This window comes from Equus asinus, chromosome 4, assembly GCF_041296235.1.
Source record: "Equus asinus isolate D_3611 breed Donkey chromosome 4, EquAss-T2T_v2, whole genome shotgun sequence".
Lineage (NCBI taxonomy): Eukaryota > Metazoa > Chordata > Mammalia > Perissodactyla > Equidae > Equus > Equus asinus.
The window spans coordinates 73,385,764-73,457,852 of NC_091793.1; the positions used below are offsets into that span (position 1 = coordinate 73,385,764).

Genomic DNA, 72,089 nt, shown 5'->3' on the forward strand with positions numbered 1-72,089 from the left:
GAAGGTGCCAATGCTTGTTAATGCATTCCATGTAACTAATTTTCTATTTTGCAAGCACAAATCTCACTTGATCCTTGCTAATCTAGAGGATGCTGTTATCAGGTAAAAAGAAAAAAGTATAATTAAGTGAGTACCCTCTATTTTTCATTTGTGAGGTTAGTCCATGTTCCCAGTAAATAGATTAAATGGAGAAGTTTAGAAGTATCTTGAAGAAGAGTGGGGACACCAAAGTGTTTGTTCGTTCTCTGTGTTGTGCACCAGGAAGCAAAATACTTCATTAGCAAAGCTCTTTTTATAGAACTAGTTTTTGATGACTTTCAGGGAAAGGATGTAACATATATGTAAGTTATGAGCATAGCAATAACTCACCATCCAACTTAAGCCCTATTGTCTCCTTTTTGGGGATTCATCAGTTGGCAGTAAGACCATCTCATTCTGTTTTCCATATATGTTAACCCGTTGTTCCCATGTCCCATCTCTTTGTCTGCGCTGTGTTCTTGGCGAGTGCTTCTACTGTACTATTTCCTCTTCATTACATATAATCTGATATTTAACCCAAACTTTGATTTTTTTGAAACAACTTTTTTTCATTTCTAGAAGCAATTACAAAGATGCCTGGTCATTTTTAATATTTTCTTAATTCTTCCTCATTTTTGTGTTTCCTGTTTGTATTTTTTTGTGTGTTACATCCATAATTGTATGAAGGCCTACATTTGGTGGTTTCAAAATTCAAAGTCCTTAGAGGTCTCAGTCCATCGTTCATTGTTTCTGTCGAGTTTCACTCATGATGCTTTGTTTTCTTGTCTGTTTTGTGCTCTTTTTTTAAAAAAAAATATTGGCACCTGAGCTAACATCTGTTGCCAATCTTTCTCTTTTTTTCTTCTTCTCTGCAAAGCCCCCTAGGACATAGTTATATATTCTAGTTATAGGTCCCTCTGGTTGTGCTATGTGTGACGCCGCCTCAGAATGGCCTGATGAGCAGTGCCAGGTCTGTGCCCAGGATCCGAACTGGTGAAACCCTGGGCTGCCGAAGCAGAGCACACCAACTTAGCCACTGGGCCACAGGGCTGGCCCCTGTTTTGTGATCTTTGATTGCATTGAATTTGTTTGATTTTAATTTCTGGGAATCCTGCAGATGATGTCCTTCAGAGAAGATTTGCATTGGCTTCTGTTGGGAGATTCTCACAATTTGGAGTTATACTGGCTTCCTTGGATGCTCTCTGGCTTATAGTGAGTGTTTCAGGCTCTGTCCCTCCACTTTTCTGCTGTCTCAAGATATGGTCTCTAGATTCCATGTTGCTATTCACATTTGTACTCAAGACAACTTCACCTTTAAATTTGCTGACTGCTTCTAGGTCCACTTTCAGCTTTGGTGGAAGGGTAAGGGCTCTGGAAATTTCTACTTCTTTTTGGAGGCTTAGCAATGTGTTAAAAATAATACTTTATTTGGGATGTAGTATAATAGTTCTTTGGATTATGTAGTCTGTGACTCTGCCAAAATGGATTTGCAAACCCTGATTTTAATTGATAATCCGCTCACTCTTCTGATATTGAAAATCTCCCAGTAGGATCTCTGCTTATAAAAAGACTTTGATAAATATTTCAAGGGATATGACCCTGGGAGCTTAGAGACTGATGCAGGAAATAGACCAGGCATACTTAAGAATCTGTAGCCAACAAAGATACAGACATCACTGCTGAGGAGTGAAAACTGGCTTATGCCTACAGCGAGGAGGAGCAAATGCCCAATTTGTGATGGAGGTTGTTTTACACTTTTGTTGTTCTATTATTATTATAACCTCTTTAATGAAGACTTCTCTGACCTCCCCTAAGAACTAATCTCCCAGCAGCCCCAACTGAGCCCAACTGTACTTAATATCTCTCTATGCATGTATTAGGAATTCCTAGGCTAGTTAGTAAACTCCCTGAGTTCAGGGGGTGTTTCACATGCTTTTCACATCATCCTAGTACTCGGCACAGTGCCTGGCAATGAAGGATGCTCAAACCATATTTACTGAATGAGTTATTTGTGTGTTGTTTTGTAACCACTTATATTGTGAGTCCCTAGACTGGGTCTTATTTATCTTTGTAGCCTTTCAATACTTAGCATAAGTCTTAAATAAGATAGCTATTGAAAAATATAAATAAATGAACAAAATCAATGTTAAATAAATACACCTTTGAATGTTGAATAACTATTTTAAGTCCTTACATTTTTATTAAAGGTATTAGTGTCTATAGGTAAGTGAAAACAAAGTTCGCATTTTCACAGGTGTATATGATGATCTCATCCTGGATTTCTTGGTGAAGACTCATATTAAGCCACTCTTTCATACGCTGACTCTTGCAATTTGTACCACAAATGTTATTTTACAAAATATACATATAAATAGAATTTAGATTCTAAATTTCCTGTTGTTTTTTCTTTTAATCATTATAGATGATGTAAAATTTCATAACAATTTATTTGTCATTTTTATATGTGCCTGAGGAATTGGAGGGGCTACAGAGGGAACAAAAGGGAATAATGTGGGATACCTCCTGAGAAATCTCTACTTGCATTAAGTTTTAAAGGAGGCTAATGATGTGGTTTATTTGAAGTAGGTGTGTTAGGTTAGAAAGAAATATAGAACTGAGGTTATAGTCATTTAAGAAATATTATAGACTTCCTCCTGGCGCTAGGCATGGAAGTCCACCAGATCCATAGCTTGGGTGAAACAAACTACACAAAATAGTTCTTCAGTAAATTCTGAGACCATGAAGATCTGTTCTTCCCACTCGAGGAAATGCATTCGCCTTCCTGGATATGTGTAGGGCACTTATCAGTCTCCTTGACAAAGTACTTTGGGTTGAAGAGGGTGCATGGGAGGAAGCCATCCTCCAAATTATTTTACTATATTTTTAAGCCCTTGTTTGGGGTCACGTGTTTAAGACTTGCAGCCGACCTGTAGTTTTTCTCTGTGTCACCTCATTTCATGGTCATTTCTGCCATTTGGTATCGATGAGAACCTCCACTTTGACCTTGGACAGCTGGATAAATTTCATGTGGGGCTATCTCTTGAAATAATAAATAGCTTTTTTCTATGAACTGAAGTATAATGTTTTCTCTGACAAATGAAGCCCACCAACTCCCACCTATTTGAAATTGAAAAACATGGGGCCTCAGATCACCTCTGAACTCCTTTTGAGAAGAATCATAGAGATGGACTTTCTGCGTGTGTGAAACCTAATGGCCATACCTAATAGCTCCAGCATATTCCATCAAATGGTTTGCAAAGTAAGGCTGTTCTTTTGTCATTGATCTTTACTAGTTGTAGTTTGCAAAGGAACAGAGTTGGACCACGGAATGTTCGTGTGTCTTATATTATTGCCCTTGTTTCAAATTGGAGAGAAAGGAATGCTGCTGGAGATTTAAATAAAGCAAAAGAGTTTATTTTCATCAAGGAGGAAAAAGAACTATGTTGTCCTGCATTTAGTGTCTATTCTAGATTTGAAGTGGAGATACTTGTAACTGGCTTGATACTGATATTTGCTTCCCAGATTGACTCAGCATCTATTTCAGGAAGATTTAGAGAACTGTCTCTATCTCTTAAATTATGTTAGGCACTGCGAGAAAGGCAAGGAGGTTTACAACATTAGCTCTGCACTCTGAAGCTTTCATCTCTGTTTCTAGATGGAAGAAATAGATAAAACGAAGAAATTGTATGTACTAAATGCTAACATTATCTTAGTGCTAGAAGTTTTGGAGCGTTTTCTTTGGTAAAGGTGGTAATTAAGGCCGTATCTGTTTTGGAAGAAAAACTGACCTTGACAATAATCTTTCAAACGCAGTCTGACTTTAAAGAGGAAATTGCATGGCTGAGCCAGGAAAGCTAGCTCAGAAGTGAGCTTTCACTGAAGTCGCTGTCATTTTACGATGATCTGGACCGCTTTAGATGGAGCCCTCAGAATACCCTGAGGAAACAGGCCGAAGCTACAGGTGAGAGTTCTCATTGCTTTCTATAACTATGAAGAGAGACATTTTTCGTAGAAAAATTATGAATTATAGAAAAGGAGAAGACATAAAAATCACATGAAGTTCTACTATCCAATGATAAAAATTAACTTTTTAATTTTTTTGCATTTTTATTCTAAACATAGATAAATGGTTATGACTAAAACGTATTGTTCATTGTTTCTTTTGTTCCATCTTGTTCCATTATCTTTTCAGGAAACATCAATTTATCTGTATTTTGTATCTCTTTGTTTTGTTTTCTCTTAAAAAGCTTTGATACTCTCCTTGCCACTTTCCTTAGTGTTGTGTGTGGCACACTTCTGATTCTACTTCAGTTTAAGTTTCTGCAATGATATTATTTTTCCCTTCAGTTTTTCTCCATAGCTCCTCATATTCCTTCTCATTCATTCTGTTGTCTCTTCTATTTGATATATATATATATATATCTCAAATACATATATATATATTTTGACTTAAGTCTCAATCCTCTTTAATTTCTTTGAAAGTACAAAGCAGTCTCTTGCCTAAGATAGTCTTCATCTTCAGAGAAAACTTTGTTTGCCTTTTCTTGTTGTTTCTTTCCTGTATTTGTCTCATAATTTTTCCCTGATTCAATGTTGATTTAAAAAAAATGTTTTTCTTTGTCTGCAGATAATTTTTTCTGCCCAGTGGAACTTTTGTTTGCTGATGTTTTATCCCATTCAAGACAATTATTCCTCAGTTACACTCAATCTTTCTTCTGCAAGTCTTGGCAAATTCGCTTGGCTTTTCTTTCCTGGCTACAGAGTGCTCCTTATGCTCATTTGGAGAAAAGATTCAGGTGCATTATGCACAGTTCTCCGTGTCCACCCATTTCCCTAGTCCTCATATTACAGATGAAGTAACTGAGGCACAGAAAACCCAGGTGGAAGTCTTATAGAGTCAGTGAGAGCGTAAGGACCTGACTATTTTCCTAGTGGACTCTCATTCCAGAGTTTATGTATCAAAACATTCTGTGTCAGAGAATTCATAAAGACTTTGACCTTTTTGTTAAACTAGTCAGTCATCCACAACAGATGACAGTTTTGTGCAGATATCTGGTTCTAGAATTGATGCTACTTATGCAAGCTGTCTGTGTGATTGGGCTTATTTATAAATGTAATGATTTAGTCAGAGGATATGAAGTTACCAAATGTTTCACACACCATAGCATGGATCACCATTTTTCCAGTTTCTTAGAGCAGATTTCTTTCCACTTTTTCCAGCCTTGCCTAACAATTTCTCATGATTTTTCCAGCATTCCAAAACAGTTTCTTTGGCATTTGTAGATGCCTGTCTTAGTCAGTTTGGCTTCTATAACAATGAACCATAGAATGAATGCCTCATAAACAACAGAAATTTCTCACAATTCTGAAGGCTGGAAGCTCAAGATCAAGATTTGGTGTCTGGTAGGGACTTACTTCCTACTTCATAGATGGACATCTTCTCTTATAAGAGCACTAATCCCTTTCACGAGGACTCCACCCTCATGACCTGATTACCTCAAAGGCCTCACCTACTAATACCATTACCTTGGGGGTTAAGATTTCAACATGTGAATTTTGGGAGACACAAATATTCAGTCCATAAAACCTCCTATAACAATTTCCTTGTTGCCTGCTGTCTGTTCCAAAAATCAATTCTATAAACTTTAGGTTACTGTTATATCAGAACTCACTTTCAGTATCAACTTTTGCATCAGTTATCTATTGCATTATATAGGGCTGCATAACAAGCAAGGCACTGGGGATTGGTGCTAGAACATTTAGCCCGAGTTGATTAATCCAACAGTCAACATATATTAAGCACCTCTTAGTCTTAAGTATTGTTCTGGATACTGAGATTGACCTTTGAACAAAATTGATGATGAGAGTTGTCATGGTGGGGAGAAGAAGTGCTATGCAGAGGGAAGTGGAAAACCCAGACAATCACAACTTTTCCCGGGAAAGCATGGTAATAAAACTCAGCTAACAGTTCTTCAGGAACACTCCACCACTACCGTAGAAATCATCAACCTTTTCTTCACGGAGAGTCAGATGACAAATGCTCTTCACATGGGAGACTTTCCCATTGATGCCTTGGTCTTGTTATGACTGCTTCTTGGCATGCTTGGTATAATGTCCTCACTTTTGCTCCAACTCAAGAAAACATATCGAAAAGTGAGTAACTAAGAGTTATGGATATCACTATAGTCTTACCTTTGAATTTGTAGTTTATAAAAATAGTTAATCATGGAAAAACCTTAGTTATTTTAACTTTTATTAGTAATATCTCACTTTTGAGCCTTCGCTCTCCTGGTTGTGGAAATACCAATTTGTTTCCTGACTGGCAAGCACAACGATGGGAAGTTGTCTGATGAGATGAAGTCCAGGTTTATTAACATTCATTGATGCAAGACCCTCCATGGTGTCTTCTCTGTTTAATTCCCACCCTAATCTAATTGGTCTACCCCTCATTTACCAAACTGGTTGATGGAGTAACTTGGTGTGCAATGTCATGTTTCTAGCCTATTTCTCTCCTATTTCTACACTATTTCAAATGTGTGTTTTCATGCTCAGCTGCCTCTCTGGAATGATATCTTCTTTCCTCCCTCCTCCTCCTTGGACTGGTTAACTTTTATGATCTTTAAATAATGGGTTCAACCACATCCTCCAGGAAATCTTCCTTGTCTCCCCCACTGTGCTTCCCCCCAATGCTCCTGTGAGCTCTCATAGCATCCTATGTACACCCTGTCCTTACCGCATGGTGTACTTCATGCACTGGGCTACAGATTGGCTCAACTCTCTCTCTCATGCTTGAACTCCTAGGAAAATAGAAGACAGTTCTCTCTTGAGGTCTTGATTCTATTGCTTCCCAGTTGAGGGTGCTGCTGATTTCATTGTCTTCCAATTCTCCTGCCACCCTTTTTCCTTTTGACTTAATTAAAAATGCTTAACACATAACTATTAAATTGTTAATAAGCAGGAATAAGTAAGTCATTAATTTGAAAATGCTTTATTCAGAGGATAGACTTGCCGTAAGATTTCAGTGGTGGCTGCACAATAATTAATGAATTTAATTTTCAGTACTAAATACATCATAATTTGAGGCTGAGTTTATGTGCTAATTGCAATTAGGCCCAGAAGAGAGTGTATTTTCTTGGACTGCCTTCATCTACTTATTTAATTTTGATTTTCCTTTTGAAAAGCACATCTCCTTAAAGTGAACCTTCTAGGAGGTCCAGTTGGCAAGAACGCTGGGCCCACTGGGCCTCAGAATGCGCAAGAGTTGTGTTTGCTGAGGATTGTGATGGTTGCTTCTGATACAAAGGAGCATGAACAGGCAGGTGTGGGTCTGAGGGCTACCTCCAGCTCTTGCTCCCCATATGACTTTGAGTGTGCCCTCTGAGCCCTCCTTTCCTCATCTAATAAAATACTTAAGTTACAACTAAATGAGGTTTGTTTAAAGATCTGGCACACAATAGGTTCTCAATATACTTGGTGCTATTATTATAATCTTTACTACAACGAGGTTGAGGATCTCTATAGGATCTAGTTGTGGGCTAAGTGCTGAATCCATTGAGATTCAGCCCTACCTCTCCAACTTTCCCATGCCCCACAGCCTGGCTCGACTGCCCCAACTTGGGACTGTTATTCTTACAGCAACTCATCACTTACTACCCTTTCTATCCATCACCTACGACTCCCGGGGCCTGAAGTGAGCAGAGCTGTCATCTGCAAAGGCTCAATCACTGATAGAGGGGACCTTTCTGGCCCCTGGGCTCTGGTCTTCACTCACTTTACCTCCCTGTGGCTCTCTGATGTCTTGGCTTCCTATTAGGAGAGCCCATTTTCAGAACCCCAGAATAAAGGCAGACAGGTGCACTCCCCCTCCCCCAGTCTTTTGTTATGTAGTTTTTTAGGCTGCCTGGAATTGGTTCAATGAAGCAAACTGAAGAAGAGAGGAGATGTAGTTGGGGTGGGAGCTGTGTGGTACTTGATTCTCACAACTGCATGCTGCAGAACGAACTGCTGGGCAATGTGCCCGCTAATGACACAGTGCATCCACCAGAAGCCTCAGCGCACCCCAGACTCCAGTTAGCAGGCAGTATCTACCTTCCCAACTAATTGAAAGGTGGCTGAGGGGACTGGATGTTTGTGTTACCAGCCATAAAACACTCTGGGGTTTGTTTGCAGTTCTCCCATTGTCTCAGTTCAGGACGCAGTACTTGGATTCAATTAATTCAATGTTTCTTATCAAGTGGAAGTCAGGAGGGTTTCCAGGTCAGCTTGCATGGGAGGCCACTTTTGGTTTGTTGGGGAATGAGCTTTGTAAATAAGAAATAGATAGAGACCCCTTTAGCTGTGCATCACAGGAAAGGCCCAACCCAAGGAAAACACCATTTAACTGGATCCCTCAGTTGACTAAGTTGTTTTGTTTTCAGTTTCAAGAGAAAAGGTCAAATGAAACTGTTACAGTTTAATATTGTGCTTTTTCTCCAAAGAGAAACTTCCAGGCTATGATCTAGAATTAGTATACAGTCTGCATTTCCATTTGTAATAATTTCTAATGTTCTGGGTGATAATTTTGAGACTGTGAATGGCTCTGGTTAATTGTGGGAAGATTGAATTATTTTCCATAGGTTGGTTGGAACCAGCGTTCCTGGTGGGCAAAATAGTCTTTGGTGATTGGCTATCACTTCTCTGGTGCTAATAATATACCTCCTTTTCATTTTTTCTGTTTAATGTTTCTTTAACTGGCCAGAGACCCTTTTATTCCTCATCTGAGATAAAGCTTAGAACACAAATCTGATGTGGAAGAAGTAACCCTAGATTTGTACACTCTGCTGTAAATGACCCTTATGAGGTGACTTTTCTCAGTTTGGTCCAGGGAGAGGGAAGTGAGGTAGAGGACGTTACATACCTGGGCGCCACCTAGAGGGAGACTGGAGGAGGTCACAGAAAGGAGACAGGCTCAGCCCTGGTTCACCTTCTAATCTGCTCTCAGCTTTCTCTTTGAATATCCAGCTGTCTGTTGATCTTCATTCCTCTTGCCAGAGTCAATCAGATGACAGTATAAATAGAGATAATTTCAGAAGCAATAGTTTCAGAAATAGTTACTGTGTTTTGTTTGCTTGTTTTTTTGTCAGGGAGCTATGCAGGGACTGTTAACGTTACATATGATTTGGGAACAAAATCAGATATCAAACATCTTGAATGCCTTTAGGAGGTAGTCAGACTAATAATACACGAGTTAGGTACTATTAAATCCCATCACTGAGATTTAGAACAGTTAAATGATTTTCTCAAGATCACACAGCTAGAGACCAGAAACTGTGGGGTTATCTACTTTGCTATCTGCCTTCAGAATCAACTCGGTGGTGCCTAATTCCTCTGCAGCATACTTGTGGACACTATAGGACACTTCTTGAGTTTCTTAGATTTCAGGGGAATCTTGGTTCCCTTCAAGGCTATTGGTGCGCAAGATTGAATCCTGCCTTAAACCAGTCAGCTAGACGAATCCTGTTCTCATTTTATTCCCGTTCACTCTGAATTTTCCCAAGCTGAGCCCAGCTGCTCTTTACTTACTATTGTCTTGAAGAATGGAATTCTTTGGGTGACCAGATGTGATATATAACACTCCTACTGTTCTTGCTTTACTTCTCCAAAGCCACCTTCTTAATGTGGTTGTTTGGAGATTCTGTCATTCTAGATCCTGGTTTTGACACTAGGAAAGGTTTACCTCTCCCTGTTGACTCTCCTGTAAGTTCCTGGAGTTTTCCTTCTGTCTCTACGCTTCTGTCTTGCTGTAGCCTCTTCTTCCTTACAATTATCCCAGCCCTGTCCTGGGCTTGGAAGAATGACTATGATCAAAGTCGCTTATTACAAGAAAAACAGACTTCCAAGAACATTGAATGAAATAACATTTTCGATTAATTTGCAATCTATTTTATCAAAAGTTGCTTTCTATTCTCTGCATATTCCAATCAATCGGAGCTTTGTTCTAACATACTAAAAATACTGGACTGAAAAAAGGAACAAGATGCAGCATTCCTGAGATGAATAAGTGACGTTTTGAGCCTGGATGTTTGGGACCCTGGTGTTCACTGTGTGAACTGGAAGAGCTGGACTAAGTTTGGGTGTTGCAATATATCACAAACCAGTGTTAGCTTTTGGAGAAGATAAGGAATATCTCACTAATGGTACCAGACACTTGAAGCCCCACTGAGCAGGACATGAAATATTTACTATCTCCTTTTAGGTGAGAAGGAAGAGACTTCATTAAAATTTCATATTTAAATTTCCATCCATCAGCCAGTTTTCCAGTTTGTGCCATGTTCTCAAATTTTTCAAAGCACTCATGCCTTCAGAGAATGAACTGGGAGGGAGTCTTTACAATATGTCTGCTGAGTTTTCCCCAGAATGGGATGGCTGGGAAAATAATTTTTTGCACAGGAGAGGCAGTGCATTTCTGCTTATGTAAGGAGCTCGAATCTTGCAGAGAGGCCCACACAGGCAGTGGCCACTTGCATCACTGAACTTACAGACAGTAGCCCCATCCTCCCCGACTCAGAGAGTAATTGGCCAGGATAGATGGTAGTGAATGCTGACTTCATCTGTCTTCATCTCTGAGTGTACTGTAGTTTGCTAAATATTTTTTGGGTGAGCTGATGTATTTTTCTGTGGGAACTATACTTCATATACAAGGAAGCAGACTATCCATGTTAGCCCTCTCCCACTCAAACAGTGAGCTTCCTTGATTACACATGTGATGTGCAATTTGTGATGCACTGATTTGTAGTTTACATTTCCTACAGTCATTTTCACAATTTAGTACTCATTTCAGGGATGCCTGACTCATATTCTTCATTAGTTTAGAATTTTCTGCATTTATTGAATATTTATTAAGCCCTTATTCAACAAATATTGGTTAAGTACCTCCTAGGTATCAGGCACTGTGCTCGGTGCTGGGGATGCAAATATAATCTCATAGTTCTTGTCCTTAAGGTTCTCTTTAGAGAGGTAAATAAGTAAATAGAAGGTCACAAATGTGTGTGTATGTGTGCATTTGCATACCTGGAATGCCAAAAGAGAGCCCAACCTGAGTTTCAAAAATGTGCTTGTCCTCATGGGAGAAAGAAGAACAAAGAGAATTCATTTTTGTCTCGGTCTTATTACCTGCCTTCAAAGAGAGCTGGAAAAGATGCTGTAGGAGGGACCCAGGGAAGATTTTGGATGCTCATGTAGAAAGACAGAAATGAAGGCATAAAACAAGAGGCAAAGATAGAAACAGTGACTAAGAGAAATTGAGACAAAGAAGTGGAAAGGGAGGCAGAAGATGAGAAAATACAGATTCAGTCTCTACTTCTAAGGAGCTCACTGTCTAAGAGTGAAAACAATAACCAAAGACAAGCAGAACTGTAACACGAGCACGGTTGTAAGGGGAGCCCCTGAAATGCAGGAGAGAGAAAATCTAACTTCCAAGTGTCATCACTCTGACTCATCTTGAGGAGTAAATGACATGTGACCTGCTCAACGAATTCTGCCCTGGAAACTGGAATTCTACTGGCTGAGGAGTCTTATGCTTCCCGGCAGAACTCTCTGCTCCAGGGACCTCATGTCTGCAGCTGTGGGCAAGTCCAGGGAATCTTGACTTGACTGCTTTCTCTGCACGTGAGGACTGAAAAGCAAGAGACCTGCATTTTTCTTACTTTTGCTCTAACATCGGAGGGCCTACTGTAAAAATCTTGTGGGTTTATTTGTATATCTTTAGTTCATATTATTTTTATTTTTGAAAATGATTTGTCATCTTGTCTCTAATTATTATTTTAGAAAGCTTAATTTGATTATTTAGGGACAGGCTATATTCTGGTTACAATATTCATTCAGCGAATGTTAATCTTCCCATCTGGAAATCAGAAACTTGGTTTGATTCTTCCTCCTTAGTTCCTGTTGAATCCACTTGTCTTTTAATCCCTACTGCCATGCCTTGGTTAAGATCCCCTCCCTCCTCCCTTCCTTCTTTACCTGGATTAAAGCATCGGTGTCCACATCTGTCTCCTTGCCTTAGTCTAACCATCCCTCATCCTCAGTCTGCTTTCTATCCTGTGGCATCTTTGATGTCAAAGACAAAACTAAGTCTGAGGCAACATTAACACAGGCTGTTTATTCATAAACTTACAGTGAGGTACCCATTTGCTGTCACTTTTGTTTCAGCAGAGTTTAAAGGTGTCGAAGGGAGAGTCAATTTTCTAGACTAAAATGAGGAAACACTGAGACTGTCTGATTGGCAAGTATTCTATTAAGTTTGGTGTTTTGGAAATGGGGAAGACTTTTTAATTGGTCTTGGGTACCTTTGGCAGTCTTTGGCTGCAAAGGACAAGCAAGCAGTCTTGGGACATTTCAAAAGAGATAGGATTGTTCAATCATATGGGCGGAGGGTTTTCTGTGACCTGCTATTTCCTAGAACAAGCTGTGGGGAGCTTTTCAGGGTAATGGTCCTTATGAGAAGCCGACTGCCATGGCAGGCCATTTGTCACTGCTAATGTCATTCTTCGGCTTAATTTTGAGTGGTCTCCCTTAACCTTCAGTAAAAGACCAATTATCTTGGCCTAATATACAGAGATTTCTTTAATTCTTGAGTCTCATAAAGTAATTTATTTGCAGTTGCCCAAACACATGTGATTCCTCTTTCCCCTGGAACTTTACCTGTTTTTCCTTCCATCTGGAACTTTTTGCCTCCCTATCACTAGCTCTACACCAACATACCTATGGGTGCACACACACACACGCGCTCTCTTCACCTAGCTAACTTTCACTTCTCCTTTGGGAATCAGCCCATGTGTCTTTTCCTAAGGGAAGCTTAGTTGACCTCCTTTTGGTTTAGGCTGACAATCTCTTCCGCTCCAATAGCACTCTGTGTATTCTCAGCGTTATCACATTGCAATATCATCCTCATTATTATTATTAGTGGTTCACTGTGGGTCTCTCTCACTGTCCTGTATATTCTTGAGTAGGGATTTAGAAACTGCGTGCCATCATCTTGGTAGTCTCAGCAATCAGCACTTAGCAGGAGCTCGATAAATATGGGTGAATTGATTAAACCATTAATTAATTCTTGCTTGGAGTTTTCCTTCCACACTGACCTTCATCTCAGTATATTCCAGAAGGCTTGCTCAAAGGAAGTGAGGATTCAGGGCTGAGGCCTTGCATTCCTGCTTTGTGCTCAAACACCACCCATAATTTCAACAGCAGCCCATACTGAAGATCTTCACTAGGTACCTGTTCATAACATAAACATCCCCTGTGTGCTGGTGTCCTGCACACGGCAGTCACTCAAGGTCCTTGTGTTTAGTTTTGTTTTCCAGTGACAGTGGATGACACTGCTTTTATTTGCAAAGGCAAACTCGAGCAGAAACAATTCAAGCCCCAGTAGAAGAGGGTGGCAGTAGGTACAGGGCTGACAGCGTTTCTAACAGACTCCTTTTCTAATGCTTTTGTATTCTGTGTCCCCCAACACCCCCATCCTGCAGCTAATGGGTCATTAGGAATGGAAGCAGTCCAACTACCAGGTTTCTGACAGGTTGCCTGCAAACATCACAGCATTAGTTCACATGTGCTTGTAGCTTGAGATTTTTTTCTAACTTCTGAAGTAGTGAATCATTGCGTAGAATCATTTATTTTTTCCCTAGTAGGTGCTAACGTGATTCTCTCTTCAACAATCTTTACTTAAATATGTAAGAGCAAGTTTCCCTGGGTGCAGAATAGGTGATAGAAGCTACCACAAGGAAGAAAGAAAACTAGTTGTGTTCTCAGGCTTCTCTCTCATGACTACTGACTGGGCAACTTCCAAATAATACACACTAACATGAATTTTGTATCTACTTTTGCCTTCAGTACATGAGAAAACACTATTTTATAAACTGAGTCCAAAATAAAACATCAGCTAACCAAATTCAACATCATATCAAAGAATATATTGGATTAATTTCAGGAATATAAGAAAGCCTTAATCTTAGGAGAATCTATCCGTATAACTCATTGCATTAACAAACTAAAGAAAAAAAAAGTGTGATTATCTCAACAGATACAAAACAAAACAGCATTCGATAAAGTTCAACACTTCTTTGTGATGAAAACACTTAGAAAACTATGACTAGAAGACAATTTCCTTAACTTGATAGTCTGTACACAAACAGCTTACATAATGGAGAAATGTGATATATTGCCTTTAAGACAAGATTGAAAATAAGACAAGAATGCCTGTTATCACCATGATTATTTAACATAACATTAAAAGTCCTGAATAAATAAATGAGATGCAGAAATAAAAGGTAAGAGATTAAAAGAGAAGAGACAAAATTTATTTCTTAAAGATGATATGTGTATGTACATTGATTCTACAGACATTATTAGAACAAAGCAGAGAATTCTGAAGGATTGCTAGATCCAAGATTTATTAAAATAATCAATAGCATTCCTCCACTTCAGCAAATATCATCTCCACAAAATCACGTTCACAAAATCAAATTCTCAATAGAGAACAAAAGCAAAAATAACTATGGATTCATCATTCTCTTTGCAGAGAAAAATTAAGAAATGTTTAATAAGGCCTGAACAAAGGAAGATTTATACTGAATTTATGGTGGAAATACCTAATTTTGTAAAGATATTGTTTTTCAGAATTAATTTATAAATTCAATGCAAGTCCAGTAAAAATTCCAGGAGGAATTTTTGAGTAACAGCAAACATTCTAAACTTCTATGTGAATATAAATCATTCACAAATAGCTACGTCAATTTTGAAAGAGAATAGCAAAGTATGAGGCTTGCTATACCAGACATAAGGGCGTACCAAAAGTTATAATGACAATATCAGCTTGGTACTACTAGTGTGGAGGTAGACAAATACATCAATGGGGAAAATTAGAGATGATAACAATAGACTCACATGTACCTGGAAACTTCATGTATGATAAAGATGACACCAAAAATCAGGAGTAGGTTGGGCTGGGAAAATGGGCTCACACAATGTAGAAAATTAAAGTTGGGTCTGTACTCACTCCATATACCAAGATGAGCTACACAGAGATTAAAGCCCAAATGTGAAAGACAAAAACCATAAAATTAAGAGAAAAAGATGTGGGACGTCTTCCCAATGAAATTGGAAAGACCCTTAAACCACACACAAACTATAAAGTGAAAGATTTTCAGATTTGCCTGTATCGACAATAAAGATTTCTGTTTAACAAAAGGTATGATAAATGCTTAACAAAAGGATAGCAGACTGGGATAAGACATTTGCATGATCTGAAAACAATACAGAATTAAAACTAAAAAATACAAAGAATGCCTGAAAATTAACAAGGAAAAGATGCAAAACCCACTAAAAAAAATAAATATATGGATATGAGTCAGTGAGCTGCTGAGGGAGAAATCTGGAATGATAAGAAAACAAATGGGTCCTCAACCACACTGGTAACCAAACAAATGTATATCAAAATAAGAAAATGAAATACCAGTTTACCTTCATCAGACTGCTAAAAATCAGAAATGTGGATAATTCCAAATGCTGCGAGAATGTGGGGAAGCAGCAGGAGTCCCTCGTAAAGAGCTGATGGGGAGGTATGATGATACAGTAATTGTGGAGTGCACAGCGACAGCAATAAGTGGACGTAAGTAAATCATCTATGACCCAGCGATCCCACTTCAGAGAAGCTCGCACTGGTCCCTGGAGGGATGTGTTTGAAGGTGTTCCTTACAGTGCTCTTGGTGGAAGCAGGGAGGTGGAGGTAACCCAGGTGTTCATTACCAGAGGAGTGGACTGGCAAAATATGATGAAAACAAATGACAGATAGTTTTGCAAGAGTAGTTTGGTGAAGTAGATGCACATATAACAACATGAATACATTTAAAAGCAGTATTGAGCAACAAAAGTAAGAAATCAAATGCTATCCATAGACATAAAACAGCATTGTGTGTTTCTCAAAGAAATATCCCTTTCTAATGTCTTACATGCCTATAGGTTAGGTTGGAAGTAGGGATCAGAAATAAAGGAAACAAGTTATTTAAATACAAAATGAAAAAGTGCTTTGCCTGACCTAATGATGGTAGCGTGACATGAACTGACTAAAAAAAAAAAAATCTGAGCTGAATTTTTATGTGATTCTGAACTACCTGTGTTGCGTATTTAGGCAAATCTTCGAGGGATATCAAGAACACTTAAGGGAAATAACTTAGCCGGAGTCTTAGAAGGGCTATTGAGGTAGGATGTTGGAAGGTCTTGAGGTCCTCTAATAATTATTCTTGGAGCATATTCTCATACTTTAATCAATTTCTTAGCTATATTTGTTTCTAATCTGTGTTAATGGTACTTTTCCAAAGACTATGCTTAAAATATATTTTGATTATTTTTAATTTTCTAAATAAAATTTTCTGCAGTAATTCAAAGTTACATTTTATGGTTAGTACACTTGCAACCGGTGACACTTTCAGTTGACTTTTTTTGCAGACCATAATATTTTCGATGGAGAAAATACTTTCTCTAAGGTGCTGATGTAATTAGTCAGCTCAGTATAAATTCTGCTAAATCAGGGCTCTTCTTCTTTCCGTTTTTTTTTTGGTTTTGAAATATGTAAATATTTTAGCTCAAATATATTCACAGATACTCCTTTTTTTCCATTCAGACTTTCTTTGGCAAATATTTTTATAAGGCCAAAACCATCAATTAACTTATCACAATTCTTTTAATGTTGCAAAATTTCATTCCTCTCAGCTGAAAATAGGAGCTCCATCAAATGACCGTTCTTATACATGGAAATTTTCCCAAAGTCAATTACATAATTTCAAGATTAAATATTGTTCACCATTTGAGCTTTCATCATTTAATTTGTTGAGTCCCTTCTTATGTCAGTAGGGGGTAAATTTTGATGCCATCCTGTTTCAAGAGTTTTTGTTGCTGTTTTTTATAACTTCAATTCACAAGAAGCTTTGAAAGTTGAAGGTTTTGGTCTTCCATTTGTTTGATAATTTGATTAAAGATTTCCAATTGATTCTTAACAAAATGCAACTAAAATTTGGAGAAGTTGTTAACAAAAAATTCCATCGTAGGGCACTTAGGTTCATTTACAAGTAGTTTTTCAAAGGCTCAAATATTTCTCAAATCTGATTGATGTTGAGTAGCAAAGAGAGAAAGTGTGTACATAAATATTTTTGGATATTCAACTTTAATGCCATCACATTTTGTAGTTCAGTTACTCTACCAGGGCAGAGACAAAAATTAGCAGAATATTGTAGCTTGGATGAGATTATAAATTATTTGTACATCATGACTAATTGCAAGTACATTTTTTGTTCCGTAAGTTTCTTAAGTTGGTAAGAATGTACTTTTATCAAAACAGTGTGCTCCACCAAAATTTGTGTTCATATTATTACACCACAAAACCAATAATTTTATCTTCAAGGTTGAACATTTTAACTCAGATTACACTAGCATTTTCAATAATGTCAGACGTTACTCCTTCAATACAATAAACTTCCCAAAACTTTTCTTTGTTCTCGAAAATTGAATAAAAAATGAAACCATTTCTAGAATTAACTAATTGTCTAGTTACAGCATCTGATGATATGGGTATAACACAGGCCTCATTGAACTGTTTGTTATTTTTCTGCAAATGGAGCCATCTCTTCATATATACACAAGAAGATTTGAAATTGGAAACAACTAAAATTGATTTAGAAGAGCAATTATTTAATCTAAATGAAAAGTCGTGCTTCACAAAATGATACGTAAATGCATCATTAAATAGCTGCCTTTGAGCATAGTCTTCTTAAAGTAACCGTACGCTTTTGAGACAGATGCTGTTGCTTCTCAGAGATTTGCGGTTCTGATTTTCTTGAGGCCAGTGATATCACTACATGTCCCTCCTCCTACTATAATATATGTCAAAAAGTCTTATGTGAAATTTATTTGTCCATCATCAACTTATGAAACCGGTTGTAAAATAAGCTGAATTACTGAAATTCAGTTTAGAAATTAAAAATGTACATTTTTAGTTCATTGCTGCCAACAGTGTTTATTGCAAAAGAGAAAGAAAAAAATATAAAGTAAATAAACATTGTAGGATGGCACCATGTAATAAATGGGAAAACCATTGTAACAACTGTACTGGCTACTCTCTCCGTGCTCTACAGCAGGAGGGCTCGGCTTCCATTTACTGTACATATTTTCGAACTTATAACTCGCAATTTTACGATGTATAATTTCCCGTGTTTCTCAATGACCCAGCTGGCTGAGAGCATTTTGTAGGCTGTGGCCCAGGCCATGACATGATTGGCTGGTGCACCAAGTGGGTGACAGGGACAGCAGCTGTGACTCCTTCTCTCGCTAACACTTATGTCTGGGAGGAGTTTGCTGTCCCCAGTTGCTAGCATCTGGGCCCACTTTGTTTTAATCACTGAGCACCCTGAATAATGTCTTTAAAAAGAGGTATTAGTTATATTGTGTCTGAAAAGAGCCAAGAAAAGAAACATGAGCTATGGCTGGTCATTTCTTGGATTGTACCATGTGTCCAAGTCATAAATCTTTTCACATCTTACAAGACGAGACGATAGTAGAAGATGGAATTACGAAGTGGAGGTCTACCAAACCCATCCTGCCTTATTTAACACAATCATTAATGATGATATGGCATAAAGAAATGGAAAATCCAGATGGGCTAGGACAGTGATGCAACACGTGTGCACCAGGACTGTTTTGGCCAAGCAGGAAAGACTGGGCACTTTCTGTATCAGTAATATTTTGGATTAAAAGAATTATTTTCTGGGAGGGATTATGCACTCGCACACATGTTTAGCAAACTGTCTGTTATCTGAACAAATGGAAACGGATGTTAATGTGGGTAAGATTAAATTGCTGGCAATTTCCTAATCTTCACTATCATGGTCACATCTGATTCTAATATCGGAAATATTAAATACTTAAAAGTTTATTCATTCATGCATTCATTAAGCTTTCATTGAGCACATATAGTGTGAGTGGCACTCTCAATGGTAGTCTTCTAGTTCTAGGAGCGAGATCCAGACACTTTTCCCTCTCTGACTCTTAAGTTCTGGCCATATATGCACACATTCCCTATCTTGCACTTGTGGATGAGCACAAGACATTTGGAACAACAAACGCAAAGGTGAATCACATAATAAAATTAATGATGATCAAAAGACACCATTTGAAAGAAGTCGAGAATTGGAATCTGACAGTACAGGAAAAAGGAATGGGAGAAACCCTTCCCACAATCTGGAAGGCAGTGGAGTCAGCAGTATGACTGGCCAAGACACACCATGGGTTGGAAAATGCAGCCCTGTGACAGCTAGATAACTGAGACACCTTGAATATATATGCAAAATCATGGGAATCCCGAAAAAGGATAAAAAACCTTTGAAGGGAATCAAGAAAAGCGTGACAAAGACAGCTACATTCTCTTGAAGGAGCAAGAGGGCCATGACAGATGAACAAAGGATGGAATGTTCCATACAGAGAGAGCAGCAGATGCAAAAGAAAGGAAATGTGAAAGCCCTTGTAATCTAGTGATAAGTTAAAAAGGCAGAAGCTGAAATTTATCAGCACATAAACTATGTGCACTAAAGGACAAGAGTAGAAGAGAATACGGGAAAATGGAAATTGGTTTTAGGATCGTGCAACTTTTCCTTTTTGTCACTGCTAATAAAATATAATTTGTGATAGCAGGCTGAAGAAATTATTTTGGTTGAATTAAGTTCTTAAAAAGAATAATTTTTCAATTGGACTTTTCTCTGTTTTGGTCACTGTGCTCATAATGAATCACCACGCTGACACAATTATAAAATGATTATAATAATTGAGGTTTACACATCCCTTAGCAAATTATTGTTATTCTGAATATAACTAGGACTTTTCTCCAAATGTGGAAAGCATGAACTCTTATTATCTGCTTTCTCATGATTTCATTCCCTCATCCTACTGAGTGCCTTGAGAGAGCTTTCATCACTGCAAGGTTTAATTTTAGTCTAACCAAACTGGGTGCCTGTATGTTTACAACTGATAAATGCCATGTAAAAATAGATGGAAACCGTCAGGGGATGTCACTCTTATTTTAAAAGGCAGGAGTTAATTTGTCTTTCACAGAAAAGGAAATTCTCCCTGGCCGTGGCAGGTAGTGTTGAGTCTAGAATCATTGAGTGTCTTGCTTTCCTTTCTGTTCTTCTTGGCTCTGCCATGGGCAGTCTGGACAACTTCCTCCATGAGAGGTACAAGCCTCAGGTCGGGGGGGGGGGGGGGCGGGGGGGGAGGGGGGGGCGCGGGGAAAAGGGTATCTCTGGCACATTTAAACCTTTGTGACTGAGTTACCCTGGGTAATTTTAATCACCTTTAATTTTCCTCGTACAAGAGTGTAATCATGCCATTTTCTCGTCTTTACCGAGTGCAGTTAGGACAGCAATGTCCTTTTCGATTTCAGAGCTATAGTCTTGTTTGAAGAGTAGATGAGGAGCTGAGAAGTCTGGAGTTAATCTCAGATCGTCTATTAGTTTGACATACTATCATCAGCAAGCTGCTGCTCCTTTTGCAGCCTCAGGTTCCTTTGTGAAAATGGGATAGCACTTACTTACTCCCAGGGTTGTGTCAGATTCAAGTAAGATGATGCCTATGAACTACTTTCTAAAAGTGTAAAGTACTAGACAAGTTTGAGTTGGATTTTGTATTTATCAGGAAGCGAATTCACACATAGAGGTGTACAACTGATTCATTGAAATATGTTGGTAGTTCTGAGTAGTGGTTCTTACATGACTAAATTCAGTTTAATTCATTCTCTTCAAGGTAAAAACATGGTATGAGAGTTTCTACCATTATGATAGAATTGTAATTACTATTCATTGTGTTTTTGTTATCTAAATCAAGCTAGTATCAACATTTTATCACAATAGTTGTACATATTCATTTAAACAGTAAACACTTGGAAGCCAGAATTATATGCATAATGATAGTAATAGGTATTATTTGTAGTACTTATTACGCATCACTGTAATGAGTGCTATATAAAAATTAGCTCTTTGAATATTCATGAGGTAGATTCAATTTAGATCCATTTTACACATGAATAAACTAAGATGGATAGGTTCAGTTGGTTACACAGCAAATCCGGCCCACCTACACTCCTTAGAGAGGCAGTATTGTGTAGGGCCTTGGGCCTGCGTTTTAATCTCACCTTCGCTATTAATTAGCTAAGTGACTTTCTGTGAATTACTTCAAATGGGTAAAATTCAGTTTCTACTTTTGTAACAAAATTAAAAAATGTGAAAATAAATATTCACCAATAGGTTGTGGTAAAGGTCCGAGGGGATTTTCGAAGCATTTATTACAGGGCTCACTTAGCACACTATAAATGCTCAATGAAAGGCAATTGACATGATGATTATCATTATTATTGTTATTACTTTAGTGACGCTTTTTGTTCTTGGTAGTGTTACAAAAGTAGGCAAGGCAAGGTCGCTAATTGCAAGGTGTTTAAAATAAATTATTCTAGAGTTTTCCTTTAATCTACCATCATTATTGCTGAGCATAACCTATAAAGCATCAGTAGCCTTGGTCCCGAATCCTTGGCTTTGCTTTGCCTTACCAGTTATCAGCCTACTTGCTCCCATTTCCATTCTCACCTTCTCCTCTGGGCCTGATGCAGGCCCTTTGCATGACTGAGGTTTGGCTCTCCCTTTACAGTGATTTTGGCTCTTCTTCAAGGTGATGTTGCCTTGGGCTGCTTTGGGGACACCTTCTTGCTCTCACCCAGGCATATATGGACCCTCCTAGCCCTCTGTTCCACTCTGCTTCCCAGAGGTACCCTATAACATGAGGTGGAGAAGTCAGGGAAGAAAGGCATCAATTTCTTGAGGAGGTCTCTTTGGGTTTCAGAATTAGTGGGTGCTTACTCTATACCAGATCCAGTAAAATAGGCCATATCTTTTTTCTGAACCGCTATCCAGAGATTAAAAGAGTACCTGGAACATAGTTGATGCTCATTAAATATTTACTGAATGCATGAATTTTCCGATTTCATCTTCACAACAAACCCGCCCAAGATGGGAGGTATTGTTGTTCACACTGTAATGAAATGTGGAAACTACAGCTCAGAATCCTTAAGTAATGGGCCCAGGGCTGCCTGATAGCTTCTAAAAGTTTGAGTCAGGAGTCTATTCTAAGCAATCTGATTCTGGTGTCTGCCACTCAATCACTATGAAATATGCTTTGAGTCTCTAGGAAAAGTCTATGCCTCCTGAGAGCATCAGAAATGCCCTTGCTTAGAGTTAAATGTCAGATTGGATTGCATCACTGTATGCAAAGGGTGAGCTGTGCTCTGTTGTCTGCAATGTTGTACACTTTCCTGCTCCATTGTTATACTGGTTTCTACTGGTGGTTGGGTCATGACATTATGTTAATTGGAGATCATTTTGTTACCAAATACCCTCAACCCCTAAAGTATAAGTATGAAGTTAAGGATGACACTCCTTTGCATCAGAGGATCCTAGAACTCCATTTAAAAATTTAGATGTAGGGCCATGGGCAACTTGGAATATTTAAATAGCTTGCACTGATTCTGCATTTCTAAACAGGGCTGACCTATTACCATGTGACTGGAAGTCAGTGAAAACAAGCATCAGGCTTCAAGACTCTGTTTTAGGTACGGCCTTGAGCCTCTCTCTTAGAGCTTCTCTGGATCGCTCTCTTTCCAACTCTAGAACAATTTGGATTTGTTTCCTGTTTTCGATGATAAATTTGGCTTGTCTGTTTTTTAAACTCAACATTCCTTAGAATATACCTTATACTAGTTCTTGGCTCCTCTTCCATTCATTCATTTACTCACTCATTCATTCACTCATTCAGAGTCCAGAAAATCCAGTCTACTCAGATTTGCATCTTGATCCTGCTACTTGTGTGACTGTGGGAAGCTTCTTAGTCTCTCTGGACTTAGTTTCTTTATTTTTAAAATGGTGATAATGATAATATCTGTCTCATGGGGTTATAGCAATGATTAAATGAATTAATACATAAAATATGCTTAGAATACTGCCTGTCACATAATGAGGGCTATATAAGTTTTCTATTCTTGTTATTATTGTAATTCACTTCTTTATTATTGTTTACCAGGTATACTGTATGCCAGGCATTATGCTGTGCTGTGTGCTGGATATAGAACACGTACCCTCCTGGACCTCATAATTTATTAGGGGAAACAGGCATATAACTAAATAAGAGTTGATAGTACAATTTATGAAGTTATAGGGTAAGGAATTACAGAGACATATGAAAGCACTAATCAAAGGCCTCTACTAAGAGCATAAATTAGGGAATCAGGGAGGGCTTCTGCAAAGAAAAGATTTTTAAGCTGAGGCCTCAAAGTTAAGCAGAAGATAAGCAAATATGTAAAGCAGACAGCCTCTCTTAACCTTTTCAGGGTCTAGGAAAAGTGCACAAATAGAAACCTACATGTCATAGGTCTAAATATTTGAAGGTTGAAATGAAACTGTTAAGTCAAGTAGCTTTTATCTCTCCTACATTGAAAAATATGCCTTCATAACAACCTGGAAAGCTGGGTTCAAAGTCAGACTTCTCAGGCACTCTAAGTTCTATGTTAAAATGAAGCAGCACAGGGAGAGCTCATCTTTGACCCCTTCCTGGTTACAGACAAGCTCCCTTTGTTTCCTGCCCCCAGATCCCTCAGTGTGGGGCATTGTGTGCACAGCTCCATCCACATGATCTCTCCCTGCCCAGCTCCCTCTAGACCAACTCTCAGGCCTAGGGGTGTGGACACCTGTGGCAAGGCCAACCCTTAGGACAGACCCAGAGAAGACAGACCCTGGAAGCAAGCTGAAGACAGGGAATTCTGAGGTTCCAGGTACCCACAGTAAGGTCTGGAAGGAGGAGGCATGACCTGTAGGATTCCCATTTTCTGGAGAGGGACACCACAAGAAGAGGACCAGACTAGGGCCCTGAAAGAAGTGGTTCTAAAACTTTAAGATTAATCAGAATCATCTGCAGGGTTTGTTAAAACACAGATATCTGGGCTCCACCCTACTGAGTTTCTGATTCAGTAGGTCTGGGTAGGCGTCCAAGAGTTTGCGTTTCTAACAAGTCCTTAGGTGATGCTGATGCTACCATTCTGGGAACTCTTCGAGAACAATTGCTTTAAACATGGCACCAGAAAAGGGGCCCTCTTGCTTAAGTCTATGAAAGTGGGTTATGCTGAGTCCGGGAGTGCTCTTGGTGAGGGACAGCATGTGAAATGACCCAGAGACGAGTGAAGCCAATGGTATATACATGGAACTGATCCCCATATGTTCTCAAGCTCCAGCCATTGGGAAGTTAACCAGGTATAGACCGGTCTGCCCAGTGGGTTGGCCACAATGTGCCCATATGGGGATATTGCTACATAAAATGACAGGGTCAAATGCCAGAACCCTGGAGTGAGAAATCTTCCTTTCTTGTTCTCTTTGTGTAGTGGCAGGGATCACAAATCAGAAATCTGCCAGAACCTAGGCTGTATCCTATGTGCCTTTTTTTCCTTCCCTTAGAGTTTCTTATATTTTCATTGTTATTCAGCCCCTGTAGCTCAGCTCCAGCTGGACATGGTAAACCTCCAAGCTGGTAACCTGTGTAATGAAACACCCAATGGATCAGGTTTCCTAGTAATCTATAGAGGACTCATCTGATGAGTAGAAAATAACATGTTCAGTTGTTTCAGGAACTATCTGTTTACTCTGCTTTGATAGTAAGAATTACATTAAGGCTGAAACTTACCTGTGGAGATCAATACCAAATGGATTTATTTAGCATGTGCAGGAGAAAATGGCAGAAGTGTCTGTTAACCTGATGACACTTTGTGCTGTTATTGAAAGTTCATTATTTAACTGATCTCCCTGCATGAGAAGGCTGAACTTTGAAATATTATTAGATATGCTGATTGAAGCAGAGGCTGCAGCACACGGGTCTGAATATTAGCTTAGCTTTTCAGTATAGCGTGTCCCCAAACATCGCTGCTGTGCTTTAGCATTTAGACTACATGGATTTTCCCCTCACCTCTCTCTTTTATCATGGAGTCTTTGCACATATTATGTTGCTTTCTTAGAATGACTTTATCCTTGTGTTCAGAAAACCCGATCTTTCTTTCTAAATCCTATGCCAAGGCCACTTTCTCCAGGCAGATCTGGTCTGAGTCCTTTTTACAGCGTTCAGGGCCAACAGGCAGTGTTTACCAAGTTACTGAGACCTGGGCCAGTGCCGTGTCCAGGGCAGGGCTGGAGCAGGACTGGAAGTTACAGACTTTATAGAAGCAGGTGTAGTCTGAGAGGCCAGGGCAAGTTGAACACACATGCAGCAGGATCATGCAGCAGATCCAAGAGAGGAGAGAAAAGCGGCAAGGTATGATGCAAGAAGAGCAGAACTAGGAGGAATTTCAGTGTAAAAAGAGACCAACTGATATGTCTAGATACGGGCCATGGGGGCTGGCCGCATGCCTTGCACCGGGGTGTCTGGTCGTTAGTTGGACTGTTAACCCTAGTTATACACACTAGTGCTATACACACAACCTTATTTTATATCCTGATTAAACTCGCTTTGGTCTGTTTCAGCACTTAAATGATCAACTGACCTCAATGAAAGTATTTTGAAATAATTGAGTTGTTTGTAATCACGTGATTTTCCTTGAATCAAATGGACAACAACGATAACAAAAAACCAACAAAAGACTCAAAAAACTTTAAAGTCATTTCTTTCTCTAAGGGATGGTGGAAGGTTATTTTCATGGATGATTGGAGAGTGTCAGGACAACTGCGTGTGGGCAGGTGCTTAGACTCCTGCTAACCAGGAACTAAACAGAGTAACCGCTTTAATCAATAGTGAAGTAGCTGAATGGCATTCTGTTGTGTGGATGTTTGTTTATCCATTCACCAATTAAAAGATATTTGGGTTTTTTCCAGTTTTTGGCAATTCTGAATAATATTGCTACATATTTCTGTGTTTAGGTTTTTGAGTGAACATAAGTTTTATTTCTCTAGAATAAATACCCAAAAGTGGGATTACTAGGTCAAATAAAGCATATGTTTATCTTCATAAGAAATAGCCAAATTGTTTTCTAGAGTGACTGAAAGATTTTGCATTCCCACCAGAATTCCTGTGGGTCTGCATCCCTGTTATCACTTAATATTATCAGTATTTTTTAATTTTGGTATTGTTAGTATTTTTTAATCTTAGCTTTCTAATAGACATGCAATGGTATTTCATTATGGATCAGATTTGAATTTCCCTAATGACTAATGATGTTAAACATCTTTTAATGCACTTATTTGTTGTCTGTATGTTTTTTGGTGAAGTGTCTCTTCAAATATTTTGCCGATTAAAAAAAATTGAATTGTTTGTTTTATTGTTGAGTTTTGAGAGTTTCTTTAAATCTTCTGGATACAAGTCCTTTGTCTGATATGTGATTTGAAAATATTCTTTTCTGTTCTGTGGCTTGTCTTTTTACTTTCTTACAGTGTCCTTAACAGATCAAAAGTCATTCATTTTGATGACATCCAATTTATCAATTTTTAAAAAAGAGTTTCCACCCACTTTTTTTTCTCAGGGAAGATTCACCTTAAGTTAACATCTGTTGCCAATCTTCCTCCTTTTTTTCTTCCTTCCCCCCACCAAGCCCTAGTACATAGTTGTGTATAGTTGTAAGTTCTTCTGGTTCTTCTATGTGAACCTCTGCCACAGCATGGTTACTGACAGACAGGTGGTGTGGTCCCACGTCGGGGAATCAAATTGGGCTGCCAAAGCAGAGTGCACTGGACTTACCTGCCAGGCCATCAGAGCTGACTCTCAATTTTTTTTTATTAATTGTATTTTTTTGTGTCATATCTAAGAACTTTTTGCCTGAATCAAATCACAAAATTTTTCTCCCAAGGCTTCTTCTAAGACTTTTATAGTTTTACATTTTTTCATTTATATCTATAATCCATTTGGGTTAATTTTTGTCTGTCTTGAGAAGTATAGGCCAAGAATCATTTTCTTGAATACAGATGTCCATTTTCTACACTCCCATTTATTGAAAAGATTATACTTTCTCCGTTGAATTGCTTTTGAACTTTTCTAAAACATAAATCGGCCGTATTTGTGTAGATCGATTTCTGGATTTTCTAAACGCCCTCATTGGTCTATATATCTATCCTTTCAACCACTGTGATCCATTTATACATGTCTTTCCATTTATGAGGTCTTCTTAATCTCTTTCATCAGCATTTTATAGTTTTCAGCATATGGATTCCGTATACATATTCTTAGATTTATTCCTAAATATTTCATATTTTTGAAGGTATTGCAATTTAAAAAATATTGTGATTTCTGATTATTGCTAGTGCATAGAAATCATTTGCATATTGATCTTGTGTCCTGTGACCTTGCAAAACTTACTTATTAGTTCTAGGAACTTTTTTATAGATTCCTCAGGATTTTCTCTGTAGACGATTATGCCGTCTCTGAGCAGAGATGGTTTTACTTCCTCCTTTCTAATCTGCATGCCTTACACTTTTTTTCTTGTCTTAATTGCACTTGTTAAGGCCTTTAGTATGATATTGAATGGAAGTGGTAAGAGCGAATGTCCTTGCTTAGTTCCTGATTTTAGTGGGGGGGTATTTAGTTTTTTACCTTTAGGTATGGTGTTAGCCATAGTTTGAATTAATTAATTAATTAATTAATTTTGTAGATGCTTTTTTTACATTGAGGAAGTTCACTTCTATTCCTAGTTTATCTGAAAGTTTTTGTCATGAATGGATGTTAGATTCTTTTCAAATATGCTTCTGTGTCTATTAATGTGATCATGTGGTTTTTCTCATTAAATTTGTTAATGTGATTTTTTGGGTGCTGAATCAACCTTGCATTCCCAGGATAAACTCCTCTTTTTTGTGATATATTATTCTTTTTACACATAGCTAGATTCAATTTGCTAATGTATTGTTGAGGACTTTTGCACCTGTGATCATGAAGCATATTGGTCTGTAGTTTTCTTTTCTTATACTGTCTTTGTCTGGTTTTGATAGGAGGATAATACTCCTAGCTTCATAAAATGAGTTCTGAAGTGTTCTTCCTATTTACTGCAGACATAAGGAAAAATCAGCATTATTTTTTCCTTGAATGTTTGGTAGGATTTGCCATTTGGGACTGGCACTTTCTTCTTTTATTTTTTTAGAAAGTTTTAAAACTACAAATTCAGTTTTCTTAAAAGACAGAAGATTACTTTTTTTTTCTTCTTGAGTTTTAATTATTTGTGTCTTTCTAGGAATTGGTCCATTTCCTCTAAATTGTCAAATTTATGTGTATAGAGTTGTTCATAGTATATTTTTATTATCCTTTCAATATCTGTGAGGTCACTAGTAATGTACACTCTCTCTCTCTTTTTTTTCTTTGGTGAGGAAGATCGGCCCTGAGCTAACATCTGTTACCAATCTTCCTCTTTTTGCTTGAGGAAGATGGTCCCTGAGTTAACATCTGTGCCATTTTTCCTCTGTTTTGTATGTGGAACATTGCCACAGCATGGCTTGATGAGTGGTGCATAGGTCCATGACCAGGATCTTAACCTGCAAAGCCCAGGTCGCTGAAGTGGAGCACATGAGCTTAACCACTGTGCCACTGGGCCAGCCACATAATGCATTGTCTTTTATTCCTGATATTCGTAATTTGTGTCTTCTCTCTTTTTGACCAGGAAAATGGTCAATCTGACTAAAGATTTATCTATTTTTTGAAAGAATTAGCTTTTGGTTTCATTTTTTTTTCTCTTTTCAATTTCATTATTTCTGTTCTGATCTTTGTTATTTTTTCCTTTCTGTTTCCTTTGTACTTACTTTATTTTTCTAATTTCTTATGGCAGAATCTTAAATTATTGGTTTGAGACGTTTCTTGTTTTTAATATTAGCATTTAATGCTACTAGTTTCTCTCTAAGCACTGCCTTGGTTGCATCATTATTGTATTTTTGTTTTCATTCAATTCGACATATTTTCTAATTTCTCTTGACAGTTCTTCTTAAATTCATGGATTACTCAGTAGTGTGTTATTTAATTACGAAATATTTAGAGATTTTCACAATAGTCTATTATTGACTTTTAGATTTATTTTGCATAGTTGGAAAACTTTGAATAATTTTAATTTTTTAAAATTTAATGAGGTTTGTTTGGTTGCCACAATGTGGTCTTCATGGTGAAGGTTCTAAATGCACGTGAGAAAAATGTATAGTCTGCTGCCATAGGATGGGTTGTTCTATAAACAATTAGATCAGGTTGGTTGATGGTGTTGTTCAGTTCTTCTGTAACCTTGCTGATTTTCTGTGTGTTTATTCTATTTATTAATGAGAGACAAATACCTAAGTCTCCAACTGTGATTTGGATTTATCTGTTTCTTTTTTCAATTCTTTAAGTTTTTGTTTGAGGCATTTTGAAGCCCTGTGTTCCATGTATAAATATTTAGGATTGTAATGTATTTTGATTAATTAACCCAAATTAACTTTTATCATTACATAATGTCTTTCTTTATCTCTAGTGATTTTCCTTGTTCAAAAGTCAGTTTACTGTGTTAGAGATAGCCACGCCAGTTTTTTTCAGTTAGTCTTTGCATTGATATTCTATTGTTTTTTTTAACTATTTATACCATTATATTTCAAGTGGGTTTTCTATAGACAGCGTAGAGTTGCGTCTGTTTGTTTTATCCAATCCAACAGTCTCTGTCTTTTAATTGGCATGTTTTAACTACTTACATTTAATATAATTGTTATTATGCTTGTATTTAAGTCATCATTTTACCACACATTTTCTGTTTATCCTTTCTTTCTTTTTTTTTTTTAAAAGATTTTATTTTTTTCCTTTTTCTCCCAAAGCCCCCCGGTACATAGTTGTGTAGTCTTCGTTGTGGGTCCTTCTAGTTGTGGCATGTGGGACGCCACCTCAGCGTGGTTTGATGAACAGTGCCATGTCCGCGCCCAGGATTCAAACCAACGAAACACTGGGCCGCCTGCAGCGGAGCACGCGAACTTAACCGCTCGGCCACGGGGCCAGCCCCTCTGTTTATCCTTTCTATTTTTCATTCCTCAATTTTCCCTTTCCTTCTTTTGCTGAATTATTTGAATATTTTCAAAATTCTGTTTTAATTATTTATTAATTTTTTGACTATGTATTTTTGTGTAGTTTTTTTTTCCTTCTTCTTCTTCTCCCCAAAGCCGCCCAGTACTTTGTTGTATATCCTAGTTGTAGGTCTTTCTGGTTGTGGCGTGTGGGACACCACCTCAACATGGCCCAACGAGTGATGCCATATCCACACCTGGGATCTGAACTGGTGAAACTCTGGGCTGCCAAAGCAGAGTGTGTGAACTTAACCACTCGGCCACGGGGTCAGCCCCTGTGCTTTTTTAGTGGTTAGCCTGAGAATTATAATATACATACTAAATACATTCTACTTATAAATAATGTTGTATTATTTCAAGGAACATATAGGAATTTTACAACCATATAGATCCCTTTACCATCTTCCCAGTATGAGGTTGCTGTCATATGTATTACATATCCATACACTGAAAATCCCGTAGACTATGTGATGATTTCTATTTTCAATGGTCATGCATAATTTTAAAAAATATAAGAGATAAAATATAGTCTGTTCTCTTTACTCACATGCTTACCATTTCTGTTGCTCTAACTTCATTCCTGGCAGTCCATGATTTCTTTTGCTATCATTTACCTTTCACCTGAAGAACTACCTTTTTGCATCTCTTTTAAGGCAAGACTGTTTGTTTTCATCTGAGAATGTTTGCATTTTGCTTTTATCCCTGTAAGATAATTTCACTTGTTATTGTATTCTGAGTGGATAGTTTTTTTCTTTCAGCACTTCAAAAATGTGATTGCGCTGTCTTCTGGACTCCCTAGTCTCTAATGACAAATCTGCAGTCATTTGAATCTTTGTCCTATAATATGTAAGATGTCATTTTTCTTTGACTGCTTTCAAGATTTTTATAAATCTTTGTTTTTCCGTAGCAACTTAATTATGATGTGTCTGGGCATAGTTTTCTTTAAGTTTATCTTGTTTGGAGTTTTCAATGATTCTCGGATCTGTAAATATATGTCTTTCACCAAATGTGGCCAGTTTTCAGCTATTATTTCTTCAAATATTCTCTCTGCATCAATTTCTTTCTACTTTCATTCTGGGACTCCATGACACAAATGTTAGACCTTTGACTGTTGTCCCACAAATACCTGAGCTTTTTAAAAAATTTTTCTCATAGCCTTTTATCTCTCTGTTGTTCAGATTAGATAATTTCTATTGCTCTGTCTTCAAGTTTACTGACTTTTTCCTCTGTCTTCTAAATTCTACTCTTGAGCCCCTCCAGTGAATTTTTATTTCTGATATTACATTTTTGTATTAAAACTTTATTTTGGTTCTTGGCTCTATTTTAGTTTATATTTCTTTGCTGAGAACTTTTATTTTTCCACCTTTTTTTAAGAGTATTTGTCTTCACTTCCTAGAGCGTAGTTACAATAGTAGCTTTAAAGTTGTTATATGCTCATTCTAACATTTGATTAATCTTGGGGCTGGTATCTATTCATTGTCTTTCTCCTTAAGAGTTGGTTAGGTTTTTCTGGTTCATTGTGTATTAAGAAATCTTGGGTATACTGTATATTTTGGATATCACGACATGATACTCTGATTTCTGTTTAAATCATCTACACAATGTTGATTATCTTTTGTTTGTTTTAGCAGCCAGTTAATCTGGTTAGATTGAGATTGCACACCCTGGTCCACTTTTTTAATGTAGGCTCCTGCACCAATGTGAATTTATTTTTAAAAGTTTTTGTAGTATTGTTTCCAGTCAGTTTCATGCATATGCAGTTCAGGGGTGAGTCTTTGACTTTAAGTGTACATTTAAATATCCCTTTTCTTTAGTTATCTACTTTCCGTTATCCACACCCCCATGCTCTGATTCCCCTAGTTCCCTCTTCCTGGCGTTCTGGCTATAATGTTGGGGTCTTGGGCCTTCTCACACTGTTACCAGGTTCCATCCTGCAGGCTTCGTTACGATGGTGGGAAGGAGAGGGGTTCTGCCTCTTTGTTTGTACCTCCTTGGTTGCACTTACACTGCCTTAGTTGCCAGTGGGAAAGCGGGAGGGTATTCATCCTTTGTTAGTGCTCGCTCAGTGTGCAGTGGAGAGAACTGATAAGAATCTACCCTGCAGAGTTCACTGCCATTGCACCTGTGGGAAGTTTCAGGGATGATGTCTTTTGCTGCCATTTGCTTGGTATAGGGTGAGGAGAGTCAACAGGGCTCTATCCTACAGAATTCATTTTTGCCGCAGTAGTAAGGTAGGGAAGAGAAGGGATGCCATTTCCTTGCTGGCATACACTTAGTGCAGAGTGGGAAGATCTCAAGGAGTTTGATCCTCAGGGTCCACATCTGCCTTGCTGGTAGAGGGAGAGAATTAAACCACTTCTTCAGTACTGCTCACTTGAGAAGCGCAGGTGAAGTCAAAAGAATTCTGTCTCATGGGGGACCCCTCTTCCCAGTCCTCTGGCTAGACAGAGTAAACTTTTCCTGGGGATTTTATTGTTTATACTTGTTGACTTTTCTGTGTTTGGGGCTGTTTTAGCATTGAAACTGGGATATATAGGAGGCAAAAAAAATCCCTAACTAACTAACTGCTTAGTTATACCTTGAGTCTTGATATTCTTATCTGGTCCACCTGCTTTTGTCAATCCCTCAGAGTCTCTGACAGTTGATTAATGTGTTTAAGATAAGGTTTTTAATTGTAACTATTGGGAAAGATAGAGTTGAATGTGCTTACTCCATTTTGCCTGGAACCAGACGTTCCAAACCTCTTGAAAGGGTTGACTCTAGTTGCCAACTGTGTTTCTTTTTCACTCACTCTTCAGCCCACTCCAAGCAATATTCAGTCTCATTACCCCATGAAATCTCAGCAAGGTCTCTAGGGACTTCCATATTGCTAAATCCAACTGGATTTTATTTAATCTTTCAGCAGAATTTGGCATTCCCATTCTTAAAACAATCTCTTCTCTTGATTTTCATAATACAATAATCTCTTAGTTTTTATCCTACTTATGTGGTTTTCCCCTCTGGCTCCTTGGTGGAAGCACAATCCTTTGCCTAGTTATTAACTATTTTCATTCTTCAAGGCTCACTACTAGACATTCTTTTACTTTATTCTCTACTCTCTCCCTTAGCAATTTTATCTATGCCTGAGGCTTCAATATCTATCTTTATGTAGATGGCATATAAACTTATATCATCAGCTCAGATTTCTCCTCTGAGTACCAGACATTAATGTCCATCTGCCTCCTTGATGTCTCAATTTTAGCTCTACATGGTCAGGAATGATCTCATGATCATCTTTGTAAAACATGATTATTTCCAGTGTTCCCTATTATCTATCCATCAATATTCAATATTTCACAATTGATTTCACCCTCATAAATACCTCTCAAGTATGTTCATATTGCTTTATCTGCACCGTCACGATCCTAGTCTGAGCCTGTATCATCTTTTATCAGGATTATCATAATCACCTTTTATTTTATTGTCCTGCATCCTACATTTTCTCCTGCAATCAGAATGAACTCCTTAACAAACCAGTCTGATCATGTCAGCCTGCCTGCTTAAAAACAATTTGCTTTTAGAAGAATCCTTATCTTGGACCACAAGGCCTTGTCTGATCTGGTCCTTGCCTACCTCTTCAGCTTAATCAATTAATTAATTCATGCACTCATTTGGCAAATATTTATTGAGTGTCTGCTATGTGTTAAGAACTCTTCTTGTTGCTGAGCATATAACAGTAAACAAAACAAAGTTCTTTTTTTCTATGAAGCTTATATTGTAGTGGGAGGATATATACACAGAACACACATATGAACAGTATTTCATCTGATGATGAGTGAGAAGATGCAAAACATATCAATTTAAGGAGACAGAGAATTATGGGGGGAAGTGTTATTTTAATAGAATTGACAGGGAATGTCTCACTGGGAAGGTGACATTTGAGCAAGGACTTGAAGAAAATGAATAAGCAAGCCATGCCAATACCTGAGGGAAGGAACAGGCTTCAGGAATAATAAGTGCAATGTTCTGAAGCAAGAGTGTGTTTAGGTGTCCAAGGATTTGTGAGAAGGCTAGTGTGGCTCAGAGGAGTAATTCAGAAAGAAGAGTAGTAGGAGATAACATAAGAAAGATATCAGGGGTCCATTTGTGTAAGGCCTTGTAAACCATGATAAAGACTCTATATTTTATTGTGCATTGGAGGAGAATATATAGATGGTTTATAAGCATGGGTAGGCCTATAGGCAATCTTTGTACCAGAGCTCCCTGTTGGACAAGTCAAGGCTTTCTCAGAGCTATACTGAGGTCTGAAGCTCTCTTTATTCTGTCCTCCTTCCTTCTTCATCTCCTTTCACAGGTGTTGGATCTGCATCATGGTCTGAAGACTTTCCTTGCCTCCTCCTTTTCCCTCTCTCCCAATAAATCCCCTTCACTTGTGACTCTGAGATCAGCAGCTACTTGGAGGAACTACCTGGCACAATCATTAACCACCAAGTCTTTCAAAGTAAAACATTTTATTCTTTCATTTTGTTTTCTCCTTAGATGCTAAAATTCAATTAATTATCAAGTTCTGTCAATTTTCTCAGAAAAAAATATCTTTCTCATCCTGTAATTCTCAAAGTGATATTTACCATATTCTTGGAAATCTGCAAATTCTCCCTATTGGAAAAATTTACATATTATAGCTTGACAAAACTTTATAACTAAGCATGACACAATTTCAGTGTCCATTGTTATCCATCACGATCCAATCAGAAGACAAAATGACATCGGTAATCTGAAGAAGGAGAAAAATACAAAGAATTGTCAACTACTGAAAGGTGGTTAACTATCAACAGACGTAAAAGAGGATTCCAAAGAATACAGAAATATCAAATGCAAAAGGAAGCTACAACCTGTAGAAGTAGAGAAAATGAGCAAGAAAGGAATTATGTGCTTAGAAGAACACACCCGAGGCTGAGATTCAGACCTCATTGCAGAGAGTGTAAAGCTGCTGGGGGAAAACTTGGCAGAGGGCATGAACTAGAGCAGGTTCGTAGGAATGGCCCTCTGGGTGGCTGAGAACTTGCTGAAAGGTGTGAGGGGGCCTGAGTTGGTCCACAGGAACAGTCTGTGGGTGGTAGGAAAAACATATGGTGCAGGCTACAGCTGGCGCATGAAGGCTGTTGAGGTGAGTTCTACTGGGCTTCTCATTTCTCACATCCTGGCAGCTGCTCCCCAAACAGCACATGGGAACCAGGGGTAAAAGGCCTCTCCTCTTGTTATGTTTGCAGTATTCCTCCAGTATCTTCTATTGACAAAACCTAACAAGGATCCATCCAGTAATGAAAATGTTTACCTGGTCCAGCTCCAGTGTCACAAAGCAGAGAAAAGAAGGGTGGATTTGGAACTGAGAGGCAATAAACTGATCCTCATATTCAAAGTAAAAGCCAAATAGTGTCATGAGATGTCATAGTTGACACTATCAGTGATTCACTCATAGCCTCTCCAATCCCTTCACAATTTTCCTGCATTGATTCATGGCCTACCCTTACACCCAACAGTCAGCACCAACAGTCAGCATTGCCCTCAGGTTGCCAGAGCCTACTTTCCTGAAATGCTGGGTAGTTTATGTCTCTCTAAGGGCGTCCTTTATCCAGTGACTGATGAGTGTGATGGGTACATGAGCATAAGTATTTAGGCTCCCCTGTCCCTAGTCAGCGGAACTCTGGAGGGTGAGCTACTCTGTCTCCAGAGCTCCCCAGAAGGATTAAGTCAAAGTTATCACCTTCAGGACTTTCCTTCACAGCAGGCTCTTACCTGGCTTGCTTCTGTTACCTGTCCTGTTCCTTTATTCCCCTATGAGTTTTTCCTGAGAACTCTTCCTAATAAACTCTGTTCATTAGAGTCCTCGTCTTGGGGATTGCCTCTGGAGAACCCAAATGAAGTCAGATGCTAAATAGTATATAGTAAAAGTTTTGCATTAGTTTGAGAAAAGAACTGCAAAAGTCAAATCGAATTATCGCGTAGGATATGGTAGTAGGAAATGCTGAACTAAAACAGCTAATGACACATGTGTCTTTCCATTCAGTGCCACATCTTTGTGTGAATTAAAGATTCATATCTGTCACAAGTGGCACATATCACTTGTGACAGATCACTAACAGTAAAAGCATAATAGTAAATATGTAATAAATTTTTATATTCCCAAGCTTAGCAATAACAGCATTAGGTAACTATTTAATCTGGATATCAATAATGTCACAATTCTCTTAGAATGCACAGGAAACTGGCTTCACAGAGATACTAGGAATCATCTTATTAAAACTGCCAGTATAGTAATGCTCACTGGCAGGGTTTTGATTAAGTATAATGTTGGATACAGAGTCTGAGAGTTATTAATACCATTTTGTAGAATATACTTATGCAAATAGTCATTTCTTACACGAGTATTACAAAAACAGATAAAAACAAAATTGGTTTTGAAGTTATATGTTTTCTTCTCTTAAACGCAAAATGGTCTTTTAATTCCAGCAGAATAATATGTCACATTAAAGTTAACATTAATTTGAATTTTATTAATTTTATATTTTTGTTTGTGTTTAATTTAAATATAGGTTAGCTTTTATTGTTGTATATGAGCTATAAGCATAAGGAGTTTATACCTAATTTTATATCTGTATATTTTTAAGTGACATCGTAATAAAAATAGAGGGGAGGTATTGGTAGTCTCACTGATGTATTGCATTAAAATGAGTCCATATATTGCTGAGGTTAAAGAAACAGTTCTTTAGTTCATTTAATTTAAGTCCATTTAATTTAAAATATGGTCCCTGAACCAGTAGCAGCCATATCAACTTGGAACTTGTTAGAGTTGTAGATTCTTGAGCCCCAGCCAGACCTGCTGAATCAGAAATTCTGGGGTTGGAGCCCAGCGACCTGTGTCTTCACAGGCCCTCCAGGTGATTCTGAGGAGCTCTGAAGTTCCAGAAAGCTGCTCTAATCCTTCCTCTCCCCCGCTGTTTAGGCTCTCTTCCTCCTTTGAGTGTCTCTGGCTACATTCTCTACACCCTTAATCCTCCTCCACACAGCTATGAAAGGGATCTTCCTAGAGCAGATCTGTCATGCCCCTCCCTCTTTAAGTTAACTTCTGTAAGACAGGCATCTCATACGTAAAATGGGAACAAGAATGCCCTTCATCAAGTTGTTTTGAGGATGAGCATAAAGTAAGCATTAATTAAATGGTGACGGTCACTATTATCATTCTTCTCCTCATCATTTTTACCATCAACAGTAGCATCCTCCATTGTCTAAAGAATTAATTATAAATGTGTTATAAGGTTGGGGAGTTATCTACTATATGAGCCTTCATGGGAGCTGATCCCCAATTTACGAGCATCCCTTGTGTCAGGCACATAACTGACATCTCGGGTATGTTTGTGTCTCACTCTGAACTGGGAATGAATGACTCGAAGCAGTAGCAAAAGATTCATGCTGGCTGCGGGACAGCAGCAGCAGAAGCAGTTTTCAAGAGCAGCAATGGTAGAGCTTCTAATGGTGTCCAGTGTCCAGTATTTGTGGTGTCTGTGGGAGAAGCGGTGGGGACAATGGTGTCAACCCAGGACTAATTTTGGGGATGATTGACAGTGACTCTGGCTGCCTTTCTTCTCTTTTTCTTCCCTGCTTTCTGTGCCTGCCTGATTTTTCAGGCTTTTAGGAGATTTTGTGAGCTATTCCTAGCATCTTTTCTTGCGATTAAGAAACAGTCTGGTACAGACTTCGAACTGTATTTCTGGATTCAGTTCTGATCACTCTCCATTCTTACAAACCTAATGCTTTAACAGTCCTGGAGCATTCACCCTTTCGCAAATGTATCACATAATTTCATGCTTCTTTATTTGTGCTTATGATGGTCCCTCTGCCTGGGAAACCTATTTTGCCTGGTAAAATTCTATTTATCCTTTAAGTCCGAGTAATTCTTTCCAGAATTAATTTCTCACTATTGATGATTAGATAGCTAATGGGTGTCCTACTTGTATTCCGAAGAAGACTACTGAAATAAAATACTGAGATGTTTAGAAAATCACAATAAAAATAACAAAATTTCCTTTAGCTAGTAGGCCAGTAGGACAAACCCCCCTCCATCATTTCTCTAACTGACACTACCCACTTTCTTCCAGGGCGTTTATGTAATTTTGCTGTTAGTGCCAGCCAGTTGATTCCAACTCCTAGTGACCCTGTGTACAGCGGAGAAGAACCCTACTGGGTCTTTTTGCACCATCCTTTCACCTTCCAGTGTTATATTAGACAATGCTCTGCTGCTATTCATAAGGTTTTATGGCCAGTTTTCTGGAAGTAAGTGGTCAGTTCCTTCTTCCTAGTCTGCCTTAGTCTGGAAGCTCTGCTGAAACCTCTCCACCATGGGTAACCCTGATGGTATTTGAAATACCAGTGGCATAGCTTTCAGCATCACAGCAATATGACACTGCCGCCACAGTATGACAATGGACAGATGGGTGGTGTGGGAAATGAACCTGGGCCATGGTGGTGACAGCACTCAATCTTAACCATTAGACCACCAGGGATGGCTTATATAATTTAGGCATTGTAATTGTGATGGGAGATAATACATTTTAGCATTATGAAGTAACTAGCCCATTAAAAAAAAATCATGAAGCTGGAATATCGTGAAGATTGTTGATAAAAGGAAACAATGCATAAATAAAGCCATAAGTCAACTTGTCTATTGTATTGAGGCCCAGTTCTGGACATTGTGCTTGACTTCCAATATATTTTCCATTCTCTCTCACTTGTGTAGCAGCCATGTGGTTTAGGGTACTGACCCTAGCTGCAAAGGTGCACCCTGATAAGTCTAAGGGAATGATGATCATCAATGGTTTAGGGACCCAATCTTAAGCCAATCACATGATATTATACTTGTCTAAGTGAACATATTGACTCAATCAGACTAAAAGACTTTTGGTTCTCTATCTCTTTCATCAACTTTCTCTATGTATCTGTGTATCTATCTATCATCAATCTATCATTCCAGATAGGAAACAAGAAGCTTCAATGACCATTATGAACCAAACTGCAATCCAAAGTTTGAAGCCAACAGTGTGAATGGCAAAAAGGAAACACAGAAAAAAATCTGAGTCCTTGATGACACTGAACTACTAATCCACCAGTCCCAAATTCTACCCTGTGCAGGTCTACTTCATAGAGCCATGTTTTTTAGGCATTTTATGACTTAATTAACACAGACAAAGATGTGACTGGTGGTCTTGAGGTCCTTAGTCTGAACTTACCGATGTTAAAAACAATGTATTACCTTTAATGCTTAAGGCAGTTTGAGCTTTTTCAAGGATACTACTTGCCGACAAAAGGACTCTGATGTCCACGTAATGTATACACTCCTAACTCCCCTATTTTGTCACTGCAAATCACATATGCTTCCCTGGGTGCATTGACACCTCCTTGGGAGTTGGCGGGATATGTGTCATTTTTGTATAGCTTGGATCTGTCCTAGTACCTTGCACAAAAGAAGGATTCAATACATTTTGGTCAAACTTTTACATTTATGTTCAATTTCTCTAACTAAATTTAACAGCATTTGGGGAAAAGACAATGTATGATTACTCTTTTGTATCTCTGGTACCTATTACAAGGAATATGCATCGTATAATTACTTGGTTGATAATAATAACTGATATTATAACTATCATTTATTAAGTACTTGCTGTATGTCAGTTGGGACTCCTGACACATCACATATATTAACTCACTTATTCTCTACTAGCAACTTTCTAAGTAAGAAATATTATCAGTTTGCAGGTGAGGGAAGAGAATCTTAGAAAGTTACTGACCTGTCCATGGTCACACAGTTATCATAAATGTAAAACCATGATTCAAACCCAAATTCATCTGACTCATCGAAAAAGATGACAATGATAATGAAACATATAAGTTTCTTCCCTCCTCTGACACTGTGATTATATGACTTTATTCTAAGAAAACAAATCTAGCTTCAGGGAACTTATGTTCAAAAATGAAAATGAGCCAAATGACTTCATCCTTGCTCCAGGGCACCATACTCCCACTCGTAAAGTCAGCAAATGGTTCAAACCACACACTGCTGAGATGTTCTGAAAACCCAGTCAGCAGGGGTGGACACCAGAGGGGCAAGAATCAGTGAGAGCCAAAGTAATGAAGAATATGCTCGTTTGCTGAGAAGCCATTTACTGGAACTTTCTGCTCTGCTCCCATATCTCAACAAAAAATGAAGCATGAGACAATCACACCCAGATACCAATGTCAGATCATTAGTAACTTGATCATGCAACAATCCTTACAACTTCATATGCCCAACAGTGGGCCAGGCCCAGCAGGAGGCTGAGGAGAAGTAAATGGGCTTGCAATGCAACTGGGGAGAAGAACAAAATATTACATGAAAGGATGACTAACAAATAAGGTCATGTGTGCTAAAAGCTAAATGAATACTATTGGAAGGAAATAGGAGACTAAGATAGAAAGGACTTGAACATGAATGATTACTGTGGGTAGAGGTGATTAGCAAAAGCTTCAAAGAAATGGCAGAGCTTGACCTGGGCTTTGATAAGCAAGGGATATGCAGAGAGGTAGAGAGAAGACACACACCAAAGGACACTATAGAGATCAATATGTAGCCAAAGTGCTGTTTAGAGTGGAGTGGGAAGATCACTGAGTTAGATGGAGACAAACTTAGTCATCTGGAATTCCAAGATAAGGTGTTTAGAGTATATACTGTAAGAGAGGAGTTTCCAGAAGGTTTGCAGCAAAGAGATGACATGAGAAAAGAGAAGCAAGACTGACTTGCTAATGGACTCATAGACCTGAATTTTCTTGTGTAATTCAAGCTTTACTATATTTAAATATGAATAGGGTCATGTAAAGCTAATGTCCCAAATCTGCTGGTACTCTTCCCAGAACATCATCCCTCTGTAACCTTTCTGAGTCTCCTGGGCTCATGATGAGTTGCTCTACTTTTCTCCTTGACCATCAGGGGCTATGAAAGGGCAGCGCCTCACTACTTCTGTTGCTAACAGGGCCAGCATAACAACATGAAAGCCTCTGATGTAGGCATTGTCCCCAGTGCCGTGTTGAGCTATCCCGGCACTGTTGTGCTTGCCTCGTCAAAGGCACTCATAGAAGTGAGCATGAGGCTACTTCCCCCACCCACTAAACCTTCTCCTCACCTGAATTCTATTTCCTTAGTGAGTGCCTTGTGAAAACAGTACTTTCAGCTTCTCTCCTTATGGCTCAGATATGTGACTAGGCCAAGCTGGGATCCAATATCTTAGGTAAACCCTATCTGGCCTTCCAATTCCAGTCATTTTCCAGAATCCTTTGGGCAAACAAACAAAAAATCCTAAAAACGTAAAAACCTTGTGCAATTGGCTCCTGGCACCTTGCCCATTAGTCCATCAAATGGGCTCAGATTTGCATATTTGCACAGGTATTTGCAGAGCATGCCATCAAGATTAGGCATTTTCTGGTAGGTAACAGTGCAGGACTGAAGATGCTGTGTTTACCTTTAGGAATCCTTGGATGAGTTGCTTCACACTATGCTCTACCTAGTCAGAAATACAGTCTTATTCTCTCTGCTGCTGCACCAGGACATTTTGCAAACACTAGGCTTTCCTTGTCCCAGTTATGAAATACTGTGAAAGTGCCTGCATCCAACGGCACCATGGGCAAGTACCTCCAAACACACTCCCTGGGCAGCCTCATCCACAGAAGATTGGTAGGACCAAGAGGTAGCCAGTCACTGACAACATCTCAATCATTTCTCAAACTCATGTTTTATCATACATTAAAGGGAAATGAGGCTACTGGAAGAACCACGGAGAAAAACAAACACACAGAGATACACATGGGTCTCTGATGTATTTTTCCACCAAAACTAACAGTCGACTTTGGCTTTACAATAAAAATTTCCCCGGTGTCTGCAGTTAACCTCGTATATAACCCACAGAGGTTTGCACTTGCTCTGTGTTCTCTACAAACACTTCCTTCAGGCCCTAGAATGCAATTCCCCTTGGCGTTTCAAAGGCAGGATCATAAATGCAAAATGACTGAAGCTATATTAGCTGTTTACATCAAGGATGCCATTAAGTTTTATACAACTCTCACTGGTTTCAACTAAGCATCTACCACTGGGACGATGAGGTAGTTTATATTCAGCAGGACACTAGATTTCAAAACTCTTGTAGTATTGATTTTACCAGGAAAATTCTTTGATTTATTTCTGAAGTTGGTCCTCAATTGCGAAGGATTCTTTGAGGGGAAAGTAGAGATGATTGACGATGCAATAAGCAAGGTCTTCACCCACCACAGTACTTCTTAAATATCCATCCTTTTGGATGCCATTGCTCAGAGGCATGACAAGAAACAAATTGTTGTGTGAGATCAGCTTCTGCATTGCAGGATGTCTGTACCCAGATATTGGTTATGATATAGCAGGAGGAATGTGGCAGTGCTGTTACTTGGTAGAATGTGGCTGATATACCATTAACGCTGGCATCACACAGTTTCAATAGGACTTAGACATACAGTGGCAGGCAAGCTGAGTTTGACCAAGAAGAAATTTTTATCAATGGACAGGTTAGCAATCTGGAATTCAGGTAGTTACAAAAGAACGGAGAAGCAGGAATTCAGAAACAGGAAGTAAATAGAAGTTAGTTCCATCTGCCCTAAACTCAAGAGGCAACAGGCAAGAGAAATGGCAATGAGAAATGCCTAGAGAAATGGCAGTTTCTTGCACTTGAGCGTCTTCAGAATTACCTTGTAGGCTTAATAAAACTTATTTCCGAGACCTACCTCCAGAGTTTCTGATTCAATAGATATGAAGTGAGACATGAGAATTTGCATTTCTTTTTTGTTCTCAGTTTTATTGAGGAATTAATGAAAAATAGCATTGTTTAAGTTTAACTTGTACAACATGATGATTTGATAAATGCATTTAATGCGAAATGGTTACCACAATAGGATTAGTCAGTACCTTTACCACCTCACATAATTACCATTTTTTTTTTTTGTGGTGAGAACATTAAAATCTAACCTAACATTAAATTGCTAAGTAGGTACTGTTGGCAACTTTAAAGTATATAATATACTATTCTTAATTATAGTCACCATGCTGTGCATTGGATTCCCAGGACTCGGTCATCTCATACCTGGAAGTTTGTACCTTTCTTTTTATAGGAAGATGAGCTCTGAGCTAACATCCGCTGCCAATCTTCTCCTTTTTGCTGAGAAAAGAGTGGCTCTGAGATAATATGTGTGCCCATCTTCCTCTATTTTATATGTAGGATGCCTACCAGAGCATGCCTTGATGACTGGTGCAAATGTTCGCACCTGGGATCCAAACTAGTGAACCCTGGGCCACCGAAGCAGAGTGCATGAACTTAACCACTATGCCACCAGGCTGGCCCAGGAAAGTTTGTACCTTTTGACCAATATCTTCTCATTTCCCCCACCCTCAAGCCCTGGCAACCAGCATTCTGTTCCCTGTTTCTATGAGTTCAGCTTTTTAAGAATCCACATACAAGCAAGATCATACAGCATTTTTCTTTATCTGACTTATTTCACTTACCAAAATGCCTTCATAATCCATCCATGTTCTCACAAATGATAGGATTTCCTTCTTTCTCATTGCTGAATAATATTCCATTGTATATATGTATATATACCACATCTTCTTTACCCATTCATCCATAGATGGACACATGCTTTTTTTCATATCTTGGCTATTGTAAATAATGCTGCAATGAACATGGTAGTGCAGATATCTCTTCAAGATTGTGATTTCACTTCCTTTGGATATCTACCCATAAGTGGGATTGCTGGAACATAGGTAGTTCTATTTTTAAATTTTTGAGGAACATTTATACTGTTTTCCATAGTAGCTGTACCAATTTACATTCCTACCAATAGTGTACAAGAGTTCCCTTTTCTTCATAGCCTTGCCAACATTTGTTATCTCTTGTCTTTTGATAATAGTATGTACACTACAGATTTTTATTTTGTGGTTACCCTGAGGTTTACATAAAATATCTTATAGATATAACTGTCTATTCTACCCTGATAGTTTTGATTGCCTACAAAAAACCTCTATCATTTTACTCGCCCCTTTTATGTTTTTGATGTCCCAATTTGCCTCTTTTTTGTATTGTATATTCCTTAACAAATTATTATAGCTATTGTTATTTTTAATACTTTTGTCCTTTAACCTTTATACTAGAGTTAGTGCTTACACACCACCGTATTACAGGAATAGAGTATTCTGAATTTCACTATATATTTGCCTTTACCAGTGTGCTGCAAATTTTCTATATTTTAATGTTACTAATTAGTGTCCTTTCATTTCAGCTTGAAGAACTCCTTTAAGCATTTCTTGTAAGGTAGATCTAGTGGTCATGAACTCCCTCAGCTTTGTTTGTCTGGGAAAGTCTTTATCTCTCCTTCCTTTCTGAAGGACAACTTCACTGGATACAGTATTTATTTTTGGCACTTTTTTCTTTCATCACTTTGAGTATATCATCCCACCCTCTCTTGACCTGTAAGGTTTCTCCTGGAAATCCATTAATAGCCTTGTGGGGTTTCCTTGTAAGTTACAAGCTTCTTTTCTCTTGCTGCTTTTAAGGCTCCATCTTTGATTTTTGGTGGTTTTATTTTCATGTGTCTCGAAGAAGTTCTCTTTAAGTGGAGTTTGTTTGGGAACTTACGAGCTTCATGAACATGCATGTTCAAATCTCTCCCTGGGTTTGGAAGTTCTCAGCTGTTATTTCTTTAAATAAGCATTCTTCTCCCTCCTTTCTCTCTTGTCCTTCTGGGACCATAATAATTCTCAAGTTGTTTCTTTTCATGGCATCCTACAGATCACGTAGGCATTCTTCACTCTTTTTCATTCTTTCTTCTTTGTTTCCCTCTGACTGATTAATTTCAAATGTCCTGTCTTCTAATTCACACATCCTTTCTTCTGTTTGTTTTATTCTGATATTGATGCTCTCTATTGCCTTTTTCATTTTGTTCATTGTATTCTTCAGCTCTACAGTTTCTGTTCAGTTCTTTTTTATGATTTCTATCTCTTTGTTAAACTTCTCATTTTGTTTGTTTTCCTGATTTCATTGAATTGTCTTTCTGTGTTTTCTTATAGCTCATTGAGCTTCCTTAAAACAGTTAGTTTGAATTCTTTCTCTAGTAAATCACAGATCTCCAGTTCTGTGGTTCCTGGAAAATTATTGTGTCCTTTTGGTGGTGTCATGTTTCCTTAATCTTTCATATTCTTTGAAGTCTTGCATTGTTGTCTTCATGTTTGAAGCAATAGTCACCTCTTCCAGTCTTTACTGACTAACTTCAGGAGAAAAATATCTTCCATCATCCTTGTTAGGGACTCTGAAGTTTTCTCAGACCTTCTATGGATACATGTACTCCACATTTCTTGCTCCCTCTTGTGGCAGAATTCTTAAGCTTTTATGACTTCTAATCCTGCAGAACCAGGTCATGTGCTAACCACCTCCCATTTACTTTTTGAAGGGCAGTCTCTCCCTGATCTTCAGAATCAGGCTGACTTTCTGGACATGCTCACTAGCCACCTGCAAAAGCTCACTCGTGCTGCCATCAGGAGTGCACATAGGGAGTTGGCCATGGGATAGGGGTGTGTGTGCATGAGGTGCACAGAGCACTGAGGATGCCCATAGACCAGCTGGGAAATCTGTAGGTGAGGCAATCCCAGTGGCTCATGGGTGGGCTCCCAAGGGAATCCCTGATGCAGGGACCAGAGGAACATGGTCAAGGGATGTGGAGTCCCTTTGATACTGTTCTGAGCCCTGGCTTCTGTTCTCTCAGCCCTCACCATACCCCAGTCATGCAGCTGACAACTCAGTACTCTGGATGAGATGAGAAAGAAATGGGCCTCTCTGGTGGCATCCTGCACAGCTGGGGAATTTAGGTGCTTACTGACACACTCTCACTTTCCCTCACAGGAGAAATCATAGGCCAAGAAGGTCTTTTGGCACTGAGCTGTGTCACCTAGGAGAGCGGTGATGCAGGTAAAGTCAAATTGCTCCTCCTACCCTCTCCAATGTTTCTACTCTCAAATTTTTTTTGCTTCAACTGTGTGCTGGAACTTTCCCACTGGCCTCCCAGGCTTCCACAAAGGCTCTCTCAGCTGTGGGTGATAGTGTAATTCACTGTTCTCCCAGGGCTTCTAGATTATGACTGAGAGGGGATGGAGCCAGTTCACGGGCCACTTCAGGGTCCACAGCCAGGACAGAGGTCTATATGTCTATTACCAGCACAAGGGTGGGCAAGATTTCTCCAGGTCCCATGGTGTCTGGTGCTGGTGACAGAACCAAAGACAAATGGAGTTGTAACCAAATCCTCAGGGCTGTGGAGCTGTTTCCATGTCTATAGTCCAGACCATGGTGGGTGAGTCTTTTGCCTGAGTACAGATCTGTGTTCCAAAGCAGCTCTCCTCATTCTTGGACTGTTTTGGGCATTCACAGTCTCCTACCTGAATCCCAAAGCTCCTACAAGGGCACTTTTGTCCCTGGATGGATGCCAAATTGTTTTTGTTGAGGGGGGGATATGAGCGAGTGATGTTTTATTCAGTCATCTTGCTGATGTCATTCCTCTGCAAAAATTGCATTTCTAAAAAGTTCCCAGGTAATGCACCTGCTGCTGGTCCTGGGGCCATACTATAAGAGTGACTGCTCTAGGGTTTTTATAGTTGGAATAAGGCCACAGATGAGAAGGTAATTATTTTGGGGAGCTGAACATTTCCTAAGTTCAGAGACCACAAGATTGGTTTTAGGCTGAGTCTGCCTATGCAGAATGGGTAGGAATAAAGAGAAGGGGAATTCCAAGTGGAAAAAAGCCCATTTCTAAAAAAGCATAGGCAATTAGAAGAAGCAAGAAGGAAGAAATTTCCTAACAGGGAGCATGGAGTTGGAGATTTAGCAAAGAAAAGCACAAGAGCATCACCACTAATGTGAGGACAGAGACCAGCTAGCCACCAGCCTCAGATCAGTGCTAGTGGGCTTGGTGAGATTGACTTGGGTGAAAGTGATCAAGGTGGGTACAGGTATCTACTGAGACAGGCAATTCAGGCCCACTAAAATATCAATGGGGGTCAGGATAAGAAGTGAGTCAGACATAAGGCAGGTCAACATATCTAGAGTGTTCAGGTCAAGGCAAAGAGAATGGGCAAAGGGTTTGGCAGGTGGTTCTAAGCAAGAAAATTGCCAGGAATGGGGGAAGCACAGTGAGGGGCAAGAGATGCAGACAGGGAACCATACTATGAGCTCAGCAAGAGGGCTCAGGAACTCAGACAACGGCAAGGCGAAGGCCGTTCGACGAGGAATCCAAGCAGCAGGCGCAGGAACGAGAAGGCAGAAGAAAGCAATGTGTCTGCTGGATCTCAGGCGCTCTTAGTTATCTCCTAAAGTAATAGAAGCTAACACTAAGCTTCTAACTTCTAACACTAACTCAAATGTGTGACCTACCTGTTGCAACTCAACCCACCTGGTTCTGAGTCCTAGCACCCAATGCCTTCTTCACATTCACTTTGCAGTTTCATGAGGAAAGCTGAAAAATTAAAATCCTTGTGTTCTGACTATTTTAACTCACGGCCAATTCTTTTGGCCAAAGACCAAGGATCCTAAATTTCACTATTTTCTTACTGGCATTGGTACAGCACAGATAACTAAGGAGCCAAAACACATGAATTTTTGAAGTGTTGAGGCCACAGTCTTCTGCATGTATAAGATATTTGTATATATTTTAAAAATACAAAAATATGCATATGTATGTAATATATGTATGTACCCATTGCACATACAGCCCTGTTGGCCTATGGAGAAAGGCAGAAAGATAAGAACTATACTAGCTGCACAGAAAAAGGAAACTGGCAGTTCAATGTGCTTGCTAGCATCCTAGAATCAGGTTTAAATCATTTTTGTATGTATTACATGTCCCCATTCCGTTTGTTATCATTAACCAATTCAACAAATATTTACCAAGTGTCTATTATATTTTAGTTACTTTTCTAGATATTATAGCCCCAATTTTGAACAAAATGTAGCCCTTACTTTCAAATTACTTAGAGTCTACTGGAAGAGACAGTCAGGCACCAGGAAACTAACATACAGAATGAAGAGTTGTGATGGGGTAAGTAGGAAGTGCTATGGGAACAGTTAGGTAACTAACCTAGTCTTTGCAGGGTCAGGGAGTCTGTCAAGGCTAGAATTTTGAACATGCTTTCCCCATCATACTCCATTCCTGCCTGCCCCCCATCCTTATTACCAATTTCAGGAGGAAAGTTCTTCACTCTCAGAAGCACATGTTCTAGTTAGGCAAATTAGGGAGACAGAGCAGCATTAATAGGAAAGCATGGGGGCGGTGGACTCAGACTGCTTGGGTTCATATCCCAGCTCTGCCATGTTCCAAACGTTACATTGGGCAGTCACTTAAGCTCTCTGTGCTCTGCTATTTTCATCTGTAAAATATTGTTGGTACCACATAATGATGTGAAGATCAAATGGGAAAAGAGATGCAAAAAATGTAGAGTAGAGAGTAGATTCTTAATAGGTGTCAATATTCATTGCTGTCCTTGTTACTACTGTTACTCCTACTGCCCTACCAGTGGCGCAATAGAGCCCCAGTCTTTGGAAAAATTTCCTATTGATCCAGTTCCTTCATCTCCAGGGACTTCCTTCTTAATCTTGACAAGGTTGTCATCAATGCCAGTGTCATCAGCATCCCTCAATTCCCTAAATAAAACAAACAGACATTATAACTAGGAAAAAAACCAACTTACCCAAGAACATTGAATTATTCCCAATTTCATAGAATTGGATGCTTATGTTTTCAGGGAGATAGAAATAATGTAATATAGTAAAAGAACTTCGAGAAAAAAAGTCCCTTGACCAAAGTGTGTATCACTGTTATATTAACAACAGGATTGTCACACTTAGGTAGGCATAATACCTTTGAAATACTTTTATTTCTTTCAAAGGTCAGCAGAACTAGAACAGAGAAACTGAAGAGGAAAACAGCCTCACCTACCTAATAGATATTGGACATGAGAGGAGGAGTGAGGAAGGATTTGTTCCTGACCCACAAGAGAGCAAAGAGCAGGAACGCCTGATGTTCCGGAGGCCAAACTTTTATCAAATCCACTTCTAACAACATTCTGGATAATAGCTTTACTGAGAATCACAGGTGAAGGAGCTTGGGACGTTAAAAATAACATCAGGACTCGCATAGCGCAAGCTTTGATCACTAACAAATCCAGTGTTCCTGCTATCCGAGTGTATAAGGTGGCCGTCCTTTTAGCCTCTGTGTTTTCAAGAACAGACAGTCGTGGGCTGAACCAGCCATGCTCTGAGGGAGAAGTTCTTGAAATGCATTCATTCTGTGGGAGAAAGGACCCGTGCTGATGCTGCGAATACATTCGTCTTTCTCTGCTGCTTTGGCATTTCACAGGGCAGAAGGCAGACGATTCCCCAGGAATTCAACCATGGCCTCATTCTGGTATCAACTATTTTAATTTTGTTGAAGAATAAAATGCTTTTTAACTGTAAGTCTGTAGACTGTGGACTGTGAAATAGGGAAACTGAATGTTTAATATCAAGCATCCTTACTCTTTGCTCTCCTTTGGATCAGAAAGCAAAAGGCTCCAAAGGAGAGCTCTCCATTGAAAATGGTCACTTTAGTAGATCAGGCATTCAGTTGATTTGTGGGACCATAGCTCAAAATATTAGTCTTCTCTCTTTATGAAGTGCCTTCAGATTTGGTTTACAACACTCACAAGTAGACAAGTCCATGATTTTACTGAAGTCATTCCTTATCTATGATTCAAATCTCTTAAAACCATCACCTGTCAATCCCAGATCCAAGTTGCCTTAAGTTGGCTCCAGTAGTCAAATCTTACTTTAAAAATATGATTCAGCACCATTAAAAATACTCAAAAGGAAGTTCTTTAAAGGTAAGCCCAGAATAGCTCACAAAATGTCTAGAACAATATCAACATCACTAGGACAAATATCTAATATATAACCTACCAAGGTGGCTACTTTGATGGGGAAACTCTCAATGTTGATGTGCAAGTTCTGGTGTATTCATATAAAAATATTAAATCATGTTAGCATATAGTTATACCTCTTATGCTAATTTGTCTTTGTCTATAACACAGGGCAATTTGTTTTTATATGTTTTCCTGGGAGTTATGGGCCTACAACCTGATGTCTAATAAGTCTTAGGGATGTATTTATTCCATGGCTATATAATCCCTTTTGATGCTAAAAAGCTGCTGCCATATAGCAGTGATGTAATTTGATTCACAGGGCATTTCAGGTAAATTTGAGTCCAAAAGGATAATTAAAGTCTATTACAAAAATATTTTATTTATCTATTTATCTACCTCTCAATTCATTTACTTGTATTTATCTGTATTTATCTATCTGGAAACAAAGAAGGAGAGAGGGCAAGAAAAAGAGAAGGAGGAGGGAGGCGAGAGGAAGAGGAAATAAATGAATTAAAATCTTCAAGGACCAGTTCATGTTAGATCATGGAATTTTGATCTCTAATAAACAGTGCTTTCACACTTGAGAGTTGAAGTCTCAGAAATATCCAGAACAATCTATGTTATCTATGAGCTTTACAGACAAAGAATTTGCCCCATTATTTCATGTTCTCAGAGAAAATATGCCAGACACTTCAGGCTTAACGTATGCTTGAAAAAGGGACTAGAAACATAAATAAAAATGCTCTACAAAGAATTTGGGGTCTCAAAGTTGATATGGAAGCCCCTATTAGAATCAAGCATCAGTCAAAAATGCTTGCTGAATACCTTCCATGTTGAAGCTGTAGAGTCTATGTAGCCACCCATGGCCAGGGCCATACCAAAACCTGGTCAATTACCAATCATGGCACCACCAATTTCAAAGATTCTACTTCTGAGCACTATCTTTCTAGAATATTCCTTCTGGTCTGTTTACTCCAATAGTTCTTCAATCTATCGACCCAAGCACTTTTTCAGTGTCTGTCACTGCTCACTCATACCCCCATACTCAAGTTACATTCCATGGCTCTTCAACTCCCTTTTTCCTGCATCCTACTTCCAGGAAAACCCCACCGTGTTTAAATCCAGCTCTCTAACTACTGTGCTCCCGATTGCAAGCAGATGTACATGGATATGAAAAATACACAGCCGTGCTAACTGGTATAATGCTAAACAATCACTGCTAATTTCAAGTTGATCATTATCATGCTTCTTAATCTCACTACATTTCCCTAGTCAATTTACTTTCCCATTCTCAGATATAACTATTTTACACCTCTCCTCACTTTACATAATCAAAATGGGCTCTCCAGCACCTTGCTCTCAACAAATTTCCTTGCTTATTTTTTTTCACTAAGAAAATAGATTATATTTTCTACTGAATTAGACGTTCCTTTCACCTTGATTTATTACCAACCAGCAAACAAATTATGTGAAAAGTAAATAAGGTCAAGATTGCAAGTGAGTAGATGCAGTTGCCCATTACCTCCCCAGTTCCTCCCAGAGGTACCCTAAGTTTAGTTCAAAACAACCTGCATGGATGGAGGCATCTACCAGGTCAGAGGAGTCCGGAAATGTAGAGTCACTGCCCTTCCTACTTGTAGCCAGGGAGCAGCCACAGCAACACGCAGGGGTCTACTCCACTAACACCCAAGGAATTTCTCTCACAACTCATTAGACTATACCTTCAAAGCATGTTCCAAATCTATTCCCTCCACTGCACCTACCACAGTCCAAACCACCATCATCTGACAACTGGACTATTGCAGAAGGCTCAATTTCTACTCTTGCCTGGCAGCCAAAATAATCCTTTGAAAGCGGAAATCAGGGCATGGGCTCTCACAATCTTCCAGTAGTTTCCTATCACACTGAAAATAGCATCCTGTCATGATGGTCTCGCACATGATTTGTGCTGGTTGCCTTCCCAATGTCATGTATTACTACTCTTCTTTCTCTGCTCCAGCCCCACTGGCCTTCTTGTTATTGCTCAAACACATCACATATGTTCACACTTCAGTTCTTTGTACTTGCTGCACCTTCAGTCACTATCTCTCCTGCCCCAGATCTTCACACAGCTCATCACTTAAGTAATTAAGATCGCTACTCAAATATCCCCTCTTCAGAAAAATCTTCACTGACAACTTATCCAGAAGAGTTTCTGCACTCAAACGCAATCACTCTGTATTTTCTTCCCCTGCTTTATTGTTTCCCAACTGCCTGATATTATATATTTATTTGTTCATTTATTCATATTTTTCTCGTTCACTAAGATACAAGTTTATAAGGGCGAGAACTGATTAAACACTGAGTTCCTTGCCCCTAAAGTAGTGCCCATCACATCCTAGATATTCAGTAAAAGCCTTGTTGAATAAATGAACAAATTATTAACATTCTACCTACTCTGTTATATTTTAATCAAAATGCCTTGATAGCAGTTATCTTCCGTTATTCTTACCACCAATTTATGAGGTAAGTGGTGCTGAGATCATTGTGCTCATTCTTTAGATAATAAGAGCTATGTCTCAAGATGTAATAAACTGCCCAGGATGACCCAGCCCATAGTGGCAAATCTGGATGCCTGTCTCCAGAATCCTAGTTCAGTTAACACATTTGCCACTCTGAGCAAGGCACAAATACACACTGTATTTTAATGAGCAGCTCCAGGTCACCTTTCAGGCCAAATGTTCTAGAATGCTGCTTTTCATTAAAAACAACCTCTCTTTCCACTCCATTATGACTTTTAAATATTTACAGCTTTTTAGACAAAATATGATGACAATTCTCACTAGAGAAATGGAAAGTGGGAGTAGCGTTACTATTTTTAAAAAAGTAATGTACATTTTATGGCACCAAAGAGCATTTTTAGTATGATACAGGACCTCCTCTTCCAAAACTTGGTTTCTTCCTTAGCCCCTTTTCTCTCCTGCCATGGAGATTTAATTTGAGATATTTTTACTTCTTGTTTTATTTGTGCATGGCCCTCACCATGTACCTAGCTCATAAACACTTCTAATTGTTGTAAAGTGGTTTCTGCAATTTGATGCCACTTAGCCACATTTTAGTGGGAGTTTCCATAGCAAACTTTCCCTCAGGATTTTCTCATAACTGTAGGATGTATAAACAACGAGCTGTTTTCCACCTTGTTGAGTGAAGATATGGGAATGTGCTTCAAACAACAATTTTAGCTCAGCAGTTGGCAATAATTCTGAGACCACCAGCAGCCTTTGCCTGCCTGCCATGGTGTCCTAGAGATTTCCAGTGCATCATGGTAGTAGGTGGTAGGGAATATGCCTTTCAGTGCTCTTAATAAAATTTTGACAAAGACAAGGCAGGCTCTTATCACTCATGGTTAAGTCACAGATAGTGACATTTGAGGTCTGGAACCGTTAAGAACCATAAAATCCTGGGAGCTTTGCCTTCCCACACAACTTGCTGCTGTGCTCATGTTTGTGAACAAGCTGTCCTTCCCATATCCTCAGCTTTACTTACAGCTCCCAGTGGAGAGGAACAGAAAACACATTTTATATTTGTATTTCCTGCAGCATTATGAATATTGACATCTCTTTTGCATTTCTATGCCATGAGAATTCACTGTCTAACTGATTAATGGGTAACAGCACCATAGAACAAATGTTGAGTGCATTCATAATTTCAAATATTATAATAGAAATATGCTATCTTGCTCTATAAGTGGACTTTTCTAGTTGATCTCCTGTCATTAGAATGAATCTATAGTGTTTGATTTTAAATTTTATAAGAAGGGAGGATGTGTACTATTTAGAAATGGAGGCTATCAAGGTAAAAGAAAATAGGTTTTTCCCCAGCACACCCAGCAAAGAGAAATCTCTAAACTCATGCTGATCTGAATGGAATGTAGTCTTGGTCTCTGTCCAATAATAAAGGGGTAAATACAATGGGAGAAGATTACTTTCTATTGTCAGGAAACAAGGCTGTGAATCTATGGTGAATATTTGAGACTGTGCTCAAAATAACAGATATTCTCGATTCATTATGCAACGTTGGTTGCCTCTGTATCTGCTGATCATTTGAGAATGATTTACTTATCTTGAAAGACTATTCTTCCTCTCCTTCATATCAGAAACTTACATTTCTTGGAAAAATCCCCAACTCTAGAGAGAGACAAATAAAAGAGCAACCTCCTGAGTTTCAGGAGCAGTTAAGCAACAGGAAGTTATGGATTTTCATTAATCTGGCCAACTCTTTCTTTTCACAGGTGAGGAGACTGAGGCCTGGAAGGATGCAGTGACTTTTGCCATCACTTATATTTTATGGCCTTTCTCCTCTACCAAGATTTAGTGCAAAATCGTGGTAAGATTAATCGCATTGTTTGCTATATAATAACCAAGCTTGACATAGTCAAGTAAGTTCATATTCTTGAGGAATGGTAATATTCAGACAAGAATTCATGTTAATTAAAAAGTGTTTAATAAGACAGAAAAAAAATTCAAATATGTCTTCCTTTCTTGACTGAAATTTCTTAAAATATCTCTAATTGCCAGTTCTTATATTTTTCATTCACAGCTAACAACATGAGCGTATCCTTGGCAATATTCTCCTACTTTAGTATCACGTACAGTCCTGGATGAATAGAAGTGAAAAGAAGAAAGTGAAGAAGGTCTATTTCTCCTATATTGTTTATGCTGATCATTCTGACTTCTGATGTTTAGTATGAGGTATAGAGACATCTTGCTATGATATATGTAGAATATTAAAAGGATTGAAGACCTGGAAAATAAAGGATTAGAATTTTCTTGAGTTAATTTTTCCCATCTCTTCTCCCCTCACATTTCCTAGCCATAATAAGGTGTTGGTAGTTACCAGGGAGAATGTTGGTGAAGTTTGGCTTATAAAATGTTTTTTATGAATATCTCAAGTTACATCAGGCTTGGGTAGCTCACTGCCCAATTCCCATGGAATTCTGGGCTCTATGTACCTCTAAAACCCCAGATGTATGGTACCTTAATTTACCTAACCCAATCCCAACCACTCATGTTGGCCATAATGGCTGAAAATGAAATGACACTCATTGTCAAAACACATAAAATGACTCTATTTCTGCTCAAAGTACAGAGTCTCACACCCATTTAGTTGAACGTAGTCATACAAATGGCACTTTCCATTGTAGACTTTCCTTTGCTTAAAATTCTAGACAATTTAAGAGAGACAGTACTCTTTATTCCATTATATTGTTTAAATATCATCTTGGCAACTATGCACACACCTATGCTGATTAGAAAACTGAAAAATTGTCTCCAAATTCCAAAATTTTCATCAATGTCTATTATGTCAATGGAAGGCTCCTATCTTCTCCATGAATCTTCCAGCACCACTCCCAATCCTCAGTAATAGTTCCCTTGAATGAACAGCAGAACTCCAAATGACATTATCTTGTATCATTTGCTTATAGTTTCATACATCATTCTTTTGGTTGTTAAATAAGCATTTCTTATGCATATCGTAGAGACCAGAATCATGCATGACAAATCTTAACTATAGTTTACACAAATTACTTTTTAAATATAGTTACCTATGCTGATAGACACATTGAAGACAAATGTGTCTTCTTACTTATGATAGCCTTTTCTGATTTAAAGAATAATTACTGTTTAAAACACATATACATTTAAACTACAAATTATAGTACTAAAATTAGTCATCCCACAATTTTGCACACTTTTTGAGAAAAAGAAGGCATATAGTAGAGCTGAAATAATCTTAGAATTCTGAGGAATGGTCTCCAGTTCTAGCTTAACCCATTATTAACTTTGAAATTTTGGGCAAGTTATGCACTTTTCAGAATTTCCTTATCTAACAAATAATAAAGTTGTAATTAATAATTTTGCATGTACCTATTAACAGTAAGATCTCATGAAAATATATAATAGTGAATTGAAATTCATTATTGATAAATACATTGTCAGAAGCCAGCTTATACACATATTACGTGTACAGCATATATACACATAAAACTACTTTCTCTGTCTCCTGATTCTGTCATTTGTTGATATTTAGGAATTAGAGAATTCACAGAGATAAATACAAAGGTTTTGTGGATCATTAATCATTAACTTGGATCCTTCTTTTGATGAGACTTGAGCCCACCAAAATATGTTCATAGTGTCATTTTACTTTACTCTCAATGGTTTATTTTATTGAAAAACTGGGAAAAATATAAACTGCATTAACATTGCATAGAAGAAATAATCAAAATGAAATAGCTGAGAAGAAAGAAAACATATTAAATATTTTAGAGGAAACCAAAAATTATGCCAGAGAGCTACTCTCCCCAAACACCAACCCTGACAAGTTTCCAGGGGAATTTTGCTAATATTCCAAGATCAAGCCATTCAAATATTGCCTAAATTATGCCAGAGAATTGAGAGAGGTGTAAAATTTTCAATTTGCTTTTCTGGGGCCATTATTGAACTGATAATATTGCACCATAAAGCTACAAAACAATCTATCTAATGAATATTGATATAAAAACTTGAAATAAATGTTACATTAGCAAATAGAATTCAGCAACACATGAAAGAAGACTATACTACAATTAAGTGCAATTACATCAGAAATGCAAGGATGGCTCAATTTTAGTAAACCTATTAAAATTTGCTATTAATAGAGATCAAGGAGAAAAGTCATATAATCCTTTCATTGTCTGTGAAAGGTATTCTAAAATAGCACTTGATAAAATTTAACAGACAGGTTGCATAAAATTCTTACTAAAATATTCATATAAATAAATGGATACTTCCTCAATATGTATATATATTTCAAACCAGAAATCAGAATCTTGCTTAACAACAAAATGTTAGTTTTTTAAATACTAGCTGAGGCAATTAGATATAAGAAAGAAAAAGAGGTATAAAATGTAAGAGATAGAGACAACATTATATTTATATGTAGATGGTATGATTATATATTTGATGGTATGATTGTATATTTTCTTAATTTCATTAAGTTAATAAAATGATATAATGAAATTATATGAAATGAAATTAGTAAAAATTATCACAAAGAATTTAATTATCTAGGCGTACAAAATTAATATTCAAAGGTAATATTTTTCTCTAAAGACCTCAAATTAGAAAATATAATAGAAAAAAAGAAATCTCATTTTAATGGTCATGATATTCACAAAATACTTAGGGAGAAAATTAATAAAAATATATAAGAACTACATGAAAGGAAAACTTTAAATATCTATGAGAAACATCAAGGATTTGATATTTTTATAAGACTAAATTTTTGTATCTGAGAAGAGGAGGATAGGAAAATTTAATATGTAAAGACATTATCTCTAAATGGAACTATAAATGTAATTTAACACACATTTAAACAATAGCCATATTAATTTGTTTGGAAAAAGATGACGTATGTTCACATAAAAAAATAAGATAGAAGAACAAAGACATTTCTGAAAAAGGAGAAAAAAGAGATATCTTGTTATGTACATTTAAGCAATATTAATTAAATTTTGATACAATTATGTATCATTCATCCATCTGTCTACCCATCCATCCTTCCTGTCTGTCTGTCTGCCTGGTTACACTGTATGAAATTGCTGATTTTCAATCCTTTCTGATCTATGAAAATGGCAATTTCATATTGCTCAATGTATTATGTAGGTGGCATTTCAGATCAATAGGACAAAGATGGCCATTCACAAAGAAGACATTTAAATACATGGAAACCAACTCAGCCTCATTTATAATTAATGAAAAACATGTTTGAAGATAGCATTCTTTTAATATTTCAAATGGACAAAGTAAGTTAAGCTTAAATGTATATTGTGTTGACAACTATATGGGGAAATAGACAATATCATACATTATTGGTGATTATTTAGATTGGTACCAACTGTCAGGAAGGCAATCAATAATATCTGTCAAAAATGCACAGCTTTTTTCCTTAAAATTTTCATTTGAGAAATTTATTTTACAGAAAACTTTGAACATATGTGCAAAAAATCTGCATAAGAATACTAATTGTTGCACTATTTATAATACCAAGAAATAGAAAACAACATTATTGTCAATCAATAGAGAAAAGGATAAGTAAATTTTGGAATATTTATATTATGAAATGATATGTAGCCATTGAAAATGGTGTAGACATATATAGGATTTTATGTGAATATTTCTAAGAAATAATTTATGCAAAAATACAAGGTATTGAACAACAAAGATGGGAGGTCCTCCGTTGTGTAAAAAACAAAAAGGAATGAATATATAAAAACATATACATATATATCTTTGTAAATGTGTAGACTACCTCTGGAAGGATACATTGAAATCAGGAATAGCGATTATTTCTGAGAGAGAATGAGGAAACTGGGGATTTAGAGAGGGAAGAAAATGGACTTTTCATGTGATGCCCATTTTTCTGTTTGAGTTTTTATGAAATTAATTAAATATACCAATATTTAAAAAAACTAAAAATGAAACATATTTGCCATGTAAAATTTTGGGAGAAATTTTGGTTTTAGTTTGAGCATTATAAAAGTCTGATGTATATGTAGAGAGTTGCTTGCATTTCTATTACAGAATAAAAGGGGTTGACAAACAATCCTTGTATGGAAAAGTAAACTTGGTCAACAAGTATAACAACTAAAAAAACATGCAACTTGCCTCATGATTACCCTTTCTTTAGTGGGGGCAGGACACCATCTTCGTAATGAGTAATCGAAAAATTATCTGATATTTTTAATGTGTGAAAATCTGCTAGCCACAGCATGCCTACTCATTTGTGTCCCATAAACCTTTCCGTGAATGGGGTACTGTCCCACACTCATTCCAAAACCCACATATAAAGTTTGCATTTCTCTTTGGAAAAAGTGTATGAGGAAGGAGTCTGAATGATGAGAAATCCTTTTTCACATTTCCTTCTCACTGTGCAATAGTAGCACCAGCAGGACTGGCAAATAATATTCAAGTCTGAAGGCACATACGGTTACTACAGAGACCTCCTTTGATACTTCTGAAGTCATTTTAAATGGGGCCGTCCATTTTGTCTGAGTTGCACAACTCATCCAGAACCTAGTACAGTCATCTATTGTTGCCCGCTGATCACCTGTTCCTCCCATGATCTTTGTGTTTGATCTCGGAGACATTAAGCAGCACGGAGAGCAAAAGCATCATTGGGTACCCCGCCACCTGCCCTCGTCAATCGACTTCATGGAGAGAACCTTTTTATTTGCCATTTACCCACTGCCAGAGAGGGTATGCTGGGGTGAGTAGTGTATGTCTGAAGAGTTCAGCAGGGGGTTCAGTCTGCAAAAAGATAACCAAGTTAAAACACAGAAAACGGTAATGCTTTTAAGCAAGGAAGTGATGTCAACCACCAGGTGATCCGCTTAAAGAGTGGAGTTCAACTAAGAGGTTTGTACAATTGCTTCATGGGATATCTTCACTCTTTCCTTGAAGGGTCAACTTGGTCTGGAAGTTCCTCTCAATAGACTCAGCGGGTAGTGCCAATAACTCCCTAGCTAATAAAGAGCTTTTCCTATTTCTTTCTTTCTTTTTTTTTTTTTTTTTTTTTACCGCTATGGACTGTGATACTGAAGTAACTGGCTTGTGAAAGGAAGTCTAAGCCTGGGCAGTATATCTGCCCATGCAGCTGAGGTCAACAGCAAAGGAACTGATGCCTGGAGTGAAAGATAGCTGGCGTTGGGCACACTGCCCAACAGTGGAAAGCTAGACACGCTCAGGGGAAATGATGAGTGGTCTATAGGGGAGAGCAATAGCAGTAGAAATTGAGAGAACTTGAAGATACAAACATCCCTGGCTTTCCCACAGTGAAGCATAAGCTCCATAGCAAGGAAGTACTGGAAAAATCAGGTGCAAACCCTTAGAGTCAACCCCTTAGGGGTTGTAATCCCACATTCCTTGACCTTATTTTTTTTTCAATAGATACAAATGAATACTAAGAAACTTGCGTAGTAAAGGTCACCTTGTCTTCAATTTTCTAAACCAAACTGAATAAGTATAAATTTATTTGGGAAAAATTTCCATTTGGTAAACAAAATTGAATTCAGCTCAGTGGAATCAAATTATTCTTTCTAGTATAATATATATATTTTTTGTTATATTGAACTAGATATTGTTTGAGGCATATTATATTACTCAATGTATCTAAAATCCAAACAGTTTTTTAAATTACAGGAATGTGTGTTTCTGCTATATCAATTGAACAAACTACCCAAGAAGGTCAGACCATCCATTTTGCAGCATAATCCAATCTACATGGAAATGTTGGTCCAGGTTTTGTCTCTGGCCTCTGGTCTAGCCTCTTATTAAATCTTCAGTTTACACACTGTGTAGAAAGAGAGAGACAAGAATTGAACTCTATAAGTCTGGAGTAGAGACCAATGAAATAAATGTTCTGTGCAATAATTCTAAGAAAAGAAGAAAATGACGAGAATTCCCTCACCCTTGGCTTAGATACATACTACGTCTGTTAAATGTGCGTGTTTTCCTGTCTTCTCGTGTGGCTGTCATCCTAATTGAGACATCATCAATGCTTCATGAAGAAGCATCCAATCTCAAAACTTTGTGGGAATAATATAAAATTTATTACACTTTAAATTCAAATATGCTGTCCAGAAGTTCATTTGCAGATTTTCTTATCTTCTTTTTTAGATGCTGGATATGGAGCCATCTTCTTTTTTTTTTTTTTTTCTTTTTTTAAGGTATGCTTTGGGTGAAGAAGATTGGCCTTGAGCTAATATCTGTTGCGAATCTTCCTCTTTTTTTTTCTCCCCAAAGCCCCAGTGCATAGTTGTATATCCTGGTTGCAAGTCCTTCTAGTTCTTCTATGTGGGGTGCTGCCACAGTATGGCTTGACAAGCAGTGTGTAGGTCTGCACCCTGGATCTGAAGTGGTGAACCCCAGGCTACTGAAGCGGAGCATGTGAACTTAACCATTACACCACCAGGCCGGCTCCCCTGTGGATTTTCCAATAAGAAACTAAGCAATCATTTTCAGATGCCACCACTTCTGTACTAGAATATCTGGTACAAAAAAATGGCTGGTTTGTTTTATGAAGACATAGATATAAACATGCATATATATGTATATATATAGTATATATATTTTAGAAGTGGTCACTGAAAAGAGAAGTCCCTGGTTCAAAATTTCTGTCCCCAGAGTCCTTTCCATAGATGATCCATAATCTTGATTCACTTGCCATTACTCTCCCCATTTTACTCTGGCTCCAGCATAAACAAATTATTTTCTTAGTTCTACTGAGTGAGTAGTGATATCGTGGGATTTCTGATAAGAACTTTTTCAAGAAAGAAGAAAGCAGCAGTGAAAATTTAAAGCATCCTCTTTCCAGTGGACAGTCTTCTGCTCTCTAGCGTGAATCCGCTGGTCTGACGTTATGAAGTTCTTTCCTGGACATGGCTTCTCCTGGTTGTTTATAAGTAGATGCTTGTTACCCCCTACCATGGGGAGCAGCATTTAAATAACGTTTCTGCTTGCAGCTACCTAACATACATCTCCAGCGCAGACCTCACCTTGAGTTTCAGCTCACGTATCTTCATTGACCTTAAAACTCATATTCCTTTCTCCCCGTACTCTGCAGTCCTCCCATTAGTAAATGAGACCACTACTTAATTTCTCCCATTCTTTCACTGCTCATCCTAAGAGTGAATACATGTATGCACACATGCATGCGCGCACACACACACCTCATTCATCAAGTCCTAGGGATTCTACTTCAAAAATAAATTTTGAGCTTGTCCCTCAGCAAGTCCTCTGCTTCACTGTCTCTCACTTGGATTTCTGCTTTAGTTTCCTAACTGGTACTCACATGCTTATTCTTGTGCCTCTACAATTTGTACTCCAACTGAGAAGTAAGAATGGTCTTCCGAAATTAAAAAGCGGGCCATGGGGCTGGCCCCGTGGCCAAGTGGTTAAGTTGGCATGCTCAGCTTTGGTGGCCCAGGGTTTGCTGGTTCGGATGCTGGGCACAGACATACACCGTTCCTCAAGCCATGCTGAGGCGGCATCCCACATAGAAAAACTAGAATGACTTGCAGCTAGGATATGCAACTATGTGCTGAGGCTTTGGGGAGAAAAAAAAAAAAAGAGGAAGATTGCTAACAGATGTTAGCTCAGCGCCAATCTTCCTCACCAAAAAAAAGCATACCTTAAAAAAAAAAAGTGGATCATGACATTCTTTTTCTAACTTTTTATTCTGAAATAATTTTAGACTTGCAGAAGAGTTGCAAAGATAGTGTAGAGGGTTTCCATAAACACTTTACCCAGCTTCCTCTAATGTTAACGCCTTATATAACCACGACAATTATCAAAACTAGGAAATTAACTCTGGTACAACACTACTAACTAAACTAAGGACTTTTAAAAATTTCTCCAGTTTTTCTACTAATGCTCTTTTTCTGTTTCAGAAGCCCATACTGATAGCACTCTTCTGCTTAAAAACTTACAAGTGTTTCCCACTGTCCTTAGAATAAAATCCGAACTTCCAATCGTGTTTTATAAAGCACTGCATGCTGTCTGCTCAGTCTATCTTTACAGCTTCATTTGTCTAAATTCTGCCCTTTGCTGTGTTCAGCCTTACTGGACATCTTTCAGCTTCTTGAATACCCTGAAGTGTTTCACATCTCAAGGCTTTTGCACGTCTGTTCCCTCTGCATGGGATGCTCTTGTTCTTCTTTGAGCAGCCAGCTCTTTCTCTTCCTTTTGGTCATCTTAAATATTGCTTTTACCAACAGCTCTTAATACATGGGTCCCCTATGACATTCTCTGTTTTATCTGTTTTCCTATTTCTCACATAGCAATTATTTTACACTTTGCAATTATTTTGTCAGCTTATTCTGTTGTTATCTGATCTACTAGAATATAAGCTCTAGGAAAGAAGGGATCATGTCTATATTAGTTTTCTATTGCTGCTATAAAAAAGTTGTTATAAACTTTGCAGCTTATAACAACATAAATTTATTGTTTCATGGTTCTGTTTGTCAGAAATCCAGTGGGGTTGGCTGGTTTTCTGCTCTGAGTCTCAAAAGCTGAAATCAAGACGTCCGCAGAGCTGTACCCCTTTCTGGAGGCTCTGGGAGAGAATCTGATTCCAGGCTCACTCGGGTTGTTGGGAGAGGTCAGTTCCACGTGCTTGTAAGACTGAGTTCCTGTTCACTTGATGGCTGTCAGCCAAGGTCTTTCTTGTCTTCTCAAAGCCACCTGCATTCTCTGGTTCTTGGCTCCTTCCATCTTTAAAGCTGGAAATAGCAGGTTGAGGCCCTCTGGGCTTCGACTCTATCCTGCCTCTTTTTCCACTCCATTTCTGACTTCAGCCAGGGAAGTCTCTCTCTCCTTTTAAAGGACTCATGGGGTGAGATTGAGCGCACCAGGATAATTCCAGATGTTATTTGTTATGGACTGATTTGTGTCCCATCAAACGCGTATGTTGAATCCCCAACTCCCACGGTGACTATTTGGAGATAGAGGCTTTAAGGAAGTGAAAAAAGACCATAACAATGGGGCCCTAACTTAACAGGATTGGTGTCCTCATAAGAAGAAGAGGCACCAGAGATCTCTCTTGGTACACACACAGAGAACAGGCCACGTGAGGACACCGTGTGAAGGGAACCCTTTACAAGCCAGAAAGAGAGGTCTCACCAGAAGCCAACCCTGATGGCACCTTGATCTTGGACTTCCAGCGTCTAAAATTGTGAGAAAATAAATTTCTGTTGTTGTTGTTTAAAATAAATTTATGTTGTGGTATTTTGTTAATGCAACCCGAATCGACTATTCCTATTTCCAGGCCCTTAACCTTAATCATATCTGTAAAGTCTCTTTTCCATGTAATGTAACATATTCACAAGGAATTAGATCATAGACATGTTTGTTGGGGGGGGGGGGTCATTATTTAGTCTACCATCTATCTGTCTTTTAGACTGTTGTATTACCCAGATCTTGAACATGTAGGCCTTAGATAACTGAATAATAACTGATTTGATGCAATTTAATTGAAAATTATTTTAAGAAAGCCAACTGGTTTAATCCAAGACACCATAAAGGCCCTTGCATTTCCTTCCTGTACTGATGTCTGATGTTCCATCATCCCCTGGTGTACTCTTGAGCTTTGGGCAGTGGTTGGTTCAATTATGTTTAAAAGAAAAATTAGACCAATTGGAAAATGTTCTCAGTTTCTTGAGTCTGCAATTGTTGAAGCAGGAATTTCATCAAGGGTACATCTATGGCTTTAGCGATTTTGCATTTCGAGTGTCTAATAGAGACTTCTAGTAGAAGAGAGAGACCTTCTGTCTCATTCTCTGTGCTACTTAACCTTCTGAGTATGACATAGAAAGAAACTAACTTCTTTCTTAACTTTTCTTTGAGGAAAACTTTCTAGGCATTCTTTAGTCTTGGATGGCTCTCTTTGACTTGGTCTTAACATTTCTTCCCTCCTTCTCATCTTCGTTGCAGCACTGATGTCAATGTGAAGTGCATGGACTGTTGCCTATGCCAATTCTTCAGCATTTAAGGGTGCACAAGAAATCTTGTGACCGCTGCTCTTTCCTTGAACTGTAATTTTCAACTTACCATATTATTTAACTTTGTGTGTTTCTTTTAAGAACAGTATGGTAAATTGGAAAGAGCCAATGTTTTGTCATCAGCAAACATAAATTCAAATCATGACTGTAAACATGAATAGCTACATGTATCTTAAAATACTTGAGCCTCAATTTCTTCAAGATAATGATATTTCTCTTATAAGGATTAGTTAATTTAATCACTCCTCGGTAAACTCAAAAACAATCTGGTTATAGAGATTTTCCCAGACATTTTTAAGTCCTCAGGATCCACAAACACACACACACTCTGAGCTTTACATAAAGTTTGGGTCAGCAGAGGTTCTCATTTGATTTGGTCATAGGAGAAGAAATTTGCTCAATGATAAGAATCAGAAAGATTAGGCAGATAGAATGAGTACAAGAGGGAGAGGAACTTGTACAAATTGCTGGGCGCAGAGGTCCAGAAGGGACTGAGGGCAGATCTATGGAAAGATTTTTAACCAGTTTCTCTCTTGTTGTGAGGAGGCGGAGGGGCTCAAAAACTTTTAATTGGGGTTCTGACCTATTCTTGGCATTTCCGTGCAACAGATTTTAGAAGAAGAAATAACATAGGGTGTAGTGAGAAGGTGGAAGAGAAAGAGAAAGAGAAGGAGATTTCTAGCCTTTTTTTGCAGTTCTTTTCCATATCTGCCCACATGCTCACAATTTCCCTTCTGGAAGACTCTGCTTTTCAGCCCATCTGACCTCATGTTGCTAACTTTTGTGAGGCAACATGAATTCCTAATCCCTGAGGTACTCTTGGCCCCTCACTAAAAGAAGAATAAGTTTTGAAACCCTGCTGTTATCAGCCTGCCTCGCAAAGGCACAATGAGCACACGCGGCAGCAGGTGCCCAGAGGAGACCCTCTGTCACAGACACTGATCGACTCGGGCCTCAGGAGCCCCAGAGAGTCTCCGCTGCCACCAGTGGAGAAAGCCGTGTGGAGCTGCGAGGAAACTAGTAAGTTAAAGATGTCTGTTTTGCTCCAAACAGTTTTCTGATAATGTAGGAAGAGATTATGCCTTTTTGAATAATAAGGCCTGCTGAGAGGGAGGCTGATGGCAAGTGAGGGGAGGTGAGTGCATTTGTACTTTCAGAGAAAATGAGCAGAAACTCTGGCAGCTAAGATGCACTGGCATGTTCTTTTGTTTTTCAAGAATAAGCCCATGTCTGAGCGGAAGATCAACACCACAGGAATCAAAGCTCGCTGCTGGCGGATAAGTATGTTTAGAAGAACAGTAGCTTGTTGAAAATTTTGACTGGGGAAAAATAGAGGTGATCTCTGAAAAACAAGAAGAGAGAGAAGATACATGCATTCAATTGTCTTTCTTAGACTGAACCAGCCTTGAGGATTAAAATTATACCTACACCAGAACTTAGAGTAGAATTTGTATGCTATTGTTATGTATGTGTTTGTTTCAATCATAAAAATTAAAAAATGTATTTATTTTTAGGGATCTCAGTAAGATATTAGTTTTAAGTGACAGGATCAGGTCTCCAGTATCAATCCTCTTAGATTTCCCTTTCACCGGTGACACTAGGGATGCGGGCTGAGCCAGCCAAAGAGTCAAAAGAAAGATTTCTTGGACTTTCAAGGTCTGGTAGTAGTGCTCCTTTATTCAGAGAATAGCGTGGGGACAGGACCCATGGGCAGTGAAGGGCTGTAATGTGTTGACAGCAGGGCTAATTTTATAAGGCATGGGTATGTGACTTATTTTTACCAGACAAAGGAAAGATGATGCAAAAAGTCACTAAACGGTATCAGGGCAGGTGGGGTCTGGTTATTGTGTGGTCGTATAACTTTAGATATCAGTCGGGTCATATAGATCGACATGTAGTCCAGATGCCTTGGGCTTCTCTCTCTGGGGCAGCCTTGATCCGCATCAATTAGCTCTTATGAATCCCTTCCATTCATGTTTTCTTACGGGCAAGAAAGGAAGAAACTTTACAAAATGTAAGCATTAGCCCACTGAGCAGGTGAAAGGGAAATCTGTCTTGATTCTAGAGAGAATATCTAAATTAAAAGGCTAAGAAAAAAATCAAATGAAGAGTCATTGAGCTTCAGGATTAACCTTTAGCCATCTCTCTTGCCTGCCATCTACATGCCTCTCAGGGGCATCAGCTGATACACGCACATGCAAACTTGGGCTCTCTAGGACCTTAGATTTGAATCTGCCCTAGGAGAAAAAGAGAAACAGCAACAAAAGCCCCAAATTCAAGTTCCGATATTCCCTCGCTTGTCTGTTTCTTGTTTTACCTATAACTATTTTGGATAGGCACTTAAACCCCAGAAACTGGGGACCGATCATGTGCAGCAGTAGCTCCTCACTGGCTATAGAATTGCTAGTGTTCTCCCCCTGAGCTTCACTCCCCAGGAACACGAGGGCTTTTCAGTGTGTACTCATTTGAACCTGCCCTTATTTTAAAATAGCGTCTGCAGATTTGGTAATCTGGTTATTGGATTTCCTCCTAGTGTGCACTTGACATAATTTCTGGGCCAGCCATTGGTGACTCTGCCTTATGCTACTACTGTGCATAAAAGGCATGAACACTCTAGAATCTTCCCTATACCCCATGGCATACAACTGGGATGGAGTCCTTCCCTAGTCCTTTTAAGAAGGGAAAACATAGGGAGAATGAATAACTAAGTGGTTACCAGTATCCAAGGAACTGAGGAGTCTGTGTGAGTGGATGAAGCATTTAATTTTGGTTTGCTTTTAAGATTTAGAGGCTCAAAAGTATTTATAAACAGAGGAAAATTGCCAGAGATCAACAGAGAAGTTTATCAACAGAGAAGAAGGGAAACATTGAATGCTCAAGAGAAAGGGAATTATTAATACGGAAGGGTCCCAGAAGAGGCAGATAGGAAGGCATGACAAGGATGAAGACCCTCCTGAAAAGGAGAGGAAACACATGTCTCATCTAATAGAAGAATGGAAGATGAAAATGTACAAAGATAGAGAGGAACTCTAAGTTGGGAAGGAGCACAATAAATGCCATTTATTTTGACTGGTCTTAATATTTCCTAGGGATAGTGATTTCCTATTTGATATATATGGGGACTGAAAAAAAAAATCAGGATAGTCCTGCACAAGATCTAAAATGTTAACCAGTATATCCTAAGTTTAATCCACTAGTGAGTAAAATGTTCCACAAAATCTGATTGCCACAAACTCCCAGCTGTTTGAGCAGCATGAAGCTCAGTCTTTTCCTGTAATATCCACACACTTGCTTCTCCCAAAATGCCTGGGAGGGGTCATGCAAATCTGTGATGAGGGTCAGGGTAGGGGTTGAGGGTATTTCTCACCTGAATTAAGATGGCAGGCTGATGGCTCTATGCTGCCTCATCCATGCCACTCATCTCCAGGGTCTCCTCCCTCTTCACTGTGCTTCTGTTTTTATTGTCAGCTCTTCCTGCAGCCACTGATTTCTCCTTCTCATGGCCCACAGGTACTCGGGTAGGAAGGAGGAGAAGGTACTGGATCAATGGAGAGCCAGACAGCCAGGCCCAGCTTGCACCACATTTAGAATTACCAGTTACTTCTTCTATTCTTGCTACTCAGGCTAGCCACTCTGTCAAACTTCTTGTCTCAAATGATCTTCCTCAGGGGTTTCATTATCTTGTTTTTGGTCTGTCCTCTTAAAGAACCCCTATTCCAACATTGGTATATATCTCTACTGAAATGGCAGGCTAGATTCTTATCAACAGGATTCCTTGACCCATGACAATGAAGGGATGTGGAAGGACATCTATTTTGAAGACTCATCCCCAGTCATGAAAACAGATTTTCCAAAGACCACCCCTTGATTTGACTGAAGAGTGTTTGACTATGCCAGTTCTCAAAGGAGCTTATTGAACTCATGGAACTTGATGGGTAGGAGTCGAGTGAAATGATGCTAGTCTTCATTTTTATCCCTTCTGAGAAATTCATCAAAGTTTTTAAGGGTTAGAAATGAGGTACTTTCTTCTGAATTAACTGGATGTTTCAGTCCTCTGGTAGCAGGTCTTAAATCACTCCATAATTCTCCACAGGAATCAGTTGAGGAGCTTGTCAAAACACTACAATCCCAAGATCTATCCCCCTACAGGTTTAGAGTTAAAATTTACACTCTTATTGTGTTCTAGAAAATCCCAAAGAAATTAATGTACCTTCAAACTATGCCACTTCAGGTTCTTACAGAAAAGAAAACCCTCCCTCGAAGTGCACAATTCAAAGTTTTAAGTGCGTGATGAAATGAACCACAATACAATGCAATATATTAAAACACATGATGAAACAGCCTTAGTTAGTGACTCAGCTCATACAACAAAAAACAGAATGAGATCCAGAGGAACGTAAGGTCAAAGAATTATCATACAATATGTTAAATATGCATGTTTTACAAATAAAGAATGGAATGGAAAACATGGGAAAGAGACAAACTGTTCTATAAAAACAGTGAGCAAATCTGAAGAAGAATGATATAGAATGGAATTTATAATCCATTCCCTTTCCACAAGTGGGAATTATAATCATTGATGTTAAACAACTCAATGATTGGATTATGAAAAGTAAAGAAAAAAGTAATAAACTAAAAAATAGATCTGACGTTATCAAGAATGTAGCACACAGAGTCAAATGAGGAGGAATATGAAAACGAATTAAGAGATATGGAAGAGAAAATGAAGACAAATTTACATTTAATTGGGGTAAAGGGCTGAAAATTTTCAGAATTAATGGAAGATATGAATCACCACATTAAGAAAATTAGAAATCTCTATTTTTTTATTGTAGATTTATTGTAGTAAACTACAGAACACCAAAGACAAAAAGAGCTCTTAAGAACAGTCAGAGGGTAAAGATTGATTGTCACAGAAGAATAATTAAAATTATAGCAAACTTCTCAAAGTAACGATAGGAAGTCGAACAATAGAAAAATATTTTCAAGTTATTGAGAAGAATTAATTGTCAATATAACCCTGTAGCTAAATAAATTTTTGTTTCAAAATAAGTGAAAAATAGAAATATTTTTAGAAAAAAGAGTGAGAGCCTCCCTTGAATAGATCTTTGGTAATGAAACTTTCAAGGGATAGGCTGAAGGACATTGAATCCAAAAGGAATGACTAGAAGATGAAAGAAATGGTGAACAAAGAAATTGATAACATGTGGGAAATCTAAATAGGCATTGATTATAAGATAGTAGTAGCAGTAATAATAAAAAAGACAATAATATTTAATTAAAGAATTAAAAAACCACAGTGCAACAAAATAAATGACCAGGCAACTATTACAGGTATAAAGCAAAGGAGATAATTGGATTTGAAGTATTCTAGTATCCCTAAATTGTTTGGTAGAAGGATGGAGATGTTGATGAAATTTAGACTCTGTTCTGTTAAGTGTGTGTGGTGAACATTTAGCGTGCTCAGCAATATCTCTTTCAACCCTTCTTCCTAAACACCCTACTTCCCAGTTCCCTTGAAGTTTGGAAGGCCCATGTGATTATTTCTGGGCAAGGAAATGTGAATGAAAGTGATGTGTATCAATCACTTCACGCTTAAGGCACTGAAAAGCCATGTGTACAACCCTTGAAATTCTTCTGTGCTTTATGACGTCCTCCTGGCAGCCTGGGTTATTGAGAAGAGCTACCTGCAGTGGTCTCTGCATTAACAAAAAGTCAATTTGTGATGGGCTGACTCACTGAGATTGAATGCTGTTTATATTGCTTATTTTCTCCTGATGAACACGGGATGAACATTTAGCTGTTAAACATACTACTAAAAGTTTCGAAATATATGCTACAACTTTAAAATAATATGGGGGAAATTTTGAAATGAAAATGGAAAGGAGGGAAGAAAACTGCAAAGAATTCAGAGTAAAATTTATAAGCTTGAAAATATGGTAAATTCAAGAATTTATATAGATATAAAAATAAGAACACATTTTAATGGTAAAGCAGTCCAGTTAAGAGACAGAGATTATTAAACTAGAGTTTTAAAAATCTAACTATCTGCTGTTTACATGGCACTTACCTAAAATATAAAGAGGTAGAAAAATTGAAATTAAAATATAAAGAAATACCTATCATAAGAAACAAAAATAAAGCTGGTGTAGCTACGTTAATACTAGAAAAATAAAATTTAAGGTAGAAAGAACTATTGAGGACAAAATGGCCACTACATAATGATAAGAGTTTCACTTCACTAAGGAGATATACAATTCTAAACTTGTAGCCATTTAATAACACAGTAATAAAAGCGAATACTGCAAAGTATGACAAAATTGTGAAAATATAAAAAATCAATAGTCATATTAGGAGCTTTTAATACATCTCTCTCATTGTTAGAGCAGATGAACAAAGCAATACCAAATAACATAAAAGTTTTGACTCACCCAATTAACAAACTTGGTATTGTGGATATATAAAAAACCTTTTACAGAACAATTAGAGAATAGTCCTTTTTTTAAAATTGTTTTTTTAAAGATTGGGACTCAAGCTAACATCTGTTTCCAATCTTAATTTTTTTTCCTTCTTCTCCCCAAAGCCCCCTGTACATATTTGTATATTCTAGTGTTAGGTCCCTCTGGACCTGCTATGTGGGACGCCACCTCAGCATGGCTTCACAAACCTTCCACACCCAGGATCTGAACCAGCAAAACCCTGGGCTGCCAAAGCGGAGCAAGCAAACTTAACTACTTGGCCACGGGGCTGGCCCTAGAATATTCCTTTTTCTTAAGATCTCGTGAAATATGTATGCAATTTGCTTCACATGAAGCCTTAAAGTGGCTCCCAAAAAAGAGTAAATTACTAGTTTTCTACAGACTGTATTGGCTAACTAAAATAAAATTGTCAGATATCGAAAGCTAAATTATAACTTAAAAATAAATTTAAAAATTTAAATGCACATTCATCTAAATAATTCATGGCTCAAAAAAGAATTCATAATAGAAACTAGAAAATGAAACAGAATGATAATAAAAATAATACATTACGAAACTGATAAGATGTACATAAATGCAGTTTTTGAAGGGAAATATATGTACTTATATTAAGTGACATTGCTATTACTTAGAAAAGAAGAAAGACTAAAATTTCATTGGAAAAACATCCTAATAAAGAAGTTAGTAAAAGAACAAAGAGACAATAGAAATAGTGTAGAAAAAAGATGTGATAGAAAAATAAGCAAAAATTAACAAATTAGAAAAGAAAGAAATATTAATATTAAAATGTCAAAAGTAATTTCTCTAGGGGCTGGCCCCGTGGCCGAGTGGTTAAGTTTGCGCGCTCC

At 38.1% G+C, this 72,089-nt stretch overlaps 1 long non-coding RNA gene across 3 annotated transcripts; it reads left to right on the plus strand.

Annotated features, from left to right (window-relative positions):
• Positions 1-3,605: 3,605 nt before the first annotated feature.
• On the plus strand, positions 3,606-58,251 carry LOC139045103 (uncharacterized). Of its 3 annotated transcripts, none has more exons than XR_011502777.1 (4): positions 3,606-3,979; positions 46,142-46,207; positions 54,455-54,549; positions 54,763-54,995. It is a non-coding gene; the product is annotated as an uncharacterized lncRNA (long non-coding RNA). The 3 variants fall into 3 exon arrangements; XR_011502778.1 differs by lacking the exon at positions 3,606-3,979 and adding an exon at positions 20,129-20,273 and having other exon boundaries at positions 54,763-58,251; XR_011502776.1 differs by lacking the exons at positions 3,606-3,979; positions 46,142-46,207 and adding an exon at positions 20,098-20,273 and having other exon boundaries at positions 54,763-57,661.
• Positions 58,252-72,089: the final 13,838 nt, after the last annotated feature.